We start from the raw sequence: 72089 nt of genomic DNA, 5'->3' as shown, positions 1-72089 counted from the left end.
GTTAAGTGCACTGGCCACTCTTCCAGAGAACCTGGGTTCAATTTCCAGCACTCAAATGGCAGCTCACAACTGTCTGTCCAGTTCTACAAGATCTGATTCCCTCTTCTTGCCTCCTGGACACTGCATGCTCATGGTATACATACATATATGCAGTCAAAACACTTATACACATAGAATAAAAATAAGTATTTTTAAGTGACTATTAATGGACCTCTTACAGCCTTTTGGGGAGGGTACTTTTTTCCCCCAGATTTATGATAACCCATCATTCAGCTAATTTTTTTCTTGATGGCTGTCTAGGTTGTTTTGAGGTTTGTTTGTTCTTTCTTTATCTTTCTTTCAAACACTTCTACAGCACACGCATCTCACTATACTTGTGTACAATTAAGAGAAGCTTTTTCCTCTGTAGAACAGGCAGGCCTTGAACTCACAGAAATTTGCCTGCCTCTGACTCTGTGGGTATTAAAGGCTGGGCCACCACTGCCCAGCTAAGAGAGTCTCTTAAGTCCATATCTTCTGCCTGATTTTGTCTGTCACCTTTTTTCTTGTCAATCTTTAGTTTCTCTTAATACATTTCATTTGGAGGGTTTTGGGGGGTTGTTTTGACACATTAAAGACTTTATTTTTCCCCTTTATGAATGTTAGCTATAAGCCCTTTTTGCTTTCTGACTGTGGTTAGCAAACTTTGTAAAGTGCAAATGATTTTTTTAATAATGATCTGAGAGTCTCACTGCATTCACCTGTTCCTTCTATGGAGCTCTTTACAACAACTGTAAAAATTTTTTATACTTCTTTACCAAAAAAAAAAAAATGAATAAATAAATTCCATCAGCAAAGGCTTACTCATGGTTAAATGCTTGTTTTGAATTCTCGGATTACCCAAACCTCCGTTAAATCCAAACAGATAGGTCAGCAACGCCCCCTTCTGGAGGCCTGCCAGCAGAACAGGCCTCTCCTGGAGATGGCAACTGACTTTGTTTAGATCAAGGAGCCAGGCTTCCCAGCCCAACTGGAAGTCAGCCTGGCTGCTAAAAAATAAAATGATACCCACACAAAAGACTCGACCACCTGGATGAGACCAAGTGACCTGATTAGAGGATGCCCTTTCTCAAATGGCCAAATCTACTGTATACTTCTTCTGCCAAGTCCTGGGAACATCAACAAACAGGCCTCAGACAGCAGGTATCTCTACACTGAGAAAAGGGGTTAAACTGAGCTGGTCCCTGGCCCACCCACGCCACTGCCCCTGCTCTCAAGCTGTATCCCAACTAGGCTTCCATCTGAAGTGGCCTTCTGTATCGATAGCCTTGAAGAAGTTGGGCAGCAAGACAATAAGAATGTATTCGGTGAGCTGTGAACTAGGATCGTCCTCAGTGACGCTGGAGGAGAGATGGAGGATGAAGACCAGATGCCCATATATTGGGCACTAGCCACTCTTGAACCACAGGTGTCACCACAGAATGAGATTTATGTAACTTCCCCAGAGATCCCCATTACTTCTCTCATTTCTTCAGGGCATATAGAGCCCTGGTGGCCTCATATAACACCTGGCTTTATTTCTAAGCTAAACAAAGCCATACCATGAAAACTGACGTGCCCTGAAGATTCAAGTTCAAATCTCCATGTAGACTCAAGCATGACTTAACCAACTCATCAAAGCTTTGGTTTCTTCCTCTATCTAAAGGAGAAGAAAATAGCTTCCTTGTGAGACTGTGGAAATGATTGGGTTAAGTTTAAATAAAGTATATCACACCACAGAGGCTGCTTAAAATCATGTTTGGGGTCATTGGAGGGAAAGTTTGTACAAGAAAATCAATGATTCAGTTCTCCTGTTTAATAGGGCATGCTGGACACATGTCAATCTTGCTCCACCCACCACCCACCCCCTACCCACCCACTCCCCCACCCCACCCCTGTAAACTAAGAAATGAGCTCCCCTGGAAAAAGGGACAGCACTGTATGTGTGAAGGATAGAATTTATTTACAAACATCAACTCATTTTGTTTAGGACAGCCTTGTGAGGTGGATAAAACAGGCATAGAGCCATGTTCCAGATGAAGAAACAGAAGTTCCAAGAAGCACCTTGACTTCCTAAAGTCACATGTTGGATACAAAAGAGCACTGACAGGAAGCAGTGTGTGTCTCTTTCCAGGATCCTGAGTGACTTGGGTCCTGGCTCGCTGTGTTTCTCCCTGTCCTGAAGATGAGTCCCAGGCAACCAGTTATCACACAGCACAAAAAGACCTGGTTCTGAGACAGGCTGAACCTCAACCTCTTTTTTGGAGGATAAATTTATCATTTTGTTCCCATCAGCAACAGTTGCCTGACCCACATGACCCTTTCAGTCTCCAGGGTTTTCCTGCTAACAAGAATTGACTAGAGAGCTATTGTTCTTGTGTTTCACGGGAACTGTGATTCTATGCACTGTCCTGAGCAGGAAAGTGCAATCAGATGATGGTAGAGAGGAAAAGAAACAAAGGTTAATAGACAGAAGAGACAACAAAAGAAGCATTTTAGAGGAGTCAGTAAACTATTATTTAAATGTAAAGGGCCTGCTCTTCTTTGCTGCTGTCATGATTGGCCTTGCATTTGTACTCTACTGTCTTTGTGACCAAGTCTGTGTCTGTTAGATCCTTGACACACCTGGCCTGGCATCTGGCATATAAACAACTGGTCCATTGTCTCAGAAATACTCACAGTGGTGGTAGCCTATGCCTTTGAACCCAGCACTTGGGAGGCAGAGGCAGGTGGATCTCTGTAAGATGGAGGCCAGCCTGATCTACAGAGTGAGTGCCAGGACAGATCCAAAGCTAAACCAAAATAAAAGAAAAGGAAAAGAAGGAAGGAAGGAAGGAAGGAAGGAAGGAAGGAAGAAAGAAAAAAAGGAAGGAAGAAAGAAAGAAAGGAAATGCCTCCTACTCTAGCCTTCAGTTATGTTCGACAGACATGTCAGTCTCCACCCCTAGAAACTGTCACTTGGAATGAGGTTAACTGGTTCCTGTCCCTAGAGAAATATGTTATACTACAGGAAGCACCTTTGAAGAAGAAAAAAAAAAAATCAAGGAAAAGGTTGACCAATAGGATATGATCAGTCCTGTGAGGGTCCTAAAAGGGGACATAAAACATGGTCTTCCCTGTCAGTATCTCTAAGAAGGTAAAGTGCTTACACCAACATTCTATTTGTTTTGTTTGTTTTTTTGTTTGTTTGTTGAGATAGGGTTTCTCCATGTAGCCCTGGTCATCCTGAGAGCTGGCTCTGTAGATCAGGCTGGCTTACCTTGCCTCTGTCTCAGGCTGTCAAACTAATTCATGTCTAGTCTAACAAGCAGAGTGACCCACACAGACACACATACCCATAAGTAAATACTGTTAGGTCTCAAACCTGGGACAAACCACTAAGATGCTTATTAGCTAATGGTGGCCACCAGGTTCTCCCAGCAACCCTCAGTCCCAACTTGTTACAGGGTCCTCCTGACCCCCTACCCTGAAGTCTCCAGCCCAGTTATTGGGCTGGGCTTCTTTCCCCAAGCCCCTCTGGCCCCTATATGTAATTCAGCCATTTTGGCTACTCAATCTCTCAGCCAGTCTTTTGGTCAATGCTCCTTTCTTGCTCTCTGTCTGCTCTCCCCTCTCTTGGCCCAGCTTAGTCTGGCCACATTCACTTTCAAGTCTCCTAGGTGTCTGTCTCTGGCTGTATATTCCCTTTTATCCACAACAAACTTTCTCCTCCATTATACCTAGGAGCATTCAAAAAGAATAAAGATCAATCTTTATAAAATAGTAACAATGGTAGGATCTTGGAGCAGTCCTTTCTTTTATACAGTCCCAGGTCTACTGTGCAGAATGGAAGGACTGTATGTAGGACTACGATTCTCTTCAAAAGGATTAGTGGCTTGGGGTTTTGTTTTTCTTTTCCTAAGTAAAAACCAACAAGCAGGCTAGTTGGGAAGTTGTCCCTTTTCTCCAGTCATAGAAGTGATTTTGAAAGAGTCACCTCTTCTCCAGAAGGCTCCAGAAAGCACATTCTTTAGCAAGACTCCTCTGCAGGTGGCCAGGGGTTTTGCCTTGTTTGGCATTCTGTGACTCTCACATCTTTTTCTCCCCACTTGTTCCAAGCTTCTCAGATGCAGCAAAAGGAACCATGGTGTTACTGTCTGAAGAATAGCCGCAGACTTTGCAGAACTTAAGAACAAAGCCAAGCCCCCTCCCCTTCAGTTGCCAGGGACATTTGAGATCATGCAGGCCAATCTCTACACTTCACAGACAAAGAAATGGAGGCCTGACCAGAGGCTCCTTGTCAGCTCTCACCTTAGTGACAACCCTAAACCCAGAAACCACAGTCCTGATCTCCCTAAAGGCTGGGGGTTGTAGCCACATTTGAAACTTCTTTGAAATGTGTTTCCAATTATTCACTCATTCCACTTCTCAGGATGTCGAGATAGATAAATAAGATTGGGCAGGAAAAAGGGAATGGCTAACCCTGTGGCTGTTTACACCATTGGTGACTGAGCTATAAACATAACCCTAGGTCCTCAGTTTCTCAGCTCTTTGTCCTAACACTTATTATACTTTGCAAATTGTCACCAGTCATTAAAGAAGTTGATGCTCCACCAGGTGTTAGTCTTACACACAGCATACAGGCACAGCAGAGCTTCAAGGGAAGAAAGGCCTCTGGTCTGTGCTAAGTGCCAACATTGAAAAGGACAGAATGATCTAGAGCAATAGTCCTCAAACTATGCACTGGCTCGCCTGAGGTCAGAGGTTAATGGCACATACCTGTGATCCCAGCTGAAGCTGAGGCAGGAAGATTGTAAATTGGAGGCTAACTAGCCTGTACTATACAGCAAGTTCAAGGCCACTATGAACTGCATTATAAACAAGAGAAAATACTAAAAACAAAACCTATTATCTCCTAATGGCTAATGCAATGGGAACTAAAAGAAAACATGAAAAATCACTAAAGAGGCCTTAGGTATCATGTTAATTATAGTACTGGTTTCAACTACTGTTGTACAGTATTAAGCTTATGTTTGTGGGCATTATAGTATCTAATTCTGTTTTTAATTTATAGAGAACTTTAGTCCAGTGTGATACTTACTTGCTCTTTATCCCCCAACCATCTCCCTGTTTATGAGAAATCCCCAATACAGGACTCCATAGCGAGGGAGAACATACAGAGAACTCAGTGAGGAATATGGAATACCTTCAGGATTCTCTCCTCGAGCTTGAAAATTATTAAATGAGTCTATTATTACATTGGATAGTAAGGTGTAGAGAAGCACTGGAGGTAGAAGTCTACCTAAATCAGCTCCAGGAGGTTGAGAAGGAGAGGCAACTTGCTGCATTGAGTTTAAGGGTGGCTATCCAAGACAAAGGGAGGTAGAGAGAGAATCTGTAAAAAGATAATGGAAGGTATCAGGTACCCTGTTGTTGTATGCCTGAAAGACCCGCAGAGTGTGGACCCTCACACCCCGACTCAGGAAAGGCAGTTCCCCAAATCACTCACAAGAAGCGGTCTTGATGAGGTCCTTTATTCCAAGTGCACTGGGGTCCACAGTCATGTGCCACACAGGGGTAGAGGACTGAGGACCCTGAGTACAGAACTGAGACAGCTTTTATAGGGTTATAACAAAGCCTGAGCATTGTAAACCAATCATCTTATAGCATCCAGAACCCACGCGGTGCGGACCAATCAATTTAAACCATCCAAGCCCGAGCTTTATAGACCAATCAGTTTTCTATAGCCCCTATTTGCTCGGGCTCCTGGGTGGAGCCTATGAGTACAGCAAAGAATGTGACCTTTTGCTTACTTAATGCCAGGGACAGGGTTTGGAATTTAAGGTATTTAGGGCTTTTCTATACTTCTAGCTTCCTGTGGTCATTGGAGAGCTAGGCTGTATTTTTCCATCCTTTCATGCTTCCATCTTGACTATCAAAGAAACCGCAAGATGTGTAAGGAAAAGGAGTTCATTTTTTTAAGATTTATTTATTTATATTTATTTATTATGTACAATGTTCTGTCTACAGGCCAGAAGTGGGTACCAGATCCCATTAGCAATGGTTGTGAGTCATCATGTGGTTGCTGAGGATTAAACTCAGGACCTCTGGAAGAGCAACCAGTGCTCCTAACCACTGAGTCATCTCTCCAGCCCCGAGGAAAAGGAGTTCTAAAGGTAACTCAGCAGAGATGCCCAGCTCTGGACCAACCATTTGCCCTGTTCAATTCACAGGAGTCTCACCTGCTCCTGAGGTGCTGCCCTGCTCTCTGTACTTCCCTGGGAAGCTATGTTTTCCATGTAGGTCATTCCATAACAAGGCTGAGTCATTTATTTGTAGGAGGACCTGGGAGAGACAAGACAGCTTGACCTCAGACAGAAATATGTCCTCTGAAATTTGAGCTGCCTTCTGCTGATTCCCCTGGAGACTGGTGTCAGGTAACCAAGGACAAGATCATAAACTCATAACACAGTCCCTTCTTCCTATCCACCACGCAACAGTGTCTAAGTGTGCTCTCTCCTGGGCCCTTGATGTTAAACCTTTGTATAGAAACCTTGATGGAAAGGAATGTTTCCGTTGTGTGGTCCCAAAAGCAGCTCCTCCACCCTGAGAGAGCTCAGTGCTTGAATGGACAATGACACATTCCCAGAGGAGACCAATCAACAGAACAGGTATGATGAGGGGGCTCAGAACACAGGAGGAGGAAGCCTGCACCAACAGGGGCTAAAGAGTTCTGCCCACAGGGCCATCACTCTGCCTGTGTTGACTTGTCCTTACCACGGCTAGACAAAGATGCAGAAACAGGCTCAAAACTCAACTATTCACTCCAGGTAACTTGACTATAGTAGCAGATCCAACTGAATCAGGAGCCCATGCTCTCTCTGTCCATCTCCCCACACAGGTAGCACCAAGGGTAGCAGGAAGGTCTATAATACAGGAAGATCCTGAAATACGGAAGCTTTAAATTAGATGCCCACAGGCATTGTTAAAAATGCAAATGTATTGTGTCAAAAAGTTGAAGAAATCCCTTTGGGAGACAATCCACAGAATCCCCTAGTCCTGAAGTGGGAGACTTCAAAGGGGAAGGGATTCGTTATATAACCCCAGGACAGTCAAAAGGACAGGCACTCAGGATTTAGAGGGAAATAAGAAAATGAGGTGTTCACTTCAGCTATGCACCCCTAAATGAGAGTCACAGATAACAGGGAAAAGAGACAAAGAAAAAAGGAGAAATTTGTGTAAGATAGGAATGTCTGAGGAAATCAGAGAAAGAGACTAAAGGTAATGTAAAAAGTTATAGAGGGTCAAAGGAAAGTCAGAAGAAAATGTAAACTGTTCTGTGAGCTCTCATATCTGCAAATACTAAAATTAAAATTAGTGATATTGGTTAAAAAATTTGACCATATCAGGTTAATTCTGTTTAAAAGTTCTGTTTATTTCTCAAAAGGAAATTATGTATACTTGTTAAAAAAAAAAAAAAAAAAAAGCCGTATCTGTGTTTTCTGGTAAAAATGTAAGTTTTGTTACAAGCATGGAGCTAAAACAAAAATGATTTAGATATTTTTGCTGTCTAATGTTAACAGCAGTCAGTTATTTATGTACACAGTATTTAAGTGCTTGCAGTATTTAAGGATTGGGAGAGGGCTATCCTAGAAACTGTTGCTTCAGTGGCAGAGGTGGCATTGGCAGCCATGATCCCGAAATCTCCTTTCCTCTCTGCTGCACACCTGGGGTACATGGCACATGACAGCTGTTACTTCATATGTCCAGAAGCTAACAGCTAACCAGTCCGCAGACCTGCTGAGAATAATTGAAACTTACTCCAAAATTAGTAGCATTAGTTACAACCAAAAGAAGGGAACCAGAATACAAGTGTCTGAGATGAAGGTGAAATTCTTATCCTTTGAATCAAAGTGTAAATATATAGCTGCTTGACCCAAACTATAATTAGTGGTCAGGAAAAAAGGGTCACATATGGCTACTCAGACCCACAGGCATTAGAATGGGTAGATTCTTGAAGACCCATCAGACCTTCTTTCTGGCTGTTACAATCACGGTCCCTCACCATATGGCGAATCAGATGCTCAGGCACCCAAACAGGATTATCTGCATCTTATGGAAAGGCACAAACTGACCCTCGGGCCCATACTAGAACTGGGTTGGGGATGCACCATTGTCCAGTAGTGACATTCTTCCACATAACTGAGCCACAGTCAGATGACTGGGGGCGCCAATGCCTGTCGGCCGCAGATCAAGTAGCACCATCAATAGTTAAAAATTTTTAAATATAAAGGACAAGAGAAAGGTGATTATGAGGAGGCCCTATAAATTCCCCCTTTTTTGTTTTATGAAGATAGACTTTACTTGTGTGATGTGCACACTCCACCATGGCCTGACCCTGAGGATCGTAAGGGATGCCATCTTATGTGAGATAAAAAATTTTTTGCAAAAGGAGTTGAAACCCTGACTATTATAAGCAGGGCCATCATCAGTTTTTAATTATCTGGGCATTCCCATATAAGCAAAGGCTTGTAAACAATGGCTCTTAACATCCTTAAGCCTTTCTCTAGTATGGGCAGAGGTAAATATGGATATGAGAATGGTATCCACAGATACATGAACAAATTGTAGTTGGCCAAAGGAAGGAACATGGGTAACATCCATCTGCCAGATATCATTAGACATGACACCCCAAGGGTTACTCCAAGGTATGGAACAGGTAAGAACTCTGCACATGGGGGGACAGTTCTTAACTATATTAATCGCTTGGTCTCTAGTAATTTTAAAATGGAATTTAAGTGACCCTGCATTAAGGTGGAAGGTTGTATGAGCTTTGCAGGCTGCTTCATAACCAGACTCTCTCATCATCATAATGGCACTATCTGTTTTAGTATTAAAATCAGCAATGGAATTTTCTTCACTCAAAGGGCCGGGCAAATCAGAATGCACTCAGAGATGTCCTCCAAAAATTGGATGAGAATGCCTTCATAGTAGGCTTTGTATGGCTAGTAAATGTTCCTGTACACAAGAGACCAGAGCTTATATTGCAGCAGTTTCTAAGGGAGCCAAACTAGATCGAACCCAATTTATATCTCCCAATAATTTTTGAAAAATCATTAAAGGTGGTCAGTCTATTCAGCCTTAAAGTAATCTTTTGAGGACTGATACCAGAATATAAGAATTGATGGCACAGGTATTGATAGGGAAATTCTTGTTTCACCTTTTCTGGGGCTATTCTTAAGCCAGCTAGTTGAAGATGATGTTGCAATTCCCCAAAAGCCTCATTCACTTCCTTAGAATCCAGGCCTGCTAAAAGAATATCACCCATATAATGTATAATATTCAGGGATTGAAATTTCTCTCTAATGGGGGCCAAAGATACATAAATTTGACAAATAGTGGGACTATTGGCCATTCCTTGCAGCAACACCACCCATTAATATCTCTTATAGGGCTCTTTTAAATTAATAGAAGGAATGCTAAATGCAAATCACTCCCTATCCTGAGGATGCAAGGGAATGCTAAAAAAGCAGTCTTTTAGGTGTATAACTAATAAATGATAGCGTTGAGGAATACCTACAGGGGAAGGTAAGCCAGGATGTGTGCCTTCCATAATTTGCATACAATCGTTAACAGCTCGGAGACCTTGTAGGAGTCTCCATTTTCCAGATTTTTTTCTTTACAACAAAAATTGGAGTACTCCATGGGAAAGTGGAAGAAACAATATGTCCTACCTCTAATTGTACTTTTACACATCGATGTACAGCCTGTAATTTCTCAATAGATAAGGGTCATTGCTCCATCCATACTAGGTTATCAGTTTTCCAGGTAATAATGGGAATAAGCTGCTCAGCAATAGCCCCTAAGGAAAATTTCTCAACCCAGAGCGATCTCTGGCTCTTTTAATAATTAATTTTTTGGAGGCAACAGTCTGAGGGTCACCTTGGAAGAATTTACTCAGTCCTCTTCCTTGGACATAACCTCGGTCAGCCAGCATATTTTTAACAAGCTCAGTAGTAAGGACCACTCCCATGGCCTGAAGCACATCTCTTCCCCAAAGATTAACAGGGATATGACTTAACACAAAAGGTTGAAAAAGATGAAGGCATCATCTGACCATTTAAGAAACTGAGCACTACATTCTGGAACCACAGCAGTTCCCACTCTTTTTAAATGAGTGGAGGCCAGCCAATGTTTTTTTGCTATTACTGAGGAGTCCAACCCCCATGTCCCCAATTCCAGAAAATCGTCTACCTTGTATGGTAAGGGTGAGCATGGGGTGCCGTTCAAGACTTGATACCCAAAAGGCACCCATGGAGCCTATGGACCCAAAACCAGCAGATCCCCTGATGTCCTTTATTTTAAAGGGATTGTTGGTTTTGAACATAGGGAAAAGAACCAATTGTGCTATCCAAGAGCCCTGTGGTATCATTAATACCCCCATTTCTGCCCTAACCATGATTTTTATTTCTCCTTGAAAATCTGAATCTACCACTCCTGGAATAACTCTAATTCCTTTCAACAGGGCACTCCTGCATCCTAACAATAGCCCTATTGCTCCAGGGGAAGAGGCCCAAAGACTCCTGTGCTTAAGGCTTCTGTGTCCATTTGTGGTGTTAATATTGCTCGGGTGGCGGAACAGAGGTCCAATCCTGCACTTCCTGGGGTACCTCTGATAAGGCCCTGGACATAAAGGGGTTTCTCTGAGGGTCACCTTGAAGGAATTTATCCAGTCCTCTTCCTTGGACATAACCTCGGTCAGCCAGCATATTTTTAACAAGCTCAGTAGTAAGGACCACTCCCATGGCCTGAAGCACATCTCTTCCTCAAAGATTAACAGGGATATGACTTAACACAAAAGGTTGAAAAAGATGAAGGCATGTATCCATTGCCCCATATACCTGGGCTTGAGGAGCTCAAGGCTGGCCTCACTTCCCCTTTCCCAGAGCGGGTAAAGGATTACCAAGGGTTATCTGTTTTTGACCTACATTCCTTGCTCCAATGGTGACCCTTACTGCAATGGGAGCAAAGCCCCAGCCTAGAACTCAATTGTGTTGTCACACTCTGGGGGCAGTTCCTTTTGAAATGTCCTGGTTGTCCACATCCAAAGCAAGTCTTTGGCCTGGCTCCTCCATTGTTCCCACCTATTTTCATAACTGAAGCTATAACCTGGCCCAAAATGTGATAACCATCTATGTTCAGACATATGCGTATATAGTCATTAAGATTTTTGGCCTTATGGGGATGTAGAGCCTCTTTACAATACTTGTTTACATTTTCAAATGTCAATTGTTTAACTATGGGCATGGCATTTTGAACATCACCAAAAACGTGACCAGTCAGTTGTAGGAGGTGGTCTGCAAATTCTGAATAGGGCTCAGACAGTCCCTGCAATACCTTAGATAGTTGATCCCCTGTAGCCTTATTAGGCAGGGCTTTCCAAGCTCTAGTAGCAGCAACAGCAATTTGTGCATAGACTGCTGGGTAAAAAAGAATTTGAGCTGCAAGGGTAGTAGCATATTTCCCAGTGCCTGTAAGCATATCTAAATTCCTAGCAGGAAATCTGGCAGCAGCATTGCATTGGGCAGTTTCCTTGCAAAATTCTTGAAATTCGCCTCTCTAGAGCAAATAGTCACCCCCCCCCCCACTCAACATGGCTCTACAGAGCTGCATCCAATTACTGGGAGTGCAATTTAATGCTGTGAAAGACTCAAAAATTGAGTAAAAGGAGCATGGGGTCCATAAGCAGTGACAGCCTCTTTAAGCTGTTTTATATCCTTATGTCCCTAACCCTGTTATCCTGAAGATCCACTGTTTCACATCTGGAAACACTTGTCTTTCCTTTTCTAATGCTTTTACCTTGGTTGTTAAATCTTTGACCTCTTCTTCTAACCCTCGAGGTGCAGAGGCCCTACTAAAGGGATCACAAAAGGGGTTATGCCATGGTGGCTGGCATATGCACTCATCAGCTTCAGTTTCTGATTCCAAAGTATCCTCTTCATCAGTTACGGTAGGACTATCATCTCCTAGTTGGGATCCCTCTTGTTTTCTGATAGATTGCACAGATTCTAAATCTTGTACTTCCTCAAAACTCCTATTCATTTCTGCCATTTTTTCTTTTACTTTATGGCAATGAATTCTTTAGCTGTCTTGTTTTAATCCCGGTGCCTTGCCTTTTCAATAGGGCCACTAATTGCCCACTGAGCATTTCCTTACAGTTACTGGCACCCATCCTTCAATACACCCTCATTCACTTACTTTGCTGGCCCGCCTCTGAGGGCAATCTCTTAGGTGATCCTCTCTTTCCCAATCTCGGTGGGACCTCCAGAGTCCTATGCAAGAACAGCAAGCACTCTTAACCACTGAACTATCTGTCCAGTCCTTACCTTTTGTAATTTTGTTTGAGACATGATCATGCTGTATAGGCTAGACTGGCTTGGAGCCCACATTCTTCAGTATCCCAAATACTGGGATTGCAAGCATCACCACCATTCCTGGCTGTTAGGGTACATTTCTACTTGGAGAATGTCTGCCTTGCCCATAAAAACTCAAATCACTAAAACTATGTTTTGCAGAGAGATAGCTCTTTCTGAGGATGGTGGGATAAACAGTTCTGTGGGATTAAAGTAAATAAATATCTATGTCACTGAAATGCCTTTCCAGCCTGCAGACATTTTTGACCTGCCCTTTCTCTGTGCTACCTTCTTTATTTCTATGGCACTTATCACCATGGTACCTAAAGATTGGGATCAGCTCATTAAATTCAAAAGCAAACCATCAGTGAGAAGACTGTTCCACTCCTGTAGTGGTACCCCAATCCTAAAGCTGAACTCAGAGGAGGAACCACAAAATGAAACAGACTCTTTGGATGGTAAAAACTGGTGATGTATGCCAGAGAATGAGAGCCAGCATCGAATATCTATCAAATGCTCACAGGGTAAAAAAATCGTATTAGCTGCCTGGAAATTTAAAGTAATGAGTCCTTGCTTCTTGCCCTCAAGGAATTGGAGCCTCTAAGGCAACCTAGGCTCTCCAATGCATTAGTAACATCCGGGCAGTCCATTATTCTAAGGCTAGTCCTTGCTAAAAGGGATACTCATCTCAGAAAAATACCAGCTCAGCCCAGGAACAAATGGGCTCTCCTCTCGCTGTTCTACAGAGACAATTGAGGGGACAGATTCATGGGGCAATCAGATCTAAACCAAGAAATGGGTTTAGGGTCTCATAGTGAGAAGCTGACTATACCGGCAAGATTCACAAACACTCAAATGACAGCCATAGAGGTCAGGTTCTGGGTTCTACCTCACATGTTTCCAATACCTCTACAGATGCTCTAAAAAGATGACAACCTTAGGGCTAGAGAGATAGCTCAGCAGTCCAGAGCACTTACTGCTCTCCCAGAGGACCAGAATTTAGATCCCAGCACCTACATTGGGTGGGTCAAGGAGAATCAATACACACTCTTCCTGAAGAGTACTGGGATTAAAGGTGTGTGCCACCAGTGCCCAGCTAAATATTTATTTATTTATTTTTGTTGTGTATAGCCCAGCCTGTCCTGGGACTTAAACAATTCTAGCCTTGGCCCTTCCATTTGTTTGGTTTTGGTTTTTTGAGACAGAGTTCCTCTGTGCAGCCCTGACTGTCCTGGAACTCGCTCTATAGACCACACTAACCTCGAATTCACAAAGATCCACCTGCCTCTGCCAAGGACTAAAGGCATGTACCACCACACCCAGCTGCATTATCTTGTTTATTGAGTTTTCTTTTGAGGCTATTGATTACAATGAAAAGCTATTTCCTACAAAAAAAAAAAAAAATATCTGGATCCTGCAAGATTTACTGTCACCATGATGGTCAATCTCAGAAGTCATCTTGACTGGCTGATATTTAGACAAAGCTCTGGACATTCTGTGAGGTGTTTCCAGAGAGGTTTGACTGAGAGGAGCCAGGGTAGAACATCATCATTCATCGCAATTCTACTTCCTGACTGTGAGTGCAAAGTGGCCAGCCTCCTCACTCTGCTGCTACCACAGTTCCTATGTAAGTTGTTCTTGGCATTTCCTTATAGCAATGAGGGAAGTAACTAATCCTATCAAAAGGGGAAGTCAAAGGGAAGGGTTTTATTGGACTCCCAGAGTGATCCCTAGCTTTTGGGTTCTGCCAACACAGCTACTTCACCAGACCCAGAGTCTATAGCAATTATATTGCAATAGCCTTATTTAGCCTGTTCATACTTGGATGACAAAAATACCATCGGTTAGGTGGCTTATCCCTCACTCTATGCTGCACAAATATTCCTGCTCAGATGTGCCAGAAGTTTTTCCTCAGTAGACTGACATGATGATTTTACCCCTCAGACAGAACCTGTCCTAGTGAGTGTGTGTGTAAGCAGTGACACATGGTTTATTCAAAGTCAACCCATCTATCCCTTGGTAAGAAAAGCCTTGAGGGACTCTATCTTTTTTGTTTGTTTTTGTTTTTGTCATTTGAGACAGGTTTCTCTGTATTGTTTTGGAGCCTATCTTAGAACTAGCTCTGTAGACCATGCTGGCCTCGAACTCACAGAGATCTGCCTGCCTCTGCCTCCCGAGTGCTGGGATAAAAGGTGTGAGTCACCAATGCCAGGCCATGGGACTTAGTCTTTATCTGTTTTGTTTTGTTTTGTTTTCCAGACAGATCTCAGTGAAGGATCTTGTTTTGCCCTTGATGGGGCTGCCCTTCCTCTAGGGAATCCAGAACCTGCCACACATGACTGGAATGACTAGAGGGACTGCCCTGCATGCTGAAGAGTTTCCAGCAAAGCTCTTCCTCCTGAATTTGCTTAGCCCTAAGGCAATGCAGAGCATAGGTGTGGAATATATACTATACGGACTGGCCTTCACATCAGGTAGCCACTGAAGTTCTGTGGGTTCACCCCACATAGCAGAAATGTCCTAACCTTGCTAATCTTGGTATGATGCAGGAAAGGAAGTAGATACCTAGCCTTCGGTGGGGCTGCCTCTCTTAGAGCACCATGAACTCATCACCCCTACCATCACCCCAGATAGACTTCTGTCTCCAGCATTAGGGAGCAGGTTTTAATCTGCCAGCTTCAGGGTGTCGCAAGCTAGTACAAGGTGTGAAGACCCTGATTAACTCCTTCTCTGACTCTGACTGACTGACTGGCTGGACTAAGCATCTGGAGTCATTAACATGCCACATACTACTGTAAAGTGGGGGTGGGGGTATGAAGTGATTCCAACTTTAACACCCTTTCTGATAAGAAATTGAGGTTACAAAGAAATATACAGAGGCCCATAAACATTAACACATTAATTTCAAGTACTTGGAGATGTTAAGGAGCCCAGGAGGCAAAAGGCAAGCACACCTTCTCAACTGAGTTTGCCCTAGTCCGCTTAGACAGACAGCAGCTGCACCCTGCACCGCACTGTGTCCTGCAGCTCTGCCTGGTACCCTGAGGTCAGCTCCAGGAAGCCCTTCCCCGGAACCTGAACTTGGACTTGTAACTGACAGGCCCCCAAGAGCTTCATCACCAAAGTACCTCAGACCCATGACCTGAGCATCACAGGGGCCTGCAGGGATCCTGTCATGGTCACCTGCCTATCACCATCCTTAATAGCCATTGACAGCTGCGCACGCTCTGGCTCGGTGCTCGCTGCCACCAAGTGGCGCCACACAGTCATCTGCAGAGCACCAAGTCCATCCTTCACTCTCCCCTTCAGAATGTCCACCCACCTGGTAAGGCAAATGTGAAAGACAGTCGTTTTTGTTTTTAAGAATTCCACTCAACATTCCCAGATCAATTAAAACATTAAAAGGAGGGCACTGGAGAGATGGCTCAGTGGTTAAGAGCCCTTGCTGCTCTTGGCAGAGAACTCGGGTTGGATTCCCAGCACACACATGATGGCTCAGAATCATCTGTAATTCCTGTCCCAGAGGATGACCTTTGTTGATGTCCTCGGACAACAGGCACATACCATGTGAGCAGACACACATGCAGGCAAAACATTCAGACACATAAAATGACTGATTTTCTTATATGTCTCTGAATAAAAATTTAAAAGAAACTGACAGGGAAAGTTGTTGGTGACGATGGCATTGAATACACAGGTAGCAATAGAGTTTGCTGTTTAAGAAGACAGTAATCCCAGACCAGAGTTTAGGCTGAATATCCATGTTCCAAATTCCAGACCAGCAGCAGCCTGGGATACATGGGAGACCCTGTCTTGCCAACAGTGCAGGGATGTAACAGGGCCCTGGCTCAGAGAATAAGCACAACTGACTCCACCATGGAGGTACCATTTATGCTGCAAAACTCATCACATAGACAGCACCACCTGATAAAACTGAAACAAAGGCCTAGTCCATCAAAATCCATAGTTCAGTGCAGGAGTGACATACGTGTTTTGTTGGGGACCATCACATCCTCACTACCTCAGGCCTCTGAGGATAGAAAATTATTGCCTCTTAAGAAGTAAGCAGAATGTTTAGCATAGCATTCCTAGATTCAGACGTGTGGTTTTACAACCAATTAAAGAATAGCTTAGGATAGTCTTCCTGTTATAGCTTTACAACCAGTTAAAGAATAGCTCAGGATATTCCTCCTGCTACATACAGTATTACAACCAGTTAAAGATTAGTTCAGGGCATTCCTTCTACTGAACCTTTCACCCTGCCCACTTGCAAACCCCTGTTCACATCCTGCCCATGTCCTATATAAGCCTCCCCTGAGAAAATAAAGTTTGACAGCTTGATCAGAATATGGACTTGCTGTCTTTCTTCTCCTCCCTTGCCCTTCGATTCCCCTAGGTGTCTCCCAGTTCACTGTCAACTGTCCCGCAGGTCGGGGTATGTTTAATCCTAGCACTCAGGAAGCACAGGAAGGCAGATCTCTACATAGAGAAACCCTGTCTCAAAAAACAAAAAATAATAATAAAATAAAGTTCATGGTACTAACCTTATTGGTTTTTGGGGGGGGTGGTTTTTCAAGACAGGGTTTCTCTGTGGCTTTGGAGGCTGTCCTGCAACTAGCTCTTGTAGACCAGGCTGGCCTCACACTCACAGAGATCTGCCTGCCTCTGCCTCCCGAGTGCTGGAACTAAAGGTATGCGTCAACACCACCTGGCACAGTTTAATCTTTTAGATGTATTTTATTTTATGCATATGTGCCAGGTGCCCTGACCAATCAGAAAAGGGTGTCAGATCCCCTGAAATTGGAGTTCCAGCTGATGCTTGCACCATCATGTGGGCCCTGGGAACCGAATTCAGGTGCTCTACAAGAGCAACAAGTGCTCTTAGCTTCTGAGCCATCTCTCCAGCTCCAACCACAAATTGTAAAATTCTTAAGAACATACTTGAAGGGATTAGAGCGATTGCTCAGTGGTTAAGAATGCTTACATCTCTTCCAAAGGACCTGAGTTGGGATCCCAGACCCCTCATTGGGTAACTCCAGTTCCAGGGTATCTTACACCTTCTTCTGGCCTCCCTGAGTACCTGTACACAAGTGGGGTGGGTGGTGTCAGTAATGAGAGGGGACCTTTTAAAAAGAACATGTTATAACCAGGCACGGTGGAGCACATCTTTAATCCCAGCACTTGGGAGGTAGAGGCAGGTGGAGCTCTATGAGTTCAAGGCCAGCCTGGTCTACAGAGTGAGTTCCAGGACAGCCAGGACTACACAGAGAAACTCTGTCTCAAAAAACCAAAAACAAACAACAGAAAAACAGAAATGAACAAATGTCATTCCTACAAAAGAAAGTCACTCTGCAGAAAGAAAGAAAAGAAGGAAGGAAGGAAGGAAGAAAAGAAGGAAGGAAGGAAGGAAGGAAGGAAGGAAGGAAGGAAGACAGTCACTGTTGGGATTTGGAGGACTAATTTTTATGTGGAAATTTTAGAAATTTACAAAAGTTGAAGAAATAATACAGTGCATCCCCCTAGTCCTTCACTCAAATTTATTAAATACCAACACCTGGCCAACTCAATTCCAGCTATACCCCAGGCTCCCCCTCCACCAGTCAGCTGAATGATTTTAAAACAATCCCTGAGCTTGCATAGATTCACTTTCCTATTTTAGGGTATTTTTAAGCTCAGTGTTTATTTCATATTACCTATGTGCACAATCTGTCCTACACACCATTCTGGAGATTTCCCATGACATTGAAAATCCTACTCACAGCAGCATTTGACTTAAAGTTTGGAACTAAGTACTAAATCAGTTATGGGAACTTAGAGCAATGATTTCTTTAGATGGAAAAATATTTTCCCTTATTGAAAGCTGTGTTCTAAGGAAAGGGATGCAGCGCTCGGTGACTAGCTTCCTCCCACTGAGAATCAAGGGACATTATTTTATCCATAGTGACAGCCTAGGATGAATTATCACATGCAGGGATGGGTATGTCTATTAGTCTTACCCCTATGCTCAGGGCAGGATGTGATCCATTCCTCTAGACACATGAAGATTTTAGGATATTCATTAAGTATTGCAGGGATAATCCATTGTCTGCCTAAAGTGCTCGGTACTTGATGGGGGATGTTATGAGGTTATTTTCATGTGGAATTATTTTTCTTCAAGGAAATTCTGAAATACACACATCTGCCTGATAGTAAAAGCTCTTTGGGAAAGAGAAAAATAATAGACAAATAAGGTTTATAGGTCAACCCTATGTTTTTAAAATCAGTACACCTGCCATTCATTACTAGCTTCCTGATGGATGGACAGTGCCAACACAATGGAAGCAGAATCAGAGTCCTGATATTTTCAAGATACCTCTCTTTTCTTGTATAATAATAGTACCATATACTTATATTTCTATGAATAATACATGTTCACAAAAATGATGGTCTATGCTTAATTCTCCCTAATCTAGGAATTTGCATTTTACCTAGTTTACAAAAGAGAACAGAAAAAAGTAAAATGCAAGGGGATCCAGACACACACACACACACACACACACACAAAAAAAAAAAAAAAAACATTTCACTCTTTTAGGTTACTACAAGGTGGATGCTCTCACTGGTATAGAAATCTAAGTGTAGTTGGCTGGCTCTCTTACTATACTTATAGACAGTTGTCTTCCTCTTCCACTCCAAACAAGAAACAGTGTGATCATGTGACACCAAGCAAAGTGTCTGGGCCTACCATGCAAATCCCTGTTTCCTCCATTCCCTTTTAGCAGCATGAGTTCCCTTGCTTAGATGCCCTCTTCTCACTAGTGGTCCTGGTATGAGTAAGGATTCCAATGAGAAGCCTCCAATCCCTATGGTCTCTGCATCTTGACAATGAGAACTACAGGGTTGGTGCCTGCTTCTACTGAGCCACAAACAAACAGACCAAGACACAAAGGTCTAGGAGAAAGTCCAGGACCCTCAAACACTTTCAGGAGAGGGCCAAGGATATAACCATTACATTGGTGGACACTGTCTAGTGATCTGAGATTCAGATCAAGGAATCCTCAAAATCTTTTTATAAAGCTTGGAAACTTTGGTCCTGCCAGGAAGTGTCCCCTTGTTCATGTTGCCAAGAGGATTTGGGCACATTCAAGTGGCCTTACAAAGGAACTGTAGATGCCCTCAATAGCCTACTTGAAGGCAGAGGTTGGTCTGCTGACCAAGTTCTTCAGTGCCCTGTATCTGAGAGGGTAGGTCCCCAATATACATTTACTCAGCAATGCAAAGCTAATGTAATGGCACTCACCTATAATCCCAGTGCTCAGCAGGTAGAGCCAGGAGAATCAAGAGTTTCAGGCCAGCTTCAGCTATATAACATTTTCAGGCCAAACTGGGCTACATGGCACTTTGTGTCAAAAAAAACAAAAAAACAAAAACAAAAACAAAAACTGACAGCATGGTGGTGCACACCTTTGATCTTAGCACTCTGGAGGCAAGAGGCAGGAGGATCTCTGTGAGTTCAAGGCCAACCTTGGCCCGTATGGTAGTGAACTCCAGGACAATCCAACTGCTTGTGTAGCGCTCCTCTTTCCTTGTGTTCCTACATAGTTCTTGGCACTCCAGTTTGCCCTGGCACAGGATCCAGGCTGCTGACTGATAGTTATATAAGGTGAAGAAATCCACCAGGCATGGCCTCACCAGAAATGCATCCAGGTTTGCAAGACCTAAAGACCATAAAAACATGGAACAGAAAAGCCTACTTTTGCAAAATTATCCAAACACATTGACCTGCCCTTTGCCTAAATATTTTTGTTTTCTGTTTTTTTGAGACAGGATTTCCCTGTATTGGGGCCTGTCCTGGAACTCACTCTGTAGACCAGGCTGGCTTTGAACTCACAGAGATCTGCCTGCCTCTGCCTCCCAAGTGCTGGGACTAAAGGCATGCACCACAACACCTGGCCTTTTGCCTAAATCTTAAGAGCTTGGCTTTGACAAGTGAGGGCCACCGAAGTCTAATTTCCTCCCACTTCTGGATTAAATTGTAAGAAGCCATGCCTGCTAAACAAGTTGCTTGGACCCCTCTGTGTATCTGTGAAGTCCCTGAGTTTTCAGGACAGTTCTTTGGATCATGTATGAAATGATACATCTTGATACTTCAAAAAGGAGGAAGGCAGAGAAGGAGGGAGGGAGGAATGGAGGAAGTGAAAGAGGGAATTAAACCAACCTGGGGCTAGACAAATGTCTTTGCTTTTCTTACAGAGGGCCCAAATTCAGTTCTCAGCACCCACATCAGACAGTTCATGACTGCCTATACCTCCAGCTCTAGGGCATGCAAAACTCTCTTCTGTCCTCTGAAAACACACACACACACACACACACACACACTTTTTTTTAAATATTTATTTTTATTTTACATATCGATCCCAGTTCCCTCTCATTCACTCCCCACACACACTTTAAAAACACAACTCTGAAGGGTGTGTAACTGGGGGTGGAAGTACCAGTTTTGCTCTCTCTCAGAATACCATCTAACAGCTGCAAAGCACCAAGAAAAGTGAAAGGGATCTTTAGAAGGAAAATATTTTCCCTTACTGGGAAGCAATAATTATGATGCCAAGCAATACTCACTGTCTAAAGCTTAACATTGGATAGGTAAGAAAACTTAATTGGCAATCTTTCAGATTTGAAATGTGGTATTTTTTGATAGAAACTTGACTAGCAGGAGCCCATAATGGATGTTTGAAACACCATATACAAAAGCCCATCAGCATGAGGATGACTGAGTTAGTCACCTGCCCATCTGGCAATGGACACTCATAGTGAATAGTGTTGGGAGAGGTCATTCTGTAAATGTTTCTCCTATTGGCCAATGAATGTTTCTCACTGTTGGCCAATAGGGAAGCAAGATAGATGGGACTAGGAGACTAGGAGGAGAGGGGAAGTAGGGAGGAGTTTCAAGATGTAGGTCCAACATGGTAGAACTCCAGACCCTCTCTCTGGTAAGCCAAGACCACATGGACACTTAGATTAGTAGAAATGGGTTAATATTTAAGACAGAGCTAGCCAATAAGAAATGCTAATAATGGCCAACAGCTTTGTATCTAATACAGTGTCTCAGTGTATTGTTTGGGGCTGGAGCAGCTCTTGGACCAGGCCTATGGGAAAAACCTACTCAACAAAAGAGTAAATTTACTGCATCATGATTGGGCTTTTTCTGCCATGCCCATGGCCTTGTACGTGCTAAATAAATGCTCTACTATTGGGCCACCCACCCATCCCGCATCAATCCTTTAAAAAAAACTTATCTGTAATAATTTAATTGTAATGATTGTTGCCTGTGACCCCATGATTTTGTTCCACTGATGACAAGGAATGCCTTTAGACTCCAAAGGCAGAGGATTCAACCAGCATGTTTTTAGGGGGAAAAAAAATAAAATTGAAGGGAAAGGGTCCCAACAAAGAATACCATCCAAGCAGCAAGGGCTGTATTTTTTTTAATATGGCTGAAGAACAAAGAAAAGTGGAGTGTCAGGTAAAGGGTGTCCTGTCTTCTTCAAGCACACAAGATAGATGACTTTTTTTCTCTGGTGCCAGAACTCTGCCATAAACTAATACAGTGTGGTGACGTTTTGTTTATGATCTAACAAATAAAGCTTGCCTGGAGATCAGAGTGCAAAACTACCCCTGTGGAAGCCAGGGAGTGGTAGTGCAAACCTTTAATCCCAGAACTCAGGAGACATACAGATGGATCTGAGTTCAAGTCCATCCTGGGCCACATGAAAGTCAGTTAGTTTGAAAGAGAAACAGCTCACACCTTTAATCCCAGCACTAGGGAGTTGGAAATGGTGATATGACTGGGTGGAAAAATGACTATAAAGTGGAAGCAAACAGGAACACATACTCAGTGCAATCTAGGCAGTGCAGTTTGGAGATGCAATCAGAAGATCGGATCTCCCCTTTGGTTTGAGCATTGGTAGAGATGAGAACTCTTTGGTAGCTGGTTGCTTTGCTTCTCTGTCTTTGGGTTTTTATTATTCATGCTACAATACAGTATCTAAAGGTCATAAAACAGAGGGGCTTTGATCTGTGGAGTTTTGGCAATCCAGACAGCCAGGTCACACACTGGTGACTCAACTGCTTAGATTCCCTATCTCCTGCCCAAACACAGTCTTGCTAAATTTCCCAGGATTGCCAGTCTCCTTGGGTTCCCAAGTAGCTGGGAGTAACAGGCCTGGCTTGTTTATAACTTTTTATGTTGACTGCACTTTGTTTCTACTTTATATTCATGTTTACTTATTGTAGTGCTGAAGATTGAACCCAGACCCACTGAGCTACATCCACTTGCCAACTTCACCATTTATAGTAAATGTCTTTTATAATTGGCAAAATCCAACAAACCATTTCCATTTAAACCATTTAAAAGCAATTTAGAGGTAACTGAGAGCACAACCTTAGAAACCAAACTGCCAGGTTCAAATCCTAGCACCTCCCATTTGTTCTACCTTTGTCACTTGCTGAAGTTCCTATTCATTAAAAGTATGTAGGTGGTGGCAACCCCACACCTTTAATCCCAGCACTCGGGAGGCAAGGGCAGGCAGTTCTCTATGTGTTCAATACCAACCTGGCCTACAGAGTGAGTTCCAGGACAGCCAAGGTTACACAGAGAAACCCTGTCTCAAACCATCCCCACTTCAACACTTCTCAGTGACATCTATTTCCTACGTAATGGAGTCAATGCTCTCTCTTGCCCTGGACCACTCCCACTTAACACTATATGGCCAATGTCTGTAAGATTGGTATCTTCAGCTTAGATGTTTCTCAAAGCACATGACATGGGGAGCAAGTGTATACTGATGCTTCCGAATGCTGGGACTAAAGGCATGTACCACCAACACCGGGCCACTTTTCATTTTTGTGGGAAGAATCTTTGAAGACAAGAGATCACTCAGTTCTACTTTATGAAACACTAAATATTAAACTCTGCCTTTAGCTATGTTTATTTCCTGAAATCTTTAGGCACACATACATCTCCCAACACTGAAAACAGTTTTCAAAAAAAAAAAAAAAAAGGATCATCACCAAGGTCTACAATTTACCTCTAAAAATTAAAGCTTGTAGCAAAGGTTAAAAATTTCTGTTTATGGTTGGGCAGTGGTGTTTTAATCCCAGCACCTCAGAAGCCAACACAGGTGGATCTCTGTGAGTTGCCAGCCTAATCTACAGAGTTCCAGGATAGCCAGAGCTGTTACTCAGAGAAAACCTGTCTCAAAAAAAGTGTTTATAGTGATATTGGGTATAGCTAGGTATTAAAGTGACAATGAATGAAGAAAATACATAACCCAGTACCCTAGACTTCCTAGCTCCCAAACTGGGTGGCCCATGGCTGCCTATAACTCCAGTTTCAGGATATCTAATGACTTCATCTGACCTGTTGGTACTGTGCACACATGGTCACATCATACACTCTGCCCCCACACCAAACACACACACTATAAATCTTAAACAGGTTTTCAGCTTTAAACCTTTGATTCAATTCTAAAAGAACTCTTTTGTTGTTAAATTAGAAATAAAGATGCAGGTGTGTGTGGTGGCGCATGCCATTAATCCCAGCACTCAGGAGGCAGAAGCAGGCAGATCTTTGTGGGTTTGATGACAGCCTGGTCTACACAGCAAGTTCTAGGACAAGTTTCAGAACAGCCAGAGCCGCATAGAAGAGACCCTGACTCAAAAGTCTGTCATTTATAAGACTGAAGTGTACCTTGAAATTTTTATTTAATAATCTAAAGGTTACAAAACTGTTAGACTTTCTGTTAAGATGAAAACAAGAAGGCTATATCCATTTTCTAATTATTAAAAAGTTATAAACTTCATAACAGCCTTAATATAAGATTACTTAAAAAGAAAAAGAAACAAATCCAGAGGGAGAATGTTTAATAAATGGTGTTGAGACAAATAGCTGTTTTGATCAAAAATAAAATTCTTAAATCTTACACCATATAGAAAAATACATATATTATGATGGATCAAAGATTAAGAAATAAAAATGCAAATATCCCAAATTCTTCACAATTTTGGGAAGGCTGACAAGTTCTCTGAAACCCATCTATGGAACCCAGATTATTATATAGAAGAGGAATCATTCATTTCAACTTCTATAGTATTAAAATATCAATGTCAAATATTACATGTACTTTTAAGATTAGGTCACATGCAAAATGATGAAGATAAACACATTATTACTGTAACTTTATAAAACCTTCAAACTGGAACTAGGAACAAAAGCATGTCAACACAAATGGATGATGACTGTTTAAAAGATAAACACACCAATTTGAGTTTGAGTGCATACCATACATGTCTATTAAGCCTGTTAGAAATTGAAATCAGCTAAATCTGTAGTTCTTGAAAGCCAACAAATGCAATGTCATTCTCAAATTTGACTAAAATAATAAATACAAATTATGTTCAATGAGTAACTATAACATTCAATCATCTATTGTAGGAATTCTGTATTAAAATGCAATACTTTCACCTGCATTAATTTCAAACAATGGAAAAACATTTGCAGATAATTAGCACTAAGAATGCAATTATACCTTACCATGGGGAAAAAAAAACTGCAATGTTAGAAATCATACGTTTGTATAAATCTACAACAAAGCCGTGGGCAGTCTACATTGTGATATTCTAAAGGTGAAAACAATATTTAAGTTAACAACAAATTTACTTGAGGCAAAATATGTTTATTACAGAAGAGGATCTTATAGTAAGCAAGGCAGCATTAGATCAACCATTTCAGATTATTTTTAATGACGTTTAGCTTTAAAATTGTAATAAAGATGAACAAATTCTAACATGCTCTTCTCTTATAAATGGGATGATGTAGAAAAGCAAAGCTTCAATGTATAGGGGTTGGAACCATCTGTAAATGTAAAAGTTAAAAAAGTGAAATTAATATTCCATCAAAATTTTTAAATCAGCTTGAATTAGTAAATTATTCTATCATTTTATAGTATTGGAAACAGGTCTTAAGTTTGTATGTTCTTGATTTTCCTTTTCTTAGAGCACACTTGTTTTTCCCTGTGTACCTAACCTAAATCTTTTCTTTAGACTAAAAGGAGAATTGTAGTGAGATATTAACTTTGTTGGCATCCTTTGGCACTGACCACGACCATTGGGGGTGGAGACGGGCGGAAGTGACCTGGGGGAATTAGGTTTGAGGAGCCCTGGAGCGCTCTCTTGCTTGCAGCACAAGGACAGGAGACCATCTGGAGGCATCCTTGGGACCAGGAACCTGCTGGTGTTCATCTGTCTATATTGTAAGTTATTTCTCCCTGAATAAACATCTACTTGTTAATTCTGAGACTTATTAAATCACAATAGGAATACAAAGAAGGAAATTTTAAAATATTTGTTTATGTGTATGAATGCTTTATCTGTAGACATACCATGTGAATCTCTGGTGCCCTTAAGAGGCCAGAAGATGGTGCCTGGTTCCCTGTACTGGAGTCATAGGGAGCCATTATATGGGTGCCAGTGCTCCTCATCACTAAGCCATCTCTCCAGTTCCCCTGACCTAATAGACAGTAAGCTCCATAAAACAGTCTGTTACCATATTCCTATTGTTCTAAGCTTAAGAACATACTCAATTTTTCAAGTGAATTAATTCATCATTTGCAGATCAATAGTATCAGGGTTAATCTGTTGTCACAGGAAGAGTTCACATTCATAGAGCATATTGCCAATGGTACAGTATCTTAATACTAACTTAAAAAGTTTAAAACGTTCAATTACATCAAATCGATTTACATTTGCTTCTGTATAATTTATTTCAAAGATGTATTTCTCTCAAACGATTTAGGTAATTTTCAAACACAAAATACAGATTAATGAATTCCTACACGCTTAACCATTAAGCTTCTATGATTTTCAACATGTGGCAGTATTATTTCCTGCTGGCCCTTCACAAACATTTTTTAGATGTTATGACATTTAAAAGCATGTTTCCACACACAAAACCTTCAAGTGATTTTTAAAATTTTTAGCCCATCCTCTGTATTAGAATAAAGTCAAGCAGTTTATGCTACTCAGGTCATCCCTGGAGCTCGCCAGGTCAAATAACATCCTCACCTCAGTGTCTACAAGAACTACAAGCAAGTACTACCACCCCTAAATGATACTGCCTTGTTTCCTTTCTTTTCTATTACCATTAAATAATATTTATTTTTCCCATACATTTTTTATTATTTATTTTTGGAAATAGGTTCTCATATAGCCTAGGCTGGCCTCAAATTCTTAATCCTACTGAATGCTAAAATTCCAGTGTAACACTATACCTAACTAGTATTTTGTTTCTTTTATTTTGTTTTTCTTGGGAACTCAAGAGATCTACCTGCCTCTGCCTCCTGAGCGCTGTGATTAAAGGTGTACACCACCACAGCACAGCCTAACTTTTAAAAGATGAAATTTTATACCCTTGAGGTCCAGGATCCAAGTAAATCATACACCATAAAGTTTCAAGACTTAGAAGTTAATTGTTCTTCATAGCATATGAAAAAACAACAACGAAAAATTAAAAAACAAGGCCATTTACCTTTCTGGAGACAAATTAAAACCACGGAATACCATTTTCAGCTATCAATACTGGCAAAAACTGAAGGTCTGACTCAAAATTCTAATCCTGGACAATGTGCATTATAATATATCACAGGTGGTTATATAACCATAACCTCCTAAAGGACAATCATTTTGTCAAAATATATACCTTAACTTCCTGAACTAAGGAAACTGACCTTTAAATACACATTAAAAATGATACCTATTGGACGGGTGGTGGTGGTGCACACCTTAAATCCTGTGTGTGTGTGTGTGTGTGTGTGTGTGTGTGTGTGTAAAACAACAAAAACAAAAGCTAGTTATAAAGCATAAGTCTCCATAATTATGGGCTTCTGGCAGGATTACAGGTGGGGAAGGATTCTTAAAGGGCTGGCTACTGGGAACTTGACCATGCTCCAGAGAGTATACAGACAACAGAAATTGAAATTGAGTATTTGTTTAGTTTCTTCCTTTTGTGTGTTGTGTAGCGGGTGGTGGTGGGGGAGGAGAGTAGACCTTGGGAAGTGAGTGTGATCTGGGTGCATGATTCTAAATTCCCAAATAATCAATAAAAATATGTTGAAAAGCAAAAAACAAACAAACAAACAAAAAAAAAAAAAAAAAAAAAAAAGCCAGCTATCAGCCAGGTGGTGGCATATGCTTTAATCCCAGCACTCAGGAAGCGGAGGCAGCCAGATCTCTGACTTCAAGGTCAGCCTCCTCCACAAAGCAAGTTCCAGGACAGCAAGGGCTACACAGAAGTCCTGTCTCAAAAATAACAACAACAACAAAAAAGCTAGTTAGCATGGGTAAACAGAAATAATCAGGGAGTCCATTAGTAAGGATACTGGCTTCAAACTTCTCAGTGCTGGGATTAAGGTATGCTGAAGAATAGTGTTTTTAAGTACCAGGTGTGGCACATATTTTTAATTCCATCACTCCAGAGATGAAGGAAGACTACTCAATTACACCATGGTATACATATGACAGAACAGAATAAGCAATGCAGACCACTACCAATATTAATTTATTAAAAACAGTGATGTTAACATTGAATCACTCATTCTGAAGAGAGCCTAGCTACGCTATAAAGATATAAATAATATATAATAAATATATATTTATTTATATATATAAGTATATATAAATATATAAATATAATATAAATAAATAAATAAATAAATAAATAACTTATAAATGAGTAAACTTGGAAGTGGATTTATCAGGCAGTAAAACATTGAGATAATTATAGAACCACACATTTTGATTACACCTTTATGAGACAACAATTCAGCTGAACTGTAACCAAATTACTGGCCCTGAGAAAGTTAACCAATGTCTTTGTTTTTTGAGACAGGGTTTTTCTATATAGACCTAGCTGACCCAGTACTTCCTCTACAGACCAGGTTGGCATCAAACTCAGATCTGTTTGCCTGTCTCCTGAGTGCTAGGATTAAAGGCATGCACCACCAAAGCCCAGCCTATTTTAATCTGTTTCGCTGTATGGTAATTTGCATATAGCAATAGATATACACTGTATTGTGGGACTGTATTGTGAGAGTCTATGCCCGTTTTTCTTCTTATAAAAATTTAAAAAACATACAACTTGACATAAAAGGTAAAACTTTTGTCAATTCCGAGCATTCAAACCAACAAAGATCCTGACTGTGATCAAAATCATTGTCAATATGATTCAAAACTGTCAAAAGACTTGTTATCTTACTTCCTCTGAGCATTTCTCTTCCTTTTTAGTCATGCTCAAGTCTACATAAAAATGTCCTTATTAAGCCCCAACACAACTCATGAGTTCTGGATCTTTTTTTTAAAGATTTATTTATTTATTATGTATACAGTGTTCTGTCAGCACACCAGAAGAAGGCACCAGATCTCATTACAGATGGTTGTAAACCACCATGTGATTGCAAGGAATTGAACTCAGGACCTCTGGAAGACCAGCCAGTGCTCTTTAAGCTCTGAGCCATCTCTCCAATCCCTGAAAAAATTTTTCTAAAGGTTTATTTTCTTTAAGGAGAATTTCAGAACCATGTGGCTCTATTTAGGTTCCTGAACAACCCTATGGAGATAAATAGCCTCAAACCCCACCAAGATCCCATGTTCTTCCTGAGCACCTCTTTCATTCTCCTAACTCTTATAATCAGCATTAAAACCCAACTGTCTCACACATACATGGCCAGTATTTCTGAAGGCAACGTCTACTGAATCACTTACTTGGGACTCGTATCTGGTAGTGATTGAGTGCAGTAAGAGCTTCCACTGCATCCGTTTTGCATTTCCACTCCAACAGCCCAGAAAGTGTTTTGGCAGAAGCTAAATCAAAACAAAGACAAATCCAGTTGTTACTTATTGTCAGCAGCAATCTTCCTGCAAAGCTTGAAGACTTTTCAAAAAAAATGTTCACTTACCTTTCGCATCAAACACCTTATATTTGATAAATGGAAGAACTTCATGGTCATTACACAACTGCCAAGGAAAGGTAAATCTTCATCAGAAATATAGCTAAATAAAATTTTATTTGAAAAATCTTGCTTTAATAGTAGCATTTAAGTCCATACTATGTATGTTTGGGTTAATATTAAGTTCTAAGAGAAAAAAACAGTGAAGGACTAGAGAGGTGGTTCAGTGATTAAGAGCACTGCTTGCTCTTCCAAAGGTCCTGAATTCAATTTCCAGCAACCAAATGGTGGCACACAACCATCTATAATGAGATCTGGTGCCCTTTTATGGCCTGCAGGCATACAAGCAGGCAGAACACTGTATACATAGTAATTAAATCTTTAAAAACCCTAAACCAGTGAAATTGTAAACTATGGGAATAATTTTATATACAAAACAGACTTTTTAAAATTAAACTATATTTTCTCAGACTTTATGAAGGGTTAACTAAATACTGAAGAAAGGAAGTACATTGTTTCTGAAATGCTCCTATAGTCACATAAGTTATAGGCGCAGAGAAAACTGACAAAATTTTATTATAGGTGAGATTTAAAGTAACTTTTTGGTTGCTTTTTATTTATTTATTCACCCATCCATTTATTTATTTGTTCATTCATTTGAGCCAGGCTCCTGCTGCTTAACCCAGGATGCATGCATGCATGCATGCATGCATTCATTCATTCATTCATTCATTCGAGCCAGTCATGGCAATCCTCCTGCCTCTCAGCATTCCAAGTGGTAGGACCACACTGCAGTCAAAAAGATTTCAGAAGCTTCCGGTTAACCAGTCTAGCCAACTGGCAAGCTCTAGGTAGATTCAGTAAGAGACCGTGTATTTAAAACAGAGGGTGTGAGTGTGCATGTGTGAAATGCTTGCTTTGGCAATGTTTTTACTAAAGTTGGATACAAAGAATGTTATCTTCCCCAAAGATGACAAATTCATAAACTGTTCATGAGTTTATAAAGCAAATTTAATTTAAAAAAAATTTCATTAATATAAACAAAGTGGAAATCAACAAAGGAAAACACGCACCATTCCTGAACTCTAGCCTGATAATAAAAAAGCAGGATTTTAGAAAACTTTTAAAATGAAATGAACTATGAATTATCACATAAACTTAAAACATAAAGATATTCTATACACTTTTCTTCAGTGCCTACCTTTGTGAAGGTCTCTTCTGTGACACACAGGGGAACATTATAATAATGCAACACACATGAGGGTGGTTGTATTATATTCTTAGATGCTTGGCCAGCACTTGTAAAGCGATTATTTTTACTCATTGCAAAATCTTTGTAGCTACTTGTACCATCCTCCAGCTCAAATATTTGACTTGGAACAACTGAATGTTGTTTAGATACACTGAAAATTAGAAAAGGAAAAGTAAAATAGATCTTGTTAGGTAAGAAGCAGCAGGTAGTCACTTTTATGCATCAACAAAAGAAGGTGTATACAAGCCAGGCATTGGTGGTGCCCTCCTTTAGTCCCAGCACTCTGGAGGCAGAGGCAGGCAGATCTCTGTGAGTTGGAGGCCAGGACGGGTTCCAAAGCAATATAGAGAAACACAGAAGTATCCATTGGTATGCAAGGGGATACTCGGTTGAGAACTCCATCCCCATCCCCTCAAGGAAAAGAACAAAATAAGATACTCTATCAAATACTATAGTATTTACATATAACCCATGCACAACCTTCTGTATTATTTATTCTTGGATTTCTCTATGTAACACCTAGCTGTCCTGGAACTCTTAGATCAGGCTGGCCTCAAACTCACAAGAGGTCCGACTGCCTTTGCCCCTCAAGTGCTGGGTCTCAAAAACTACAGGCTGGCCTGGAACTTACCATGCAACTGAGGATGACCTTTACTTTCTGATCTTCCTGCCCACACTTCCCAAGTGCTGGGGTTATAAGTGTTTGCCACTATGCTTGATTATTACCTTCTGTACGATATAAATCACTTCTAGAATAATTCTAAAATCTAACGCAGTGTGAATGCTAAATGTAATTTTTTCTCACAAATATTCTTCAAATGCAGTTGGTTGAAAAAAATAGGTACAGAATATACCAACTTATATTCACTTTGAGTTATAATTCTTATATCTTAGATATTAGAAAGAAACTGAGTCAAATCAAATCTCACATAGAAAAAATTAAGAACTTATCTGTTTGAACATTGTTTTATGATAATAAAACTAAGAGATATGGATTAAGAGATGACTCAATGGTTTACACTTCTTACTGCTATTGCAGATTGACCCCTTCCTAGCACCAAGGTTAGGTGGCCAACGACCACCTATTTCCAGCTCTAGGGGACATGTGCCCTCTTTTGGACTCTTTATAAATATATCATATAAACCCTGAAACTTGTCAACAATAATAACACTATTGTTGTTACCTTCAGATTATTTCAAAACATTGTTAATATTTATAACTTAAGTAATTACCAAACATTAAGTCTTTTCCCAAAGAGTTTGACATTATTAAGATGTGTGACAGCTCTTTCTACAGCATATTCATCACCCATTTCTACAAGTGCTGTGCCAGGAATGGTCTTCATAAATTTTACCTGCAAATACAAAAATCCCCCCAAGATCATTTCTTAGAATCTTAGCTTTATTGTGTCATTTATAGGGTAGCCTGAACTCTTACCAAAGTTGAGTGAAGTTAAAGAAGACTAAGTGTACTCCCCAACACTGTTATTTGTGTAATCTAGGTAATCTACCATATTCCTCTAAACCAGACTATCACTATAAAATGAAAATAATGACTACATCCCTAGGTACGCAGCCTAGACTCATTCAAAAAGAATCTGAGTATCAAGTATGTTTTGATAAGCACTGTGCTAGGTACTATAGATTGAACAGTAAACAAAACCATCTTCATCTTTATATGGTAGTAAACAATTCAGAAATGTCAAGGTAATGAATAATACAAGATAGCCTAGAGATAGCATGGTAGCAGGAAACGCAATGTTGGGCACTTAGAATTAAACCATACAGTAGCACAATAGCTTGAACACACTTTCCTTCTTATCTATTAACCTCAAAGGAACACATAGAATATCTGCATTTATCGCCACCGCTTCCAGTTTTAAAAGGGTACCCTACCCTAGCACTCTCTATACTGTACCTATACATATTGGTAATATCACAAACTTCAAGGTTTACCTGAAATCAGCTGTTTTGCTGGATCCTTTGATTTAACCCAGTAAGCAATATCCTAAAACTCTAGTAGTTATTAATAATTATAGTAGGCATATCTATATAAGTATAAATAAATGTGGGTCTAAGCCCCCCCAAAATAAATAAATTGGAAAAGAGAGACACCTCAGTGGTTAAGAGCACTTATCACTCTTAGAAAAAAAAAAAAAATCCCAGGTATGATTCCTAACACCTAGCACAGTGAGCATAGTGGCTCACAACCATCCCTAACTACAATTCTGGGGACCCAGTGCCTACTTCTGACCTCCACAGGCACCAGGCACACATGTACCACACATATATACATACAGGCAAAACATTACTGCACATTTTTAAATCCTTAAAAAATTAAATCACTGAAAAAGTTTAAGGGGTTATAATGGTTTCAGTTTTATTCATCACAATCCATCATTTAACATTATTCAAAAACTTGGGGGGAGCAGTAGGATCCAGGTTTAATTCCCAGCACCCACATGGTGGCACACAACTTTCCAGAAGCCCTCTTCTGGCCTCCTTAGGGACCACACATGCAAGAGGTCCATAAACATACAAGGGTGAACACTCACACACAATACACAATAAATAAAGTTTTTTTTAAAAAGTATTATAATTTTAAGGTAACATGAAACAGAATTAAGCCTACCAAAAACTAAATCATGAAAGACTTGTGTTGGTGGTGCATGCCTTTAATCCCAGCACTCGGGATGCAGAGGCAGGTGAATCTCTGTGAGTTGGAAGCCAACCTGATCTACAGAGCTAGTTCCAGGAAGGCTCTAAAGCAATACAGAGAAACCCCATCTCAAAAAAGAAAACCACTAAATCATGAGACAATTCTCAACTCAGTGATATAGATTAAACTTCCTGAATTTAGTTGTTTACCTACCCTAAGACAAAATACAAATTTCTTCTTTTCTTCCTCTTACTATAATGGAGACATTATTAGGGTTTTAGAATTACTGAACTAAGAACTAGGAATACCAAGGTTTGAGGCCATTCTCCCACACCAGTGATTCACATGTTTATACTTTCTTATTGCTATGGAAAGAATACTAAAATCTAAGAGGAAAATAACATTATTACAGTATTGGAACAGTCTGTCAAAGATGGTCCACTTCAAATACTGAGTTCAAAAAAAAAAAAACAAAAAAACCACACTGTTTCTCATAAGATGATTGAGGCTGGCTCAGCCATTAAGAGCACTTAGTTCTAGCATTCATATGGTAGATCACACCATTCCATACATGTGGTACGGAGACATATATGGAGGCAAACACTCATACACTATGTGTGTGTGTGTGTGTGTGTGTGTATATTTATATCATGGTATTTAGAAAGTAAGTAGTATATAACAAGCCTTCCCTGCCCCAAGCAAGTCAAGTTCTGAGATTAATATTCACAAATATCTAGCTCCATGAATATAATTGCTCTTTGAAATTTTACAGTTTAACTAGTTAAATTCTAAAACCAACTACATGCTTTCTTCCATTGTTAAGGTAAAAATATCATAAATGGAAAATGCACTTAAATGTATCTAGTCTACCCAACATCATAACTTAACTGATAGTATAGTTTTTTTGTTCATGTGATAACTAGAAAGTCCAGCCTGTTGCTGCTTCTCAGGGTTACAGAATGCTAGTATGACAAATTTTAAATTCAGAGTATGATTGTCATTTAACATATCATGTTCACAACATCATAAAGCAGAAAAATCAGGAGTCAAACAACTGTTAATATAACATATATACTGGCAGGCATCATGCCTTTAGTAGGTGACTGAACTGCTGTTTTGGAGCCTGCTCTTTATACTGGTAATTTAAAATGCATTTTTATTACTAACAATCTATACTGATTACTTGTTAGCAGAACAAACAAACAAAACATTTCTGTAGTTCACTCATAATGGGTTTTAAATGTTTCTGACAGAAGTGTGTAGCATTTTCCGAAGTGTGTAGCATTTTCTGAATTACTACTATATATTCTATCCAAATAAACTAACAAGATGAAATTCACCTTTTCAATATTTCCATACAAGCAGAATAGGTTGAAGACTCTTGAACAATTCATTTTGAGCTGATGTAATCCACTAACCATTACAACAGAACCCGAGGGACTTCCCCCATGCATGTAAGAGGAAGAAGCTTGTGGTAATGGATATGCAACAAGTTCAGGTGTATCTCTAGAGCCCATTCTATAACGACTTGGTAAAGGCAATAATGGACCATGTGATCCTGTAAAAATGATCAAAACAACAAGTAAGTAACAGACACACATATTTTCATTTAGTATATGAATATTTAAATGTAAATATACTTATAAATAAATCAAATCAGCATTTATACATACTATATTACCATACTCAACAGACAACTATATCCATTTACACAAAATTTCTATTTTCAAAAGGTTTAAGACTAGGTTAGAGAATTGGAGCCAGTGTAAAACTCTGGAATATATATGTATGCACGCATGTATGATGCTATAATTCAGCTAGACATGATGACACACATACCCAGTAATTGGATAAGGCAAGAGGATCCAGAACTAAAGGTCATCTCCTATTACAGAGGTCAGCCTAGCTTATGAGATCCTTCTTTATGTGTGTGTGTGTGTGTGTGTGTGTGTGTGTGTGTGTGTGTGTGTGTGTGTGTGTGTTGGGGGGAGGGGGTCATGACAGGGTTTCTCTTTTAACAGGTCTGGCTATCCTAAAACTTGCTCTGTAGACCAAGCTGGCCTGTCTCTACTTCACGAGCACTGGAATTAAAGGTGTGTGCCACAATTGCCCAGCATGAAATCCTTCTTAAGAGAGAAAAGGAACAAAGCAACAGAAACCCCACCATATAGATGCCATTTATTCTACTGTATATACATTATACCTGCTTAAAAACAAAATTGCCAACGTCTTTTAGAGGGATAAGATATAGTAAAATGTAAGAAACTATCTTTGTAAAATATTTAAGAAAAAATACTCTCAGGTCAGTGTGATGGTGCATGCTTTTAATCCCAGCACCAGGGAGAAAGAGCCAAGTGGATCTCTTTAAGTCTGTAGCCAGGCCAAAGTTACAAAGTGAGACCTGTTTCAAACAACTCCCTCACAAAAGAAAAGCCATTTTCAGTTCTACAAACGTCTCCACGTCTCATTGAGTAATGTACTATAATATACTTCTACCCCCCCCCCAAAAAAACCCACTAGGATTCATTAATTAGTATCTCATCTATATATAGGTCTTCTACCATCCTCCATTAACATTACATTTGTGTGAGTGTGTTGTGTGTCACATTAAAAGGACAGCTTGCAGGAGTATGTTCTCTCCCTCTACCATTGTGGGTTCCAAAAATCAGACTCAGTCAGGCTTAGCAGCAAGTGCCCTTCCCCACTGAGCCATCTCACAGGCCTATAATCTTTGCCCCCCCTTCTTAAAAATTCAAAAAAAATTTAAAAAAAAAAAAAAAAAAAAAAAACCACAAGAATCCAGCAGAAAATATCTAAAATTCTAATGGAAAATCTCTCTCTCCACTCACTGCATCTCTTAAACCAACAATCTTCATTCCAGAATCAACTTGCTAAATTTACAAGTTGTAAAACTTATGCTTTTTTGCATCTACAACTTCAATTTCAAGCTTTTTCTTGGGTGCGTAATAGAATGAAACAACTTTGAATAAACTAATGTACTAAAAGTAGGCACAGAACTGGGCAGTGGCAGTGTATGCCTTTAATCACAGCACCCAGGAGGCAAATGCAGGCCAATCCCTGAAGTTGAGGTTCGCCTAGTCCACAGAGTGAGTTCCAGGACAGTCAGGATTACACAGAGAAATCCTATCTCAAACATTAAAAAGAACCCAGGCATTAGTGGCGCACACCTTTAATCCCAGCACTTAGGAGGCAGAGGCAGGCAGATGGATCTCCTGTGTGTTCAAGGCCAGCCTGGTCTACAGACTTGAGTTCCAGGACAGCCAGGACTGTTTTTACAGAAAAACCCTGTCTCAAAAAACCAAAAAGAACCAAGCAACAACTAAGATAGAGACCTAGAATTCAAAACATAAACCCAGGGGACTAAAGAGAAGCCTCAGCAGTCAAGAAAGCTTGGGAACCCAGGAGGCCTGGGTTCAATTCCCAGTACCCACGTAAGGCATTGTCCAACTGCCTATAACTTTCATTGCAGGGGATCTAATACCTTCTAACCTCTTCGGAAACCTGCACATGATATACTTAAACCCATGCAAGCACATACACATACATGTTAGAAGGTGTAATAAATCAACAAATAAATAAAACATCTAGGGTGCTCCTGCGTTAGTGGCTATAGAGCATAATCTAGAATGTACCGAAGACCTCCTTGTGTACAATAAATACCAAATCTCAACCTGTTTCCACACTTTAAGAAGAAACTGTAGTATCATTTCCTTCTATTTTTGTAGGACTCAAGAACCATATTACAAAGTCATTATTCATATTATACTGCTTCCCCACCACTGTCATTGGCTTATGCCACAGAATCCTTTCCCCCATGAGAAGTAAAAAGACCTTCGGCAGATAAGCGGTACAAGCTTCCACTGAGTTGGATAATTCACAAATGTTGGTGAGATACAGGTTAAGAAACAGCCAAAACTAGTTCGAGAGAATAAATGCTATGATGTTTTTAACTACGACCATAAGTCAACAGAATTAAATTACCTATGATTCAGATTGTTCTATATAGCCATAAGTCCTAAACAGCAGATGCAAATCTTGATGTGTAAAAAAACAAAACAAACAAAAAAACTAATGCTTCATGTTTTTAAAAAAATCAATTTATATGGAAAAATGTTACATAAACGGGCAATGGTGGCACATGCCTTTAATTCCAGCACTCAGGAGACAGAGGCAGGCGGATCTCTGTGAGTTCGAGGCCAGACGGTCTGTTCTACAAGAGGATAGCTTCCAAAAAGCCACAGAGAACCCATCTCGAAAAAACAAAAACAAAACAAACAAACAAACAAACAAAAAAAAAAGAGTATCATTAACATTTTGAAGTTATTTTCTTTCCAAATATAAAATCTTTGATTTAGGAACTATACCAAAAATGCTAGCCATCAACTTGTGACTGCTTAAAGCTTATTGTTTAAGTATGATGGATTCAAAACCAGCCTGGTTTATGATTTAAATTCTGGGCCAGCATGGAATACATGGTGAGACCATGTCTTTTAAACAAAAAACAGTTACAGCATAAAATTTATCCTATGACAAAGCAATGAATAAATTTTATCTAATTGAAAATATGCATCTGACTGATAATTAATTTTTTCTATTCCCTCTTTATTTTCAATCATTTCACAAAATGCAAATAAAGCTGTTCTGTTTAACTGCTGCTCTGAAGGTATACAGTTGTGATCTGCATATTTGCAGGTTCCTATGTTCTCCCACTTCACTTCTTTATTTACAGTCTCTGTCCTTTTAAGTCACTCTGCTAACCTCTTAGGAAGCAGAGCAAATTCATCTCCAATTTCAACATCTTAATGACATAGCTGAGAACAGATATACAACAGAGACAACTACAACTCAATATCTCAATAATCCCTATTTAGCACCTATCACTCCAAATTGCACTTCTCTTTGTATATGAGCTACATTATTTGTCTACCCAATTCTTTCAGTAAAATACATCTGATAACAAAAGACTTTCTCAAAACCTAACCAAAAGAGTCTCAATACTACTATTGAGTTCCTTGTTTCTCACTTATCCTTTCATAGTTTTCTAGTTTATTTGGCAAATAGGTAACCAGGTTTTAGCCTTCGAGTGATTGCCATTGACACATTTAACTCCATAAATAACATAAACTTTCTGTAATACATACCACAATAGGCTTCTACTCAGCATTTCTTTATTGCAAGAACAAAAGTACATTACATATACTCTTATGTTACAGAAACCAAGAAAACTGATCAAGGATTATATAAATGAACTAAGACAACCATTCCAGGACAGCAAGATGATTCTGCAGATAAAAGGCACCTGCCTCCAAGCCTAATGACCTGAATTCAATGTCTGAGGCCACATGGTGGAAAAAGGGAACTAAGTCCTCTGACCTCCACTGGCATGCACACACAACCTGAAAATATAACAACAACAACAACAACAATGTATAAAACACAACAAAAATCACAGCTGAGTGGTGGAGGCACATGCCTTCAATTCCAACACTTGTGAAGCAGAGGCAAGTGGACCTTTCTGAGTTTGAGGCCAGTCTGGTCTACAAGTCAAGTTCCAGAATAACCAGAGCTACATAGTGAGATCCTATTTCAAAACAAACACCACCACCACCACCACAGACACACCCACACACACACACCCCGCCACAAAAAAAAAAAAAAACTGTACAACACTGTTTTAACAGGAAAATGTTTCAACTTCCTCTGCCATATAAGATTACTAGAAAACCTTAAGCAAATTTTATCACAGACATAAATAAAAATTTCAAGTTTAAACAAAGACACTAGAAAGCGGCTCAATGGGTAAGAGCATTGGATGCTCTTCTAAAGGACCTGAGTTCAATTCCAAGCAACCACGTGGTGGTTCACAACTGTCTAACTCCAGTTCTTCTGGTCTCCTCAGGCAATGAGGCACATACACTGTGCATAGATATACATGTTGGCTAAACACACATACATATTAAAAAATATTTTTGGTTTTTTTGTTTGGGTTTTCAAGACAGCCTGTCCTGGAACTAGCTCTGTAGACCAGGCTGGCCCTGAACTCACAGAGATCCACCTGCCTCTGCCTCTGCCTCCCAAGTGCTGGGGCTAAACGCATGGGGCACCAACGCCTGGCTTGGGGGGGAAAAAACCCTAACCAGTAAGCTAAAAGTCTAAGAATGTTTATTAAATATAACAAACAGTAAAATCGTACACACTTAGAACAGACTAGATAAAGTCAACAACTACCCCCCTAAAAATTAAAAATATACTTTAACACAAGTTAACACACTATTTTAGTAACAATTGTCAACTTCTATTTTCAAGAATAATCTAAAGCCTAGCTTTTTCCCAAAGAAAATTATCCTCCTTCTAAGTAACTTTGCTAGGTTAGAATTAAATACAAATTTAACCAAAGCCAAAATAAAACATTTTTGACAAATACTCATTCTTTTTGCTTTTATTACTCAAAATTTCTCTTTGCTCTGATGAATGAAAATAAACTTACTAAGCAGTAATACCCCTTTCTGGTCCTCTTAAAAGCCAGAGCCACTTACAAATCAAAACCAAACCACAGGAACGGGGGTAGGGGGGGGTCCAATTCCCCAACCTCAATTTATTCCAAGGATTATTTAATATATTAATATCATAAGAAAAAAAGGTTTTGGATAACTTCTTGATAATACATTGTAGTGGACTAATCTTTATACAACTACATCAGGCAATCAGGAGCTCAGGAAATACACTGACAAGAAATAGGACATTCTCCATCAGAAATGCAAATACGCTCTCGTGGTTGATCTATACTACCTTCCTTCTGCTTGACAAACTTACCATAGCCATCATGTCTAAACGAAGAAGGGTGATCTCCCAGAATGGCTTGTCTCTGGCGACCCTTTCCTCTATCTGACACAAAAGTAGAAACACGGTTTTAACAATCTGATCCAAGTACTTAACAGAGTTTTCACATGGGAAACACCCATTCAAAACATCCATATAAAAGAAATATTATTCCTGGTTAACTTTAAACATCCATCCATATCCAATTTAAATACAAACACCAAAAGAAAACAATTCTATCTAACAAATTCCACTGGAAATTATGGTTTTGATAAATGCCAAATACAATCACACTTTCAAATTTAAAAGATTAGATGCTTTGCAGGAAGTGAATGTACACAATGCTAGAGTTTGACACTGTACACAAGTTTTTACCAATACATGTCTTTAAAACAAGCTTGTAAGTGCAGTACTTTTGAAAAACAGTACCTGAATCATACTATTAGCTTCAACAGCAACACATTTTCAAAGTGGGCTTCTTTCAAGAAGTTTCAGCATAAGCCAACAACAACCTGTATTACATGGTTTCACAATCAGTAAACACAGAGTATTTTATATGTACATACACATATTTACAAACACCTACTGACTTGAGAGCTGAAAATTTGCACATCACTGGCTTATGGTGTATCATAGATAGGTCATGTTTTTTATTGACCATAACATCAAGCAGAAGTATGAGCAACCTCCAGAGTTTAAATATGCCAAGATAAACCTAACCAAGGGGGCTACATTATTGGATGAGACTACAATACTCTAAATTTTTATTCTAGCTATATTTTCAAAAAAGGCATGCCAATTTGAGAGCTCATTTTTAAAAGAATTACTTCCAAGTTTCTAAAATAAATAGGACTTTTATGGCCAGTTAGCAAATTTCAAATCATATAATACTTTTAGAAGTTTGCTGATCCAATTATAGTGCCCAAAACATCCTCAGTCACCTAAACAAACAAGGTTTATGGAAGATGAGAAATAATAACTTTTACTTCAGTCTAGAGAAGTCTATTTTTAATTACCTGTTCTAATCATTCTTTCTATACCACTGAAAGGGACTAAAGAAGTTCATCTAGCTCAACTTTTGTTCACTATTAAAAAACAACCAAACAACAACAGAAATGCTCTTAATCATCCCTTTTTGGCCACTTCGTAACCAACACCAACAAAAAAGTATTCACTATCTTTTCTTTACACTTAACTTATATACTTTCTATACAGAATAGAAACTGGTCCTCCACCCACATTCTAATGTATTTAAAACTTTACACTAAGTACTTAAACACTGACCTCACCTCCTCAATCATTGATTTTGCAGGCTAAATTAATTTTTCTTATTTGGTTTTTAGCATTTCCCAGTATCTTTGTCTAGTCTCTTAAATTAATCCAGTCTGCTGATCCCTCAGGTGCTGTCTCCTTAAGTACCACCAAAGACTAAAGGCAATTCCTTATCTTTTCTCAGAACCGTGATGCCTTCATGGCTTAAGTTTTACTGATAGTTAACAATGTGTCACAAAGAAAGATTCCAATTAACCACTAATTTGCTATACAGTTATGGAAACCCATTACCTTCCTACATAAAATGAAAATAGAAGATGGGTGAGGTGGCACATGCTGTTACTCCCAACACTCAGGATACAGAGGCAAGGCAAGTAGTGAAAAACCCATCTCCAAAAAAGTTATTTCCAAGGCATCTTTCAGTCATGTCTTTTTCACTGTTGTTTCAACACACTACTATAATTTGAGGCATTCACCAGCAATGATAAAACAACATAAAACAAAAGGAATAGGAAAGTCAAACACTGAGCCTATCAATCTATAGTTTCTTGAGCTCTGTGTATTCAAATAAAATCTGATAAATGCTACACGTCAATTTTGTGTAACGTTTATGGATGGGTTCCCTAGAGTTCAGGCTAAGGGTTCTCCATGAAATCACTCAGTTTTTTTTTTTTTTTTTTTTTTTTTGCTTTTCAAGACAGGGTCTCTCTATGTAGCCTTGGCAGTCCTTGAACTCTCTATGTAGACCAGGCTGGCCTCAAACTCACAAAGTTCCCCCTGCCTCTGCCTCCCAAGTACTGGGATTAAAGCCTGGCTCATAATCAGTAATTTTAAAATGAAATTTTAAAAAGTGTATTTTAATGAAGATTTCTTTAGTAAAGATACATGAAGAGCCTTTTGTCTTCTTCTTACTATTTTATTTTGTTTTTGAGACAGGGTCTCATATAGCTCAGATTGTCTTTAAACTCCTGACTCTGTCTCTTCTTCCCAAGTGCTGGGATTATAAGCATGCACCACCACACCTGGTTCTACATAAAGGTCTTTGGGCAAAGCAGATAAATAATTTTAATGATCTGTCAAACATGAGTCAAGCTTAGATCACTACAGAAACTATGTTTATAAGCTGGAAGTCTAGCCAGAAAGTTACCTGTCAACAAACATTAGGAAAACAAGAGTATTTTTCCTTAAAATCATAAATAAAAATTATTTTACTTCCTTTAATTATACTTTATTAAAATATCTAGCTTACACATTTCTAAATAGACTAACTAGAATTGCATGAAAAAACTACGCTGGCTTTGTATAAAGTTCAGACCTTTTAAAAGAATACGCAAAAACAATGTTAAAATAAAATATGTAAATGTTTCACTGGGCATGATGGCACACACCTTTAATACCAGCACTAGGAAGGTGGAAGCCTGCAGTTCAAGGCTACCCCGGTCTAGAGAGCAAGTTCTAAGACAGTCAGGGATACACTGAGAAACCCAGTCTTGAAAACAAAAAACAGAGAGGGAAAAAAAAAATGGTAATATAAATGCAACCCAAACTATTTCAAGTGAGTAAATAAAATCCAAATTTAAGTTTTCAATACTGTCAGTGGACAGAAATGAGAGATTTCTCATCAACCATTTGTCCTGTTGTTTGAGTTCCTAAAGATTTGTTTTCCAGTATTAGACCCAACTGCACCAAGGATAGACAGAGCAAATTTCCTTAAGTATCAAAAGGGGGAGTCTAACAAAGCTACATTTTACAATACAAACCTATTTACAATTTTATGCATAAGATGAAATGATTTCCTGGAAATTGAGAGCTAAAGAAACCAGAAAAACCCCAAGTATCTGAACATGCAAAAGATAACATGTGCTTTACTCTTTCATTCCTTTAGTTAAAGTACATGCACTGAGTACTCACAGATCAAGATACTTTGGATGACAAAGTTTTTCTCGCTGACTTGTACAGGCACATTCATCTTGAGATTTTCTAACATGTGGTTCAAACATTAATATTGTAGTTGAGATCTAGCCAATACTGAAGCCCCCTTGTTTTTACAAGCTCAACATTTTAATTTGTATATTCCAGAATTACCACAGTTAGTTGAACAATTTATCAATGGAATCTATGCTAATGAAATTTAGCATTTATAGGCTATTGGTGAAAAAGCATTTCAAATGAAATGCTCTTGATTTTCAGATTTATGAAGTTTAAATATATTTTACCTTGCAAATGACATGTTACTTTCAACTATATTTGAAATGTTAAATTTTCTGGTTACACAAATTAACATAAGTGAAAAACTTTAAATTGTTACAAAATATGACAACTTATAAACAGGCACTTTACAAAAATCAAACCACACAGAAAAACATCTTTTACATTTGTTAGAATCTCTATTCAGTGTTTATAATTAGGAAAAAACAAAAACCAAAACCAAAGTAAACTTAAACGCACCAAATGTGCACTTTTTTGTGCTGAGGATCAAACATAGGTTTACACATGCTAAAGCACAAGCTCTACCACTGATCTGTTTATCCCCAGACAATGCACACCTTTCTAATCCACATTAAATCTTTAATGTTTGTGTGGATTGGTTGAGCATATCAATTCCCAAGGCCTGTAGATAAATAAACTGACCCCTTGTTAAAAGCCAATTAACAATTTAAATCTAAGCTGAAAACAGTTACATCAATGGTCAGTGAACTTTACAACATTGCAAAATGTCTAGTTTTCATAAATGAAAAATCTTAAATTCTACAACTGAAACCTTAAGGGAAATCAGATAAGCATACATACAACTTGAATAAATGGGCACAGTCTATCATGGTGTTCATCCCATGCAAGTCTGAAGTACTGTTAATGTCGTCCTTTAAAAACTTGGGGTGATGGTGCATGTAGTATGCAGTCAAGGTGAATTGCAAGTCTGAGTTTTCAGAGGGCTTTTTGCTGATGCCGATGTTGTGCATGATGAGGTGTAGAGTCAGCCTGCCGGAGTCCTCTATCCTTCTTAATGCCTCGTCCAGCTTGGGGGGGGAAGTCCTTTCCATAGAGAAGCAGTGTGCAAGTTTGCAGTTTGTAAGGAATATTCTGAATCAGTTTCCTCTCCTCCAAAGAGAGAGAGCTGCTTGGAGAAATGCAAGTCCTTGAACTGCGGGCGTGCCTGTATGTGAGGGCTCCTTGTTGAACTAAATATAAATAAGCTCAGCACATACCAATAGGGGGCACTAATGTCCAAGGATAATTTCCAGCATTACACAGACTTTTGCAACAAAAGCATCCAGCAACAAGATTTTCATTATAATTAACTAGCTCATCTCTGAAAAAAAAATGTTAACTGCTTGTAAAAATTTCTCAGCAGATCCAAGTATATTCTAAAATTTGTAAAATACCTACCTCGTCTTCCCAAATAAGGTTTAGTGTAGTCCCAACTGTCATTGTCATTCCTAATAACATTTAGACGAGTTGGCTGTTTAAAGTGAAGAAGAGATGTAAGTTTAAATAAATACCCACATCATAAATATTTCTTTGGTAGAGTGTTGAAAAGAACACTTACCCTTGCATATTCAATTTTTAGTGTGCAACATCCAGCATATATATCAGCTCCATTGAGTGCTGCTTTAGCTTTCTGGGCACAAAGGACTGACTCAAACATAAAACTCTATTAAGGAAACGTGCCTGAAGGCTTCCTAAATTTACTTTTCTTCATTCCCAAGAAACTAAAAAGATAACCAAAACTAGCTCTGTGTTTCTGGAAATGTTTTCCTAAATAAAATTTCTAAATAAGTCTTTATTTTAAAGGATTTATGTAGGGCCCTGCATGGACCCCTGAGGCGCCTTGAGCTAGCCTGAAGCTGTTGGCCAGAACTCTTTGCCCCAAGGCTTTTGTTGGTACTCTTCCCGTGACAACACACACCTCATGACAACACACACCTCATGACAACACACACCTCGTAGAGAGGAGCTAAGCCTAAAAGTTCCTGTCCACTGTGCTATAAGTCGGTATTTAAGCCCGTTCTTGCCCCTCAATAAACGGCATTTGGCATTCTGACATTGCCATTGAACGAATGACCCGCTGTCTTGTCTTTATTTCAATCTCTAGGCCTTCGCCCGATTCGTGGAAGAGATGGTAGCACGGGCGCTACAGATTTACTTTAAAGACTGAGAACAGAGAAAACCTTTGACACCATCAACATAATCTAAATTAATACATAAATCCAACCCGTTACAAGTATTATCAAGTAGAGCACGGATAGGTTTTATCCCCTTGGCAAAGGGCAATCTACAACCTGGAAATTATTTTGTTCTCAAAGTATAGGGCCAAGGCTTCCCTTGTAATCAGATTGAAGACTACCAACAGAAAGAACCTTCATCCAGTATCTAATGGAAGCAGATACAGAGATCCACAATTAACCACTGGGTGGAGCTCCCGAAGTCCAGTCAGAGAGAGGAGTGATAATACAAGCAAATATAAGCAAAGGGGTCAAGACCAGGATAGGGAAACCCACAGAAACAGTTGACACAAACTAGTGCAAGCTCACTGACTCTGGACTAGACAACAGGAAAACCTGCATAGGCTCGAAGGCTCCCTGAGTGTAGGTGACAATGGGTGGCTTGAGCAGTTTGTGAGGCCACTAGCAGTGGGACCAGGGTCTATCACTAGTGCATGAACTGGCTTTTTGGAACCTATTCCTATGGAGAGATATCTTGGCTCAGCCTAGACACAGCAGGGAGGAGGAGGGTCTATCACTAGTGAATGAACTAGCTTTTTGGAACCCATTTCCTATGGAGAGATGCCTTGCTCATGCTAGACACAGCAGGGAGAAGGAGGGGAGAGAGGGGGAAACTGGCATTAGTATGTTTTTAAAAAAAAGGGGGGGGGGCAAGGAAATAATACAGTGTTAGAGCACTTGGCCTCCTAGAACATAGAGCCCTGGTTTCAATCCCAGTGCCTTAATGGACTACTTTATGGTGTGGAGTTATTTTTTACCAATAGTAAAATTCCCCAAAGCACTGCAGTTTCATTTTTAAATGTAAGTAAGCAGGGTATGGTGGTACACACTTTTAATCTCAGCCCTCAGAAAGTAGACAGATCTCTGAGTTGATTACAAACCAGGGTTACACAATACTCTATCTCGAAATAAAGAAAACAAACAAATAAATGTAAATCAAGAAAATTGCCCTAACAGGAAAAAAGTGACACTTACCTAGAAATACTCAAGCAGAAAAAAAAAAAAAATTACAAACACTTCTATACACCAGTAACACATTTACAAATAAAGGATATTCAACCATTGCTTGTATCCCATTTCTCTTGAATATAACAATTCTTTGTACTTTTCCAACAGGGTTGCATACGGTATATAAAACATCCTATGAAGAACCCAAAAAAAAAAAAGAGCATTTCAGCATTTCTTCATTATTTAGAAAAACATTAAAACTATATTCTGTTTTGTCTAAAAAGTAAACATTTACAGATATCATTTCTCTTAATTACTAAACTTTTTTTTTTTTTTTTTTTTTTTAGAGGATCTAACTGTATAGTTTTAACTGGCCATAGACCAGGACAGCCTCAAAATAGGAGATCTACCTACTTTTGCTAGAGTCAGAGGCATGTTCCACCATACCCACCTATAAACTACATTGTTTAAAAGGGGAAAGAGTAGGCAAGCCCTGCTGTGATCCTTTAATACTGTTCCTCATGGTATGGTATATCCCCAACCATACGATCATTCTTGTTGCTAGTTCATAACTTTGTTAACTGTTATATGAATCGCAATGTAAATATCCAATATACAGGATATCTGATCCCTGTGGAGGGGATCATGACCTACCAGTTGGGAACCATTAGGCTAGAGATGGATCAGACCCTAGATTAGGTTTTCACAACACAGTAGCTAACAACCATCTATAAATCCAGTTCTAGGGGATCTATGATGCTCTCTTCTAGCCTCCCAGGGCTCTGCATACATGTGAACAAACATGCTGGCAAAACAACCATACACATAAATAAAAATAAATTAAAGCTAAGCTTGTTGTTGAACATCTTAAATCTTAGCACTTGGAAGGCAGAGACAGACAGATCTAAGTTTCAGGCCAGCCCAGTTATATAATGAAACTGTTTCAGAACAACAAAAAAACTAGTTGAAGATAAGAAAACTACACACAGGTTAGTTGTTAGAGAGGTAGTTTGTTCTACTAAAATACATACCACCGTAATTGGATAAAGAGGATTCTGAATAGAGAGCAAGAGAACTTTGTTGCCCCCTGATGGATCATCAGTATTTCCTGGCCGTGTGATTCTTTTACTTGTAGAATAGTTGAAGAAAGCCTGTTGGCCAGCAATGTACACAGGCTCATCTGCAGCAAATGTCACACATTCTTTGGCACTATCTATATTTTCAAACTCCACTAGAGCCTGTCGTTTAAATGGCATCATCATCACATAGCTAAAAAGGAAAATATCAAAATACAACATTACTTATTCTCAGTCAAGTAAAAGTAGACTTTAATCACCCCATGATTGAAAGCTTATTCATCTCACGCCCCACTCAAGCCCAATTCCATTATCAATCACTTATAACCCTCTCATGAAGTAATTGAAAACATCAAGAGACAGAAAAAAACTTCACAGAAGATCAGCAAGCAAAACCTGTAGTTAAACGGCACAAACTATCTGAGCATGTCGGCAAGCTACAATCTCAGCACTTGGGAAGTGAAGGCAGCACTTGAGAAGTGAAGGCGGAATTTCAAAGTCAGCCCATCTCAAAAAGAAAATAGCAGAAATACCCACACAACAGTAACTAAGAATTAACTATTTCTATGTTTATGTCAACCACAGACTGACCAAAGTTCATCTGAGTAACTTACTCCAAAATATTTTAAAGAGGCCACAAAAAAGACAACCACTAAATACAATAATCAGCAAGGTGACACACACCTTTAGTCTCAGCACTTGGGAGGCAGAGGCAGGCGGATCTCTGTGAGTTCGATCTACAAGAGCTAGTCCAGGACAGTCTCCAAAGTTGCACAGAAACCTTGACTGGAAAAACAAAAAACAACAAAAAGAGCCAGTTCGGACAGGCTCCAAACCTACAGAGAAACCCTGTCACAAAAAGCAGCAAAAAAAAAAAAAAAAAAAAACATGGGTAACTATGAGCAGGAGGATATTTCACTTTTGAAAATATATTTCTTTAAAGGAAATATATTTTAATACACAAAAGGAATAATAAATGGAGCAATCCCAGCCCTCAAAGGCAGAACCAGGAAGATCTCTGTGGATCTGAGCCAGCCTGGTCTACAAAGTGAGTTCCCGGCCAACCAGGGCTACTACATTATGAGACCCTGTCTAAATAAAGAAAAAAGAAAAACTACAGTGCATGTTTTACAATAAATAGGAGAAATAGCAATATTCCTAACTGACAGGAATAAGAACTTTCAACTATCCTGATACACAACCAACATGGTTTAATCATACCAAAACCAAAAACACATCTGGGCATGGAGGCGATCACCTTTAACCCCCAGCATTAACTAGGCCTGTAGCTCTCTAGTTCAAGGACAGTCTGGTCTAGAGTGAGTTCCAGGATAGCCTGTCTTAAAACACAAATAAAAACAAAACACACCATGACATCAAGTCAGGTACTTAAACCATAATGCATAACAGCATTCAGGGCCCACAGCTTCATATTAGAACTGACAAAAGTGTAGGGTTAGTAAAACAAATGAAATATCCCATCATTTTATAGTTTAATAATTTACCACTTTCCTCATTTATAAAACTGGAGTTATAGTCAAGATATACCAAACAGACTAGCATGCTATAGGATTCCATGGGTGGCTATTACTTTCTCAGAATTTGCCTCATACAACTTTATATAAGACAGAAAAAGAGCCTGGCACACAGTAGGTATGTTGACCTAGATAGCTAGTTAGCTATCACATCACTAAAAAGCAAAACAATAAAACTGCAAATTCCTGGATTTAAAGCTATTATCAACTATACGTACAAAATATAAATCCCAGGAAAGAAAAATATTTCTTCTAGAAATAAATTCTTCAATGAAGTCTGAAGTCTTTTATATGTAGAATAGTAAACCTTGGAATCAGGTCTGTTATTTATAAAATTAATAAATAAAAGGGAGGATATAAGATGGCTCAGCAATTAAGAACACTTACTATTCTTACAGAGGACCAGGGTTCAGTTCCCAGCACCCATAGGGTGATTAACAACTGTAACTCCAACTCCTAGGGATCCAACATGCTGTTATTAAGATCTCTGTGGGAATCACTCATACACATAAACATATCTAAAAAAATAATTTAAGAATAAATGTCTCTCATACAACATATAAATTTTGTTGACAAGTTAAAAGTAGCCCCTGGAAACAGAAAAATTAAAAACAAAGGCAACTGGCCTATTATAGATTTGGTCATAATAAAACTGCTTTCTAGCTGGGCAAAGTGATCAAATACACCTTTAATCCCAGCACTCAGGAAGTAGAGACAGGTAGATCTCTGAGTTTCAGGCCATTCCAGAACAGTCAGGACTTGTAGAAAATAAGTCTCTTAAAAAATAAAATTAAAATGCCCAACCTATACCCAAAATAAGACATTAACTAGAAGCAAACTCAAAAGTTCCCAGAATAATGACTTTCTATAAAGACAAAGAAGGGGAGCGTTTAAATGTCACAGACATTTGAACATGTGCTTAAACAGCCTGGTGAACAATTATCTTTAATCTTTAAAAAGAATTAACTTGAGAAAGGCCAAACAACAAAAAGAAAAATAAAGGGTCAATGAGCGTGATGAGTCAATACTTAACTCAATACCATCACATTTTTTACCTATAAATTTGTTGAATGGCAGGTGATATGTCAACATAAGCACCTACTAATCACCCAAGGAAGATTAAAAACAACAAACTTAAGGCTCAGTGGCAGTGTCTGCCTGGTATGTATAGTGCACACAAAACCCCGAGTTCAATCCCTAACAGCAGAACATAAAACATACAAGTTTCCAAAGGTGGCCTGGCACAGGGGCTCACTGGATAAGAATACAAATTTGTGGAACTAACTTTAATCCCTAGACACACATGGTAGAGACTCAATTCCCTCAAGTTGTCCTCTGACCTCCCCACATTATAAATATGTACAAAAAACTAAAACAAGCCGAGCGTTGGTGGTGCAGGCAGATGGATCTTTGTGAGCTTGTAGCCAGCCTGGTCTACAAAGCTAGTTCCAGGACAGGCTCCAAAGCTACAGACAAACCCTGTCTCAAAAAAAAAAAAAAAAAAAAGTTAAAACAACTGGGTGGTGGTAGCACAAGCCTTTGATCCCAACACTCAGGAGGTGAGGCAGGCAGAACTCTTGAGTTTGAAGCCAATCTGGTTTATAGAATCGAGTTCCAGGGTAGGACTACACAGAGAAACCCTGTTTCAAACCCCAACCCTAAATAGTTAGAACAAAATAAAAAAGGTCCCAAAGATGGCACACCTATAATTCTAGCACTCAACAGGATGAATACAAGTTCTAGGCTAGTCTGCCCTCTCTCAAAACATGGGGAGAAGGCTTTTTTCCACAGAAAAGCATACATACAAACAACAAACAATACATACAATGCTAACTACCAACTCAAAGCAATCAAGCAAGGCTTGTCTTACTATATTATTTTCAGTGTCTATTAAGTCCCTGATGTCCTTACCATATTGTTCCAAATTTCTCCAGCGCCTCCACAAGGTCTGCTTCCACAACAGATTCACAGAGCCCTCGAACATGAACAACAGGGGAAACAGAAACTTTATGATGACTTCCACCTCCCTCCTAGGGAAGAGAAAAGAATGTTCAATTAACTTCAAAAGTCATAACTGTATCTTTCAATAAATTCAACTCTAAATTATGAAGCAAACACACACAATGACAAATCAAATTACAATTAACAAGTTAGCAAAACTAACTGATAATAGAATAAACTGAATGTTTGGTTTGAAATTTTTATTTCTAGAAGTTTCCAACACATGCCTCCTCCCACCCCAATTTGGTTTTTCAAGACAGGGTTTCCCTGTGTAGACCAGGCTTGCCACAAACTAAGGGATTCACTTGTCTCTCAAATTCTTATTTTGAAAAAGGAGTGATCTTCAAAATAGCAAGTCAGCTAAATGGGCAAAAGGCATAGGCACTTGACACCATACTAGACACCAAAATTCAATCCCCAGAACCCACACAGAGTGAAAGGAATTGTTTGTGTGCACAAAATAAATTTCTTTAAAGGGTGTTCAAGCCAGGATAGGCAATGTTTGATCTGTAGTAGGTGGTGGGCTCCCCTAAGTGCTTTTTTTGTATACTTTTTTGTCTTATATATTATAATGAAATAATTTTAGTTTCATTTCATAAAATACTCAATATTGTTTGTATCCCCCCCCCTTGGGGGGTTTTACCCCTGCATTTTATATCTGGATAGACAGACACTTTTGTCCTTAAACTACAAGGATAACAGGGTTGTGGGCATCATGATACTTCATCGCTAAATAGCTCAACATCCTAATGGTGATGTTCTTTTATATAACATTTACCATTTTCATAAAACAAAAATAATTTGATTAGGTAAATCTAACAGTCTTGTTTCCATATTTCCCCAACTGTCCATCATCTGGCTTCTAACTGTACTTTTTGGTCTATTGTAAAATTCACCTTTTGCACTCGAAGAGATTTTATCAATGCCAATCCGATTAAAAAAAAATCTTTGATATGCCAGGTGTTGGTGGTGCATGCCTTAGTCCCAGCACTAGGGAGGCAGAGGCCTCCTGTGAGTTCCAGGACAGCCTGATCTACAGAGCTAGTTCCAGGATAGGCTCCAAAGTTATACTAAGAAACCCTGTCTCGAAAAACCAAAATAAAAATAAATAAATAATCTTTGATTAAAAAAAAAAATTACCTTCTGAATCCAGTTGTTTCTAGAGTCTCTTACTATATTTTGGCAGTAACTTTTGAATAGGTCTTTTACTTTTGCCAGATTTTCTCTAAGAACGGCCCATTATGAATAATGATTATGATGAAAACAGTGCAAAAAATGGCTAGTTTTCAAATTGTCTTCTCACAAAAATGGATTACAGACCAATCTTTTAAAATCCCTCAAAAGAATTCACTATCTATACAAAAGCTGAGGAACATGAAAATATTATTACTCTATTTTGGTCAATGTATTTATACAGAAATTGTGACTCTGCAACCCCAAAATATGTAATAATATTGTGTCAAGGAAAATTTCTTAAAAGAACTTACAATAAGAAAATCTGGAAGATGTTAATTATAATATACTATTTGGGGGAAAGATGATTTTTCTTAATCTCAAAGCAAAAAAAGTGCCTCAATCGACCATTCTTAAATTACTTGCCTTGGTATTCTCTATAACTTTCATTATATTTGCATACCTACTTCTGTTTGAGATAGGGTCTCACTATGTAGCCCTAGCTAGTTCAGAACTCACTAACCCATTTATTGCTGGGGAGTATGCTACTGTATCACACCCAATTCCCAACTTCTTTAATACAAAAAATTTCTATAGTTCATTTTTAAAAAATTATTCAAGTTATTCCCAACTGAACAGGAGATAATTTTGTCTTTTAAAACTGTATTTCTACCACTCCCTCCAACACTTAAGTTTTCTATCTCTTCTTCTACCCCAAAATATTAACTATAAAATTAAAGACAAGCTCTCATACATCCAAGGCCAGCTTCAAACTTGCTTTGTAGCAGAATATGACTCTCTAACTTCTGATCTTCCTGCTAAGATTATAGATAGGCACTAAAAAAAGGTATTTATGCAGTGCAGGAAATCAAAGCCAGTTTCATGCTCATAAGACAAGCACAAATGTAGCTATATCCCAATCATTAACACTCTTCATAAAACACTTTGTTTTCAATTTGATATATACCTGTGAGAAGAAATCTGAAATCTTCTGCAGTACAGAGCCTTTTACCTACCCTAAAATCAGGTGTGATTTGTATATGTAGCTGTAGTATCGAGGAATACCCTTCTCTCACACCAAGCAATTATGAGCCTCACAACATTATCCTATTACCACCTTATTCCTAAACTAGTGGGCAAATCAGTACTGATAATCCCAATCTATATACAAGCTAAAGTGTATGTGGTGGCAAAGAACCACAATCCCATCATTCACATCATCATCATTCATGGTTCAAGGTCACACTACATACCTACTAATGTCTTCTCTGGCTTAAGGAATCATTTTAAAATCTTCTCCTACAGCAGTCTTTCCATTTCAAATTCTTCAATAGCTAGGCTCCCTCCTGCTCTGTTGTAACTATTATTTCCCAGCCTCAAAGTAATATTTCAGGTATACATACACAGGCAAATGAAAAATTCTTTCAATATACACATGCTTTTTTACAATTTTTAATCCCTTCTTTAGGTAAATTGGGCGGAACTAATGGAGGCCCAGCAGGTCCCCACCAACAACAGGCTTGGGGTTTATCAGGTAATAACCATGATGAACAGCCACACAAAGACAGTCTCAAGGACAAATTCTTACAAGCCAATCAAACTATTTTTTCTATATGGCTATAATCTTTCACTTGAAATCTTAGGAGCAACAATTTCACCTGTCTTACCACCTTAATAAAGTAGTACAAGTCTACTTTATTAAAATTTGAAAACCCTAAATAGTTACCTAGTCAACAAATTACCAGATTCTTGGTTATTTGAGCTTTTATTTTTTCCTTCCTTTTGGAGCTTTCTGTTTGAGCAATTCTGTTAATGTTGTTTTGACAGTATCTTAGAGCCCAAACTAACCTCAAACTCACTCTGCAACTAAGGCTAGTCTTTAACTACTGATTACTCTGCTTCTTCCTCCAACTGCTACCCCATCCCTGACCTTTTTTTTGCTGAGACAGGGTCTGTAGCCCAAGCTAACCTCCAACTCATCATCCTCCTGCTTTTGTCCACTTAGAAGTATTAGAACTGCTGGGATTGCAGACAGGTACCACTGTACCTGGATTTGTTTTTAAGACAGTTTCACTATATTGCCCAGCCTGGTCTTGTTATCTCCTAGGCTCCAGTAGTCTGCCAGACTTTTAACCTCCTTAGAGACTATAGCTGCCTGGCTATCACTCAATCTTTGATTTGTCTGTTTACTCATTAATGGAACACAATATTTGAAAAAACTTATCTTCAAAATAAATTGGACCTCCATCTCTATTTTAAGTAAATAAATTGGATTTGGTAATATGTGAAGGTCTAATTTCTTTCTTAAAATTAAAAAGATATAGAAACTAATGAGCTTGAAGATTATACCTGCTAAGTTTAAAAATGCTACTTATAGGTGCTGGAGTTGCTTTTGAAGATGAACCACAGGTTAGTTTCCAGTACCACAGTGGCTCACAACCATCTTTAACTCCAGTTCCAGGTGATCTGAGGCCTTCTGATCTCTGTGGGCACTAGGCAAGCACACAGTGACAAACAAACACTTTCCCTATAAAAAAAATCAATTAGCCAGGCATGGTGACACAAAACTTTAATCTTAGCACACAGGAGACAGAGGAAAGTGGATCTCTATTGAGTTCCAAGCTAGTCAAGTGTGTGTGTGTGTGTGTGTGTGTGTGTGTGTGTGTGTGTATTGAGACCCTGTCTCAAAAATAAGGTTTAAAATTCACAAGCAATTTTTTCCAAAATAATAAACTATAATACATAGCATGAACCAGCTTTGTTCAAGAGTGAACTACCCAGTGAATCAAAAACCCTGGGAATTTTTGCTCTATAAAAAGTACCAATAGATACTGAGAGGAGGTATCTTACTTGTTGTCCAATCCAAACCATTCAAATCAATTAATCTCAATTCCAACCCCTAGTGATCCTACTCACTAGATTGTTCAAGTAGCACAGCAACACTCCCCATCTCTGCCTCTTTAGGTAGTGGAATTACAGGCATGCACCACACCTAACCTTCATATTTCTGTACCTTCAAACATTAAGATCATTGCTAAGGATCCATTCACATTATTCTTTATACTTAGCTATTAATCATGAAAAGTCAAACAGTAGGAATCCTTTAAATCTTACTTCTCACTTCACAAATTTCCAACTAGAGTTGAAAAGATAGTTCATCACTGTAACCAATCTGAATTTACTCTTAAAAGTTTGACCACAGATGTATTTCTATAGGCTAAAAACCACTGAAGTTGGGCCAAAGGCTTTGGTTAAATGAAAAATGTTATTTCAACATAATGGAGCACTAGACTCTACCTTGATAATTTTATTATGTAGATGTTTCATAACTACAATGACTTCAAAATAGTACTGAAAATTACAATGAAAAAAATTTGAAAGGGGAAAAATGAGTTTTCAATAAATTTCACATTAACCCATAAATCCTAGCCTTAAATTTACAAATGAATTTATTGGAGTCAAAAACAGTTATACATGCTAGTCAAGTACACTACACCAAGGCCATCAATCTACAGCCCTAGCCCTAGTTATGCAGTTAAATGAAGCACCTCACACTAAGCACTGGAAAATGAAAGCAACTTGAATTTATAACTACATACATTAGTTCCTGCCCTGGTCATTTAAAAGCTATATTAACCAGTTAACTACAGTTTCAAGGAAAGGAGTTTGACTTTCATATTTTTACAGCCTAAGAAAACTCAAGAATAGCAGAGTTTCTCAAGGTAACAAAAACTGTATTTTAAGATTAGACCCCTAGTCTTACAAAGAAACCCTGACTGGAAAAAACAAAAACATTAGACTCCTGATCTTTCTCAAGCCCTTGCCATCTCTCAAGCTCAATGCCATTTCCACTACTGGACTAATGTTAATTACGTATTTCTCCCTAACATTCAAAAATAACCTATTTTCAAAACAAAAATTCTAGAGGACAATATCTACCATGTGGGCTCTGGCAGCTGAACTCAGGTTTTCAGGCATTATTGAGCACTCTTACCCACTGAGCTATTCACCTTTCCTGCCAATTTTCTCAAGTATCTTTCCATGACACTTCATAGCACTTCACAACCAGGGCTTTTGGCAAAAGAACCAAAACATCACTTACAGTAACAATTGTATTTCTAACTCTTACAGTAGTTGATTGTGACCTAAGAGTCTTTAAGATAACCATCATCTCCTTTATTGATACTCCCAAGTCACATTTTGAGTATTTCAAAAAGCTTGACAGAAAAATACAAAAACAACTGCATGGAAACTATGCCTGATCTTGTCCAAAAGGCCTTCAAGAATTAGTTGTGAGTAAAGTTAGAGCAAGAGAAAAAATTTACCTATCACATTTTTGTATCTAAAAACTCTTATCAGAATTTTGTTGTTGTTTTCTCAAGACTGGGTTTCTCTGTGTAGCCCTGGCTGGCCTCAACTCACAGAGATCCAGCTGTCTCAGCCTCGGGAGTGCTGGGATTAAAGGTGTAAACCACCAAGGTCTGGCCTCTTATCAGAATTTTTACATTAAAATTCAAACTGGGTCAGTGAGATGGTTCAGGTGGTGAAGGTGCTGCCAATGACCTCAGTTCAATCCCCTGGACTCACATGATGGATGCAGCTGTCCTGTCCTGACCTCAACACATGCAGGCTTCAATGCACACACACAAATAAATGTAATTAAAACTTAAAAGAGGCGGGGGGGGGGGGGGCTCATCCAAAAAGCACACATCGCTCTTGCAGAGGGCCAGTTTGACCGCCAACACCCAGGTCAGGTGACTCACAACTTAACTACGTGTAACTATCTCCAAGGGATCCAATTTATGAGGCTGCCATGGCGCTTGTTATGTACCCACACATGTAACTTTTTTTTTTTTTAATTTAAGCTAGACAAATAAAAATTCAAGCAAACTTTTTAAAGACAAGTTTCCTCCTCCAATTGAAAGGGCTGGAACATCTTAATGGAGGAAGACGTGTTATAACTTCATAAAATGCCACTAAGATTTGCTTTCAAATGTGTTACATGTTTAAAAATATCTTAAGTCGCCAAGGCAGTTTAAGGGCTCCAAGGGGCAATAACCATTTGGATTGCACGGTTTCCTTCAACTCTCCACGGAACTGGGTTATGCTGTTCACATCCTTTCCGTCTCCAGCTAACATTTCTGATAAGGAGAATTCGAGAATAATATAGGTCTGAATTCATTTCCTTCTTTCGTGGGGACAAACGTGGGGTACACTACCAATAAAGAACTCAAGTCATTTGCGAACGTTTTACTTGAAAGCAGAACATTATTGCCCAAACATTTTCTGTAACATTGTGAAGTGAAAACTGTCATGAGCCACCGCCCAAAAAGTGGGTAGTCCAGCAAAGACTCGATGCCAAACACTTCTTAAAAGCACCCCCCCAAAGAAAGAAAGAAAGAAGGAAGGAAGGAAGGAAGGAAGGAAGGAAGGAAGGAAGGAAGGAAGGAAGGAAGGGAGGGAGGGAATTAGAGTTTAGGGCACCGAAGCGTTATTTGTCACTTAGTCGCGGCTTTCTTGGAGATGAGGATGCTGCGGACCGAAAGGCTGTATGCAGCCAAGTCCCAGCACAGCCTCCAAGCCAGAATTGTTCAACTAACAAAGACCTGAGCAGGCTGAGGGCGCGCGGCTCGGGAACCCGGGAGAGGAAGCGACACCCGCCCCCGCCAACCCCACCCCGAGACCCTCCCCAATTTCAGGGTCCAACTAGGAACCCGAAGCCCAAGACGGCATGTCGCTGTCACGATTCGGGAAACATGAGCAATCCGTAAGTAATAAACCCGAGTCCCCAACGACACGCTCCGCGTCCGCACAAGAAGAAACCAGGCCGAAGCCCGCCGCCCGTCCGGCCCCTGCTAAAGGGGACGCCGCGCCGCGCTTTGTTACCATGGATTGGGGCATGCTCCGGGGGCCGCCGCTGCCGCCTTCGTCGCCGCCGCTACCGCCTTCATCGCCGTCATCGCCGTCACCTTCTTCTCCACCGTCGCCTTCTTCGCCATCGCCGCTGCCTCCTTCGCCTCCGTCGCCTTCGCCGCCGCCGCCACTGTCGCTATCGCTACCCGCCTGAGGCGTCGCTTCCTGGCGGCGGTTCTCGCTTTCCTCCGCCGAGTAGACGATCTCTCCCTCCTCGGTCTTGAGGCGCTTGGCCTGGCTCTCGAACTCACGGTCCTCCTCGTACGTCTCCTCCTTCGGGGAAGAGGAGGTGGAGGACATGGCGGCGGTCGAGGTGGCGTGGGAGACAGGCCTCAGATGTTGTCGGTCGGTCCCCGCCGCAGGCTGCGCCTCCTCAGCGCGGGTCTGAGCGGCCCCGGCGTCCTCCGCGGCGCGCTCCAGTAGCCCGTGGCTGAGGAGGGAGCGCGGGCTAAGGGGACGCTTCCCTTTATCTCCCAACCAGCCTCCAGCTTCTTCCTCAGCCAGCTTCGTAGCTCCCAGCCCCCGGGGGAACGCGAAAGTAAGGATGGGGCCGGGGCCGTGGCTTCCGGTCTTCCCTCCTCCCTGATCCGCCGCTCAGGCGGAGCCTCCTCCCAGCCTTCACTGGCGCCGGGCGGGATCGAATCCCTCAGCCAAGAGTTCCCGCCCCCTCGCCGAGATTCCGCTCCCTATTGGCAAGGGAAAAGTCGACCTGGCTTCCAATTGGCTGAAGGAGCCGTTCGTCAGGATCCAGCCTGGACCCTTGCCTGGCTTCAAGTCCCGACGGCGCAACGCCCGCTGCGCGCGCCTCTGTAGCGGTTGCGGCGCCGCGGCGGTTGGCGCTGTTTGGCCTTCGCTTCAGGCGACCTGCCCGCTGAATTTGGGCGAGCGGCGTGTTCCGTAGTCGGGACGGCGGGTGTTAACCGCCTTCCCGCTAATTTGAATGCTTGTCTTCGTTTAAAAAGATGAGGGGGGAAAACCTCTAGAATCTGCGCACACCTACCTACCCCCCATGGCCCTCGAGTGTGTGCAAAATTTCATCAAATATTTTACTAAATATTTGAGGGCAGCTCGAAGCAATTACTGAATGTGGCCAAGTCAACGAGACGATCCACACAGACCCGCGTGGGTTGCATAGGCAAACCGGACCCATTGCTGATTAGACACACCCAAGCCCCCAGCGCAGTTAGATGTTCTCAACCTTCATCTAAAACCCCTCCTTTGGCCTTATTCTTTGTTTCTGGACGATTCATTTCACTGTCATTTTCCAAAATAGGAAACGATAGCACAGCTCTGTTGGTTCTCAGTCCACAACTTGAAGTCTAAGGGCCACTGTAAGAGTTCAGTTGCTTCTTTTTCTCGCTTTTTCCAAAAGGCGTTTTTAACACCTATCTGAAGGTGTTTTTTTTTTTTTTTTAAATTAAGTGCTTAAAGGCAGGAACTATGTTCTTTTTATCTTTGTAATCCAACCCCATCCCACCCCAGCACCCCGCAAGGTTTCAATAGCTATTTGAATGAATGACCTTTGATAAAGATACATTTCTTTCCAGACAGAAGCCTGTCATACCCTACCAGTCTCATTCCTGGAGAATTGCCAAAGATCAGCTGTCTCAGCCCTTCAGTCCCAAGGGTGCCTCTTGTGGGTTGTTTCCTCCTCTAGCCTGTTGGGTTTTTTTGTTTGTTTGTTTGTTTGTTTGTTTGTTTTTCGCCAGAGTCATTTCTTCCCCCAGGAAGATATGTGTATTTTCCACTGATTGTGCTTTTCACATATGCTAGTTTCTGTTTTATACTTTGCATCACTTACTATTTTACAATACCAACAAGTGTTTGTGCACCATACAGCAGCTGTGTGTGAGGCCACTGGCACACAGACAAAACTGAAAGAAATTTATTTTTAAAATTAAGATAAAATCATAGTGTACTGAAAATGAAAGGAGTTTCAGAGCTTGGGACAGATAAGGAAATGTCACAGGTGGGAACTAGTGCACTGAGTAAAGAATGGCAGTAAGAAAAACAGCTGACAGCTTCTGCTTAAGACCTTTTGTTTTATTCAGATGCCCTCCCCAACCAAAGTAAAAGATCCAAAAAATCGTCCTGTACGAAAATTCAAGTACAGGTGTTAAAAACTTGAAATCTGAAAAGCCTAGATTTGGGCTGGAGAGATGACTCAGCAGTTGAGAGCACTGGCTGCTCTTCCAGAGGATCCAGGCTGAATTCCCAGCACCCACATGGTGGTTCACAACCATCCTTTACTTCAGTACCTGGAGACTGCTGCCCTATTTCTGGCACCTCTATAGGCATCACAAACCCACATGGTACACAGACATACATTCATACTTCAGGTAAAACACACATAAAATCAAATGACTAAATCTAAGAAAATAAGTTTAAAAGTGTGGGTTATCTTTAGCATTCTTTGTCCCTATTTAAATATGTATATGAGCCTCTCAGTGGGGGCTCACGCTTTAGTACCAGCACTCCAGAGGCAGATGCAGGTGGATCTCAGTGAGTTTGACACCAGGCTGGGCTACAAGAGGTTCCAGAACAGCCTCTAAAACCACAGAGAAACCTGGTCTCGAAAAACCAATAAATAAATAAATAAATAAAAGTAATAAGTATGTAAATATGTAAGTATTTATTTTGGAGAATGGATGTGATGGGGATGTCCTTCTGTATGCTGTGAATATGTTTCCCTTCTTGGTTGACGAATAAAGCTATTTCAGCCAATGGACAGGCAGGATTTATTCAGGTGGGAAATCTGAACAGGAATAGAGAAAGGTAGTAGGCAGAGGAAACAAAAGATAGGGGTATCATTGGTAAGTCAAGACCATGGAGAGATACACAGATTAATAGAATTGAGTTAATAATTAAGAGAGATCTAGCCAATAAGAAGCCTGAGCCATAGGCCAAGCAGTTTATAATTAATATAAATTGCTCTGTGTTTATTTGGGACAAAAATGGATGCAGGACTGGGTAGGACAGAAACTTTAGCCCCCATAGGCTTACAATGAATGGCATTCTTTGAAGGTTTAGGACATGTGGCCTTATGGGAGGAAGTGTGTCACTGGGGGTGGTAGACTTTGAAGTTTCAGGAGCTCAAGCCAGGTCCACTGGCTCGCTCTTCCTGTTGCCTGAAGATCCAGAAGTAAGCCTCAAAGCTACTACTCCAGCACCACATTTGTCTGAATGCTATCACGCTTCCTGCCATGATGATAATAGACTAAACCTGTGAGCCTATAAGCCAAACCCAATTGAATGTTTTCCTTTATAAGAGTTAACATGATCATGGTGTCTCTTCACAGCAATAGAACACTAAGACACCAGGTCTCACTATGGAACCCTAAATGGCATGGAACTTCCTATGTAATCTAGGCCAGCCTCAAACTCACTGCTGCCTAAATCCTGGGGTTAAAAGCAGACACTACTATTCCTGGCTCTTTGTCCTTTTTATAGTAGTTTTAGCATCAAAGACTGGGAAAGAAAGAGAAATTATTTGTAGCTTGTTTGCCAGAGGAAATTTCTTTGGTAAAGTAGGTAGTTCTTAACATACTTGTATTTCACTCAAAAACAACAGAGAGCTAGAGATATAGCTCGTTGAAAGTGTGTCATGCCCTTGGGTTAAAAGCCCAGTACCAAAAAAAATTTTTTTAATTAAAGGTCTATGTAATGCCAGAACAGCCAGGTCTTTGTAGAGAGACTGTCTCAAACAAACGAACAAACAAAATAGGGTAGTATTTTGTTTGTTTCAGGGAGAGCCTGGCTACTTAAATACACCATGCTGACCTCAAACTCATTTTCTTTATTTATTTGTATGTGCATTGACATTTTTGCCTGTATGTACGTCTGTGCAAGGGTGCCAGACAATTGTGAGCTGCCATGTGGGTGCTGGGAATTGAACCCTGGCCCTCTGGAAGAGTAGCTAGTGCAGTGTTCTTACACTGAGCCATCTCTCTAGTCCCTCCTCAAACTCATTTTCTTCCGTACTTTGCTTGTGCCATCATGCCTAGCTGTTTTATCTATATTTTCACATAGAAGGTGAATTAAAAAATTTATATTCATATCCAACTATAGGCTTGTTGGAACTTATACAAACTTTCCAAATACTTATTAAAACATTTTCAACTTTTTAAAAAGATTTATTTATTTATTTATGAATATAGTGTGCCTGCACACCAGAGCTGATGGGGGATGTCCTCCTGTATATGTTTCTCTTATTGGTTGATGAATAAAACACTGATTGGCCAGTAGACAGGCAGGGAGCATTGGCAAGGCAACCAGTTGAGGATAATTCTGGGAAGAGGACACAGAGAGAGACTGACAAGGGACACCATGAAGCTGAATATGCTGGAACATTCTCCGGTAAGACAAGACCACATAGAAATACTTAGATTAATAGAAATGGGTTAATAATTAAGAGAGAGCTAGCCAATAAGAAGCTTAAGCCAAACAGTTTAATAATTAATATGTCTCTGTGTGTTTATTTGGGGCTAAATGGCTTTGGGACCAGGCAGAACAGAAACTGTCTACAAAGGGCACCAGATTTCATTATGGATGGTTGTGAGCCATCATGTGGTTGCTGGAACTTGAACTCAGGACATCTGGAAGAGCAGCCATTGCTCTTAACCATTGAGCCATCTCTCCAGCCCAACATTTTCAATTTCCAAAGTCCCAAATCTCAAACTACGCATTAGAGACCAAATTAAAATGCAGTTTTCACACTAAATAGAAGTTACCTTTAAACGTTATATTGAACCAGAGTATCCTAGTTGCAATTTAATATGGAGGTGAATTAAATTTCCTTATACAAATTAAAATGGTAAATCTATAATCTGTTAACCACTTCCCCAAATTACACTGCTGGTAGAAATTAGAGAATGAATTACTGTCATGAAAAGTGACTATAAAGTAGATCTACACATCCTTTGTAGTAACAGACACAGTCATTATTTCATTCATGAATATCCCTGGCTCTGGTATCAGGATTGGGTTCCAGACCTAGACAGAGAATTGGGTTCTTTGTTTATTTTTTGAGACAGGGTTCTCTGTGTAGCTCTGGCCATCCTGGAACTCACTCTTAGATCAGTTTAACCTCAAACTCAGAGATTCTTCTGCCTCCTCCTCCGGCAAGAGCCAAGTTCTTTTTTTGCTTTGGATTGGAGCCTGTCCTGGAATTAACTCTGTAAATCAGGCAGGTCTCAAACTCACAGAGGTGCTGGGACTCCCAAGTGCTGGGACTAGAGGCATGTGCCACCAATGCCAGACAAGAGCCAGGTTCTTAACTACATCTCTAGAGAGGTTTTTTGTTTGTTTTAAACTTTCCTGAAACTGATTAATTATAAAATGGACAAAGTAATAATGCCTCTGGTAGAGAGCTTGTGTCAGAATTTCAGATTTTATCAACATGACCCTTTAGTGATTAGCATATGAAATGGCACATAAATAATGGTCATTATTATTGCATGTGAACTATTGTATATGTGCATACTTATATCTCTCAGGTATGTATTGTATCAACTTGATCATAGTATCTGAAAGCAGGTACCAAAATCAGACACTGAGATGCACTCTCATAATTCCCCATTAGGGAGACCAGGGTATGAAGATCTCATGTTTAAGGCCAACCCTTACATACACAATACATCCCTGTCACAAAATGAAAACAAAACAAGAAGAAGGCAGGGGCAAGCTCCTAGCTCTCTAGTCCCCACAACGCCTGGATGTCTTATTGTTTACACAGGTCAGCAATGAAATTTAAAATTATAAGCAACATTTGGGACTATGCTATGAAGAACTTTGACTATCAGTTTCCCCAGCCCTGATCCAGTCTGCCAGTCTAGTATTGCTGCTGTATCCCCAGTGAGTTGTGGCAATGAAAATTCTTGGTTGATGCCTACCCTCTTCAACAATAGCCGGTTGGACAAGTGGCCAAAAATCTAAGCCTGAAATGCATAAGAGATTCCAGACAGTCATGGCCTTCAGGAAGGAGTTACTCCTGAATTTCTTGGCATTTCTAGTTATCAAACTCTGTGTATTTTATTTATTTAGTTAGTTAGTGTATCATTTAGTTCAAATATGATTTATTATTAGGATTTATTATCTTTTCTCGAATCTTATCAGGATATAGTGATGAACTAGCTAGCATTTTTCTTCTTAAAATTTCTTTTTGACAGGGTCTCTCCACATAGCCCTTGTTGTCCTAAACCTTTCTATATAGATGAGGCTTGCCTGCCTATGCCTCCCAATTGCTAATATTAAAAAAGGTGTTTTTACCACTGTGTTTTCATCAAAGAACCTACTGTTGCTGTCTGGATGACTTATGTACAACAGGCTGAAACATTGTTTTGAAAGACCCTCACTATGCTTATTGCCTGTTTAAATTGCTCTTGCTAATTTGCCAAGGTCAAGTTATGGGAAAAGTACAGGAGGGAACCAGGTGCTGCTCTCATTCAATGCCAACCAGATATCTGTGGTCTGCAGCTTGGACCAAAGCAAGGTCAGCAGGACCGTATCCTGGATGCTGAGAGAGTCGTAACTGAATTCTTTGTATTCTTTGTGCCCAACCCAAATAACCAACTGTCCTTGGTTAACTACAACTGCTACATTTAGATGAAACAATGAAATCCCTGTAACCATGCTTCTGCTTCTGTAAGCCTGCTTCTTGCCACCCCAACCCTATATAAACTGCCTGAGTTTTAACCTCAGCACGCTCAGTCCCCCGAAGACTAAGCATCCACAGGTACCTGTGTAAACAATAAATAACTTCTTGCACTTGCATCCAGTGGTCTGGTCTCGTCTCTTGGGGGCAAGGGCCTTCCCCCCTGACAGGCTCCAAACTCTTGGGGTCTCATGGGGGTCTTGAAGTTTATGGAGCAAACAACTGTCTGATACCATATAACGTTTTGTTGAAAAGTATCACCACTTTCTGATCCCTATATTATTTGAAGTGAAGCTACAAATTATGAGATTTTAATACCCAAACTCAATTTTCAAGAGTGTTTCTATTTTATTGAGTATACAACACTTTTGTTTTATGCCTGAGCTCCTGTAAAATTGAATAAGCCTTCATGCACACTTCACTGTGAGTCCCATTTCCAGAAGATTGGATGGAACTGTGGAGATGTTTTAGGTCAAGGTCCATGTTTTGGTTTTTTTTGTTTGGTTGGTTGGTTTTGTTTTGCTTTTATGAAATCCAGCTATTCAGAAACAAGCCACTTAGCCAGGCATGGCAGTGCATGCCTTTAGTCCCAGCACTCAGGAGGCAGAGGCATGCAGATCTCTGTGAGTTTGAGGCCAGCCTGATCTACAGAGCTAGGGGAGGTTCCAAAACAACACAGAGAGACCCTATCTCAGAAAACCAAAAAAAAAAAAAAAAAAAAAAAAAACAGAAAAAAATTTGTTGAATCCAAAGCATTCTATTTTTAGGACCCTTCTGTTAGTTTGACAGAAATCAGCGAGAACGAGTATGGTAACTTGTTGCTTTTACTCAACTATACTTTGGTTAGTAATGATGGAAAGTCACTGTTCAGGAAGAGTGCACCATACAGGAAGTGCCTGAGGCACTATTAACTCCAAGAGTAGTCAAGTGTGACCACAGTGGTATATGCTTTCGAGAGAGTTATGCACATATGCTTGGGGCTCCAGCTTCCTGTGCAAGATTTGGACTCTGTTTTAAGAACTTTGGGGCTGGGGATAGTGGTACACACCTTTAATCCCAGGGCTCAGGAAATAAAGGCAGGGGGAATCTCTGAATTCAAGTTCAACCTGGTTGGTCTACAATGTGAATTTAAGCCACCCAGGGCTACATAGTGAAACATCCTTCAGAAACGAAAAGAAGAAACAAGAAAAAAGAAAAGAAATCTGATCATGCTGGAGATATAATTCAATGATAGAGTGTTTGCCTAGAGTTTGTGGCATCTTGAATACAATCTCAAGCACCACAGAAAATTATAAAATAAATAAAAAGATGGTGAATGGTGGTGAGTGCCTATAATATGAGGAGTCTAAACCTGTTAGACTCAGGAGTCTAAACAAAGGGATCTTTAGGTCAGCCTTTACTAATAATGAGACTGTCTCACAGATGGGAAAGTTTGTGATAAATCTGCAAGAAATGAAATTGATCTTAGAACTACTCACTCACATGCCAGATGAGAAAATTCAGGTTCTAGGTATAAATTTAGACACTTCCCCTTAATTCAGAAATATTTATATTATCTTGTCTGGGCAATGGAGGCACATGCCTTTAATACCAGCACCAGGGAGGCAGAGGCAGGTGGGTCTCTGAGGCCAGCCTGTCTACAGAGTAAGTTCTAGAATAGCCAGGGACATACAGAGAATCCCTTCTTGAAAAAACAAAACAAAACAAAAACTAAATAAATAAGTAAAATTATCTTAAAATTATCTTTACTTTTATCTCTGACATGTCAATTAGGAGTATTTTAGATGTTAAAAAGATACAGTAGTTAATGGTGGCAGATGCCTTGAACCCAAACACTTGGGAAATAAGGCAGAGGCAGGGGGATCAAGAACTCAAGGCTGTACTAGGCAAATAATAATAATAATAATAATAATAATAATAATAATAACCTAAGGTTTTTATAACTCTCTTTTTTTGATTCTTGCTATCTTTGGCTTTCCTGGCATGGCAATGTCTTAATATTATGAATATTTCAAGTAATACTTTAATCAAACAGGAAAGATTTATATATACGTGTGTGTGTGTGCGCGCGCGCGCGCGCAAGTGTGTGATTTATTTTTTGGATGTTCATTGGTGTTTTGCCAGCATGGATATCTGTGTGAGGGTGCCAGAAGCCTTGAAACTGGAGTTACAGGCCAGTGTGAGCAGCCATGTAGGTGCTGGGAATTGAACCTGGGTCCTTTGGAAGAGCAGCCAGTGTTTTTAATTACTGAGCCATTTCTTTTATTGCAGTTTTCTTCCTTCAACTGCTGCCATACTTTCCTCATGCTCACCCATAAGCCTGAATATTAATTAATAGGCCACCTTTAAAACAAAAATGTTTTAGTAAGACCAGTGAACTGTTGGGTTCAACCTGTGCTGTCTACTATCACAACTTGGGGTCATATTTGCAGTTTAAATTAATGGAAACAAAACTTGAGATTCAATATCTGAATCATTGGCCACATTCGAAGTGACCAGGAGCTAATAGAACTGGAACTTAGCACAAGAAATGACTGGGTTCATTCATCACCTATAACACCACCTGGTACATAGTATAGACCATGACCAGATAGATACTTACCGATCTAAATTAAGTTCTTTATCTGGGTCAGGAAGGAGTAGATGAAGACTGGGGGTGTGGTTTAGTTGACATAGTGCTAATTTAGCATGCTGGAAGCCCTGGATTAAGACCTCCTGCAGTGCAGAGGCCAGGCATAATGGTACTAACCCTAGCACTTAGGAGGTAGGGAAAAAAGGGACAAAAACCTAAGGTAATCTTTTGTAATGGAGCTTGTTACTGAGACAGATTTAATGATTCACACTCCAATTAACATCACTGATGCCTTGTGAAAGAATCAGTTATTTCATTTTATTTTATTTTGAGACAGGGTCCCATGTATCCCAGGCTGGCTTCAAACTTGCTATTCAGCCAAGACTGGCTTTGAATTCCTAATCCTCTTCCTCCCAAATGCTTGGATTATAGGCATGTGCCACTACACCCTGCTACAAGTTAATTCTTATTCTTAGATGACCCCATCCTCAACTGTGAAGCCACTTTTCCTATTCTGAGTGGCACTAGATTCTGCTAGGGATATAACTTCCTAGTTAGAGACCGTATTTGCCAGTCTCCCTTGCAGCTAGATATGGCACGTGACAAAGTTCTGGCCAATAGAGTCCGTATCATTTGTTTGTCTATCATTCCCTCCATTTCATCTATCGTTTAGAATACAGATCTGCTCTGAGTTAGCTTCTACCATATACAACACTGTAAGAGATGACTGAGTACCAAGTGTTAGGTACCTGGATGATTTATCTGAGTAGCTTTATGCTTCACTTAGACCTCACACTTCCAGATTGTTACATGGGAGTGACAAACTTCTATTTTTATTATGTCACTTATTTTGAGATCTCTCCAGAGATGTTTCAAGGAATGTAATAGTTAATAAGTGTGTGTGTGTGTGTGTGTGTGTGTGTGTGTGTGTGTGTGTGTGTGTGTGTGAGCAAGAGAGAGAGAGAGAGAGAGAAAGAGAGAGAGAGCCTGGAGACATTATATTGTAAGACCCTCAGAATGAGGAGTCTTCCAGTTTTGGTCGATACCCCAAGAACTCAATGTCCAGTCTAGTTGCTGCAAAATGCAAGAGGCTTTAATGAACAGGAAACTTTTGTGCAAACGGGCTCCTCCAGCACACAGGCTAGAGAGAAGCCCCCTCCCCTGGGCCCAGGTGTTTTTAAAGGCAAACCCACAAGCTTAGGGAGGGGGTGGGACCCTCTGTCCATTGAGTACGTGACCCTTGGAGGCCGGATGGTCTGCTATTAGGGTCAACAGACCTTAGGGCCTCAGGGTGTGCTAATTAATTTTGTCTGGGCAAACCAGAGTTTCAGCTATCTCTTTGTTTCCTAAGGACCCTATTTACCACCTGTTGACTCACAGGAAAGGATGGGCAGTGTGAATTCTTTTTACCTCAGGGCCTTGTGAGAGGAAATTAGCAAATTCCAAGGAACAGATATTGGTTAGCTTTCCAGGTCAGACCATCATTAACATTACTTTTTTGATCTTTCAATATCTCCTTGGAGTTAGAGGTGGTTGTGAGCTCTCCGATGTTGGTGCTAGGAATCATACTCCACTCCTCTGTAAGAGCAGTACATGCTTTTAACCACTGAGCCCCTCAAAGAATTTTTGAAAACACTAATAAGCTTTATCCCACAGAAACTTATATAAATCTCTCTCTCTCTTTTAAAAGAATTATTTATTTATTATGTTGAAAGACCTAAAAAGTCACTGCCCCTCCTTTCCTGTGTGAGTGTGTGTATATAAATATATACATATATATATATATATATATATATATATATATGTATTGTCATTGTTGTTAGAACATGTACACACCCATCTGCCTTTCTCTCTCTCTTCCAGAAGGCAAGCTTCTGCTATGAAATAGCACACAAATGTGATGAGGAGGACCATGCTAGTGTTATGAATATGCTTAGGGTCTCAAAGACAGATAGCACTACTCCAATTATACTGTCTGGATAAAACTTTACTCTGGATCTACAAGGTGTGCTAGGAAGAGCAAATATACAGACAGGAAGTGCATCATTTTTATTCTTTAAAAAAACATTATTTATCTTATTTTTTGATATTTTGATGTATAATTACATCATTTCCCCCCTTTCCTTTCCTCCCTCCAAATCTTCCCATATTCCTTTCTTTGATCTCTTTCAGATTCATAGCCTCATTTTTTTCCTTTGTTATTATATATTGTATAGTCATAAATACATAAACACAAACTGCTCAGTCCATATATGTTATATGTATGTATGTTTTCAAAGCTCAAGATTAGAAAATCAATTGAGACCATTTCTCCTGTTCTCAGCATTTCTTAGTTGCCTGTAATTCTTTGTGTAGGATTAAGATCTCATGGGCTTTCCTTTCCTTGGCCCACTTTAGCATGTCTTTTTAAAGCAGTAAGATTTATCATTAACTTATCATTAATAAAGCAGCATAAATATAGGAAAGATTGGCCCAGAGGATTAGACACTTTTAAATGAAATTGTAAATAGTCCAGAGATCACAGATGCCCCCTTTGACTTGCATGCTGCATCAGGAGACAACCTGAGGCAAGACATTGAAGAAGCTGCATCCTTGCTTTGAGTTTGACCCTTCTCAAAGCAGAGCATGGTTTGGCTAAAATAGGAAAAGAATCTCCCAAGGTTGGTCGTGTGGTAGCTGACTGCTTACAAGATCCAGAAGAAGTTTTGCCCTGAGCCTCTCCGCAGTGCTGACCAGCCCATGAAAGAATTAATCTAAGGTGGTACCACTAATGAGGAACAATGTCGTTGTTTGGGGGAAGAAATACAGTTTAGAGTGAAAGACCCCCAGAGACCCCAAGAGTTTGGAGCCTGTCAGGGGGGAAGGCCCTTGCCCCCAAGAGACGAGACCGGACCACTGGATGCAAGTGCAAGAGGTTATTTATTATTTACACACAGGTACCTATGGACGCCCCAGTCTTTTGAGAGACTGAGAGAGCGTGCCTGATTAAAGCATATGCAGTTTATATAAGGTTGGTGTAGCAAGAAGCAGGCTTACAGAAGCAGAAGCATGGTTACAGGGAATTCATTGTTTCATCTAAATGTAGCAGTTGTAGTTAACCAAGGACAGTTGGTTATTCGGGTTGGGCACAAAGAATACAAAGAATTCAGTTATGACTATCTCAGCATACTGGACACTGTCTTGCTGACCTTGCTTTAGTCCAAGCTGCAGACCACAGATATCTGGTTGGCGTTGGATGAGAGCAGCACCTGGTTCCCTCCTGTACTTTTTTTATAACTTGACCTTGGCAAATTAGCAAGAGCAATTTAAACAGGCAATAAGCATAGTGGGGGTCTTTCATTCCCCCCTTTTTCTATAAAATGAATAAAACCCTTTATTCATGGTTTTTCAGTTTTCATTTGTTTTAATTGCTGGTACTGCTGGGTCAAAACTAGGGCCTGAACAACTGACAAGTGTGTGTGTGTGTGTGTGTATTTTTGAACAGTACCAGTCTATTTAAAATGCATCCAGGCAGCAATCCTGTCTACTTTCAGGGCGGTGGGAGTTGTCAGGAGCACAGTGTAGGGGCCCTTCCAGTGGGGCTCTAAGTTCTTAGTCTGATGTCTCCGAACCCAGAAGGAATCGCCAATCTGGAAAGAGTGGGGCTGACAAGAGGTTCTTTGTTCCTCCCGGGATGCGGCCGCCAGAGGTTTCCAGACCTCTTCTTGGACTATCTGTAAGGCTCATAGATGCACCTGTATGGAAGGGGTGTTTGCAAAATCAGAAATGTCAGCATCAAAGAATGATACAGCTGGCGGTGGACTGTCATATAGTATTTCAAAGGGAGTTAGGCCATGAGGGCCTGGAGTGTTTCTGGCCCAATAGAGAGCCAGAGATAGGAGTTGTACCCAGTCCTTAAAGCCAGTTTCAAGCGTTAATTTGGATAAAGCCTCCTTAATGGTTTTATTTATTTTTTTTCTACCTGTCCTGAACTCTGGGGTCTGTAAGCACAATGTAGTATCCAATTTATCCCCAGCAACCTGGCCACCAACTGACTTACCTGGGAGATGAAGGCAGGCCCATTGTCTGATCCTATTACCTGTGGCATCCCATATCTGGGAAAGATTTCTTCCAATAGTTTCTTGGTGACCATTTTTGCAGTCTCATGTTTGGTAGGAAACACTTTCACCCATCCTGAAAAGGTGTCTATAAAAACCAGTAAATATTTATAACCATACATTCCAGGTTTGACTTCAGTAAAGTCTATTTCCCAATGGACACCAGGCCTATGGCCATGAAGCCGGGTTCCAGGATCCAGTTTGGTTTTTCCTTGGTTAATCTGGGCACAGGCCAGACAGTTAGCAGTTACTTGTTCCAGTAATAAATTCCGATTGGGAAGGTAAGTTCCAATTTCTTGTTTATCTAGCAAAGTTTTCATCTTTTTGGCACTCAAATGAGTCAGCTTATGGAGGTGGTCTATTAACATTTTTGCCATTTTTATAGGCAGTATAGTCTTTCCTTGGTAGACCCAGCATTGTCGATTGGGGTCATAATCTGCACCTAGTTTCTGAACAATGTCCAAATCCGTTTCATCATAGTCCC

At 39.9% G+C, this 72089-nt stretch overlaps 1 protein-coding gene across 1 annotated transcript; it reads right to left on the bottom strand.

The window, feature by feature from the left end:
• Positions 1-24297: 24297 nt before the first annotated feature.
• Hnrnpll (heterogeneous nuclear ribonucleoprotein L like) lies at positions 24298-58803 on the bottom strand. Its single transcript, XM_051177869.1, has 13 exons — positions 58258-58803; positions 51109-51227; positions 47618-47855; positions 46694-46779; positions 44963-45059; positions 44803-44875; positions 40138-40209; positions 34644-34861; positions 31878-31999; positions 30594-30795; positions 29402-29459; positions 29208-29306; positions 24298-25305 (listed from the first exon to the last, which is right to left on the bottom strand). The coding sequence occupies exons 1-13, from the start codon at positions 58582-58584 to the stop codon at positions 25250-25252; spliced, it is 1767 nt and encodes a 588-aa protein (XP_051033826.1). The 5' UTR covers positions 58585-58803; the 3' UTR covers positions 24298-25249.
• Between the last annotated feature and the right edge of the window lie 13286 nt (positions 58804-72089).

The sequence above is a fragment of the Phodopus roborovskii genome, unplaced genomic scaffold (genome assembly GCF_943737965.1).
Source record: "Phodopus roborovskii unplaced genomic scaffold, PHOROB, whole genome shotgun sequence".
Taxonomy (NCBI): Eukaryota; Metazoa; Chordata; class Mammalia; order Rodentia; family Cricetidae; genus Phodopus; species Phodopus roborovskii.
Note: the sequence above shows the minus strand (reverse complement) of the source record. Positions and strands in the feature narration are given on the sequence as shown.

Excerpts from the sequence above, each read along its gene's own strand:
- Hnrnpll (XM_051177869.1), bottom strand. The coding sequence starts at position 58,584 with ATGTCCTCCACCTCCTCTTCCCCGAAGGAGGAGACGTACGAGGAGGAC. Across the intron at positions 46,780-47,617 it reads CTCTTTATCCAATTACGGTG|GATGTTTTATATACCGTATG; the intron begins GTATGTATTTTA and ends GGTTCTTCATAG. Across the intron at positions 32,000-34,643 it reads TGTATGGAAATATTGAAAAG|GTAAAATTTATGAAGACCAT; the intron begins GTGAATTTCATC and ends TTGTATTTGCAG.